The sequence below is a fragment of the Cervus canadensis genome, chromosome 6 (assembly GCF_019320065.1).
Source record: "Cervus canadensis isolate Bull #8, Minnesota chromosome 6, ASM1932006v1, whole genome shotgun sequence".
In the NCBI taxonomy this organism is placed as follows: Eukaryota; Metazoa; Chordata; class Mammalia; order Artiodactyla; family Cervidae; genus Cervus; species Cervus canadensis.
Genome location: NC_057391.1, coordinates 76,997,779 through 77,069,489, shown reverse-complemented (window position 1 = coordinate 77,069,489; position 71,711 = coordinate 76,997,779). Strand labels below are relative to the sequence as shown.

At 45.9% G+C, this 71,711-nt stretch overlaps 1 protein-coding gene across 1 annotated transcript; it reads right to left on the bottom strand.

The window, feature by feature from the left end:
• Positions 1 to 36,165: 36,165 nt before the first annotated feature.
• TTC9 (tetratricopeptide repeat domain 9) lies at positions 36,166 to 68,202 on the bottom strand. Its single transcript, XM_043472425.1, has 3 exons — positions 67,553 to 68,202; positions 39,748 to 39,930; positions 36,166 to 37,781 (listed from the first exon to the last, which is right to left on the bottom strand). Exons 1-3 carry the CDS (start codon positions 67,965 to 67,967, stop codon positions 37,702 to 37,704), a joined length of 678 nt encoding a protein of 225 aa, XP_043328360.1. The 5' UTR covers positions 67,968 to 68,202; the 3' UTR covers positions 36,166 to 37,701.
• Between the last annotated feature and the right edge of the window lie 3,509 nt (positions 68,203 to 71,711).

Genomic DNA, 71,711 nt, shown 5'->3' with positions numbered 1-71,711 from the left:
AATAATATATTGGATTTTTTTTTTAAACTTCTTCTAACAAAAGCCAAGCACATTCCTTGGAGAAGCTCCCTGAAGTCTTGGAAACTAAGCAGATTAAACCAAAAGAGCTCAGTCTTTTTCCATTTTGTGTTGTTAATAAGATAACATTAATCTCTGGGGTTTAGGAGTGAAATGTAGGCAGATTCATTCCAGTAAGGAGTGCATTGTAGTAACCTCACAGCCAGCAGCTCCTTCCCACAGGTCCTGGCAGCCCCCGGTCGGTCGGGGAGGAGGTGACTGAGTTGGAGTTGTTGGGGTGGGGGTGGAGAGAAGGTCACCCTTGAGAGAGTTAGCAGGCTTCTGGATGACAAAACAGTATAAATGTCTGGGTATTGTGTGATGGATTACAAATAGGCGTTGGGAAAACTTCAAGCCAAATTTATTTTTCCTTTAAGAGCAGCCTGAAATAGCTGACGAAGGACAGGATTCTCTTCCAGAGGTGGAGTGCTTATTGGCAATGCTCTTTTAAAGGTCACCAAGAAAAGGAACTAGAGTCTAAACTGGGAGCTGGCTCTCTGAATGGGCCTACGGGCTGCTAGAGAAATGGATGCAGAGTGGTATCAGCTCTCCCCACCCTCTAGGTTGGGAGTTTATGTGTCTCCGCCTCTAGTATGTATTCATTCATTCACTTATTCATAAACATCATTTGGAAGCTACCGTCCATGTGCCGGGCCTTATGCAACATGCTATGTCTACAGTGGAGCCTGAAATAGATGTGGTTCCTACCGTTAGGTGGGCTTGTTTGAAAAAAACCAACTCAATACTGCAGAAATCTACATATCTTCACGCCACCACCCAGCACAGACTTTTTAAAATGTTTCAAAATCCACCAAGCTTATTCTCTAGTAAACCATCAGTGCAACTGGTCAAGTTGACTGGAAGATTTTCTACATAAAGATGAAGGTGGGCATGACAATACAAGAGGCTCAGAAACAGTAGGAAGGGCTGCTATTTAATCTTGGTTGCCCTTTCTTCTTTCCTTCTTCCTTCCTGTCCTTCTTTTTCCAGGAATATTTATTGAGCATCGACTAAGTGAGGTGTCTTGTCCAGCAACAAAGCTGGACAAGACATACGTGGTCTCTAACCTGGTGGAGCATCCAAGTATGTAAACGACAAAAACGTATCGACAGATTGTGGTTAGGGATGTGAAGGACAATGGGGTTGGAACCAGCTTGAGATAAAGATGGTCAGGGCAGGCCTCTCTGGGGAAAGGAATTTAAGCCGAGATTTCTCAGCCTCAGCACCACTGACATTTTAGGCCAGACATTTCTTTGTTTTGGTGACTATCTTGCATGTTGTAGAATGTTTGGCAGCATCCCTGGCCTCTGCCCACTAGATGCCAATAAGCTGCACCTTCCACCCCCATTTGTAAGAACAAAAAAACCAAATGACTCCAGACATTATTAAATGTCCCTCGGGACCAAAATTGTTCCTGATTGAGAACCGCTGATTGAAGCCAAGATTTGAAATATGAGGAACTCACCAAAAGAGGACTGCACTGGGGGTCTTTGAGGCCATAGTGAAGCGTTTGTATTTCATTCTAAGTAGAAAGAAATCATTGTTTTCAATCATGGGTGACATCATCTACTCTGAATTTTGAAAAGCTTCTTTAGGCTGTGGAGTGAAGGGTGGATTAACTAGGGCAGCAGAGAAAGTCATGGCTGTCAACAGAGGCTGCTGTAGAAGTTGTCTGCCCAACACCCAGGAAAGGATGGCAGCCTAGACTAGGACGTGGCACCTTAGGTGCCTCTTGATGAACATGAAATAAGAGAGTGAAAAAGTTGGTTTAAAACTCAACATTCAGAAAACTAAGATCATGGCATCCAGTCCCATCACTTCATGGCAAGTAGATGGGGAAACAATGGAAACAGTGAGAGACTTTATTTTGGGGGGCTCCCAAATCACTGCAGATGGTGACTGCAGCCATGAAATTAAAAGATGCTTGCTCCTTGGGAGAAAAGCTATGACCAACCTAGACAGCATATTAGAAAGCAGAGACGTTATTGGCCCACAAATGTCTGTCTAGTCAAAACTGTGGTTTTTCCAGAGGTCATGTATGGATGTGAGAGCTGGACTATAAAGAAAGCTTAGTGCCTAAGAACTAATGCTTTTGAACTGTGGTGTTGGAGAAGACTCTCGAGAGTCCCTTGGACTGCAAGGAGATCTAACCAGTCCATCCTAAAGGAAATCAGTCCTGAATATTCATTGAAAGGACTGATGCTGAAGCTGAAACTCCAATACTTTGGCCGCCTGATGTGAAGAACTGAGTCATTGGAAAAGACCCTGATGCTGGGAAAGATTGAGAGCAGGAGGAGAAGGAGACGACGGAGGATGAGATGGTTGGATGGCATCACTGACTCGATGGACATGAGTTTGAGTAAGCTCCGGGAGTTGGTGATGGACAGGGAAGATTGGCATGCTGCAGTCCATGGGGTCTCAAAGAGTCGGACATGACGGAGCAACTGAACTACCTAACTAACTAACCTTAGGTGAAGAAAAGGAGAACACCCAGGCTTACTGATGGACTTGATGTGGAGATTCCATCACTAAGGGTAGCCCCATGGGGCTTCCTTTGCTCCCTGGTGAAGCGGAAGCATTTGCTGGGATGGGAGGGGGTAGGGAGGTTGGGGAAATGTTAAGCTTCAAGCCCAACCCAATAGTTGCTGGTTCATAGCTCTCACGAGAATATGTAGCTGGGGTTAACATTTGGTTGGGATGATGTCTGGAACTGTGTGTTCTGGGTTCAGAGTTCTCTGTCCCCTGTGATTCTGGCTGATGGACAGCATCTCTTTGGCACTCAAGATTTCTGCTCAAAAACCTGGAAAGGCAGAAAAAACAGAGCTGCTTAATGAATGGAGGCTAATCAAAGCTGGATGCTCAAGCCTCACTTTAAAAGCCAGTGATAATGCAAAATCCACTCAGCATCCTCAACTCAGTCCAAAGATCTTGTTCCTTAATGAGGAAAAAATGGAAACAGTGACCTGGCAGCTGGGGCTGGGAGTGAACAAAACTATTGTTTATGGCAGTAAACCATAGCTGAGCATGGGTCTCTTGTCTGAAGTCAGAGAGTGATGGGTGGGCTTTGGAGGAACGGGGAAGGGAGGCTGTTTGGTGAAAAGCATTATGTGTTATGGGGGGAGGTGGGAGAACAGCAGGAACAAACTAACAAAATACTAGGGCGCAAGGAAGGACTGTTTGTTAGTTTGTTTTTAATTGCATAGAACACCGTTGCCAGGATTTTAAATTGTAGTGCTCTAGGCATGTAATTAAGCGAGAGGGTTTTGTGGGCACCAACTGGGATACCAGGTTGTTGTTGTGACTTACGATCTTCTGATATTAAAATTTCAGGGACTAACTGTGTGTGAGTCCCTCTCCTCTTTGTACCTTTTTCCTCTGGGCCTCCAAGCTCCATGTAAAAATGACTAGCCCGCTTCATTTGTTTCATTTTTGCTGCCTGGATGAAAACCTCATCTAGGTCTTGGTCTGTCCTGCAGCGATAATGTCAGCTGAGGGGGCTTCCAGATTGGAAACAAAGATGGATCATCTCAGCCCAGCCGTGAGCTATCCCAGCCATTACAAAAGCCCTCACGCAGTTTCTTCTTCTGATTATCATCATGGCATTTTAGAGCTGACTATGAACTTGGCAATTACCTTCTCACTTTGTATATGAGAAATCCAAGGGCTAGAATTGTGAGCTGTCTTCCTGTAGGTGGTTCAGTGGATGGCTGGAATCAAGAAATGCCCAGACTGGAACCAGGGCCCAGGGTTCTCTCTGTCTTAACACTGAGGCCCCTCCTGTAGCTCCAGGCTCTCTCTCTCCACCCTCCCATTGCCCCAACCTCCTTTGGCATGAACTCCCACCCTCCTGAAATACTGCTCTTCTCCCAGTCTTTTGGCCCAAAGTATGGCAGCCCTGCTGCAGATGTTTCATGGAGAGGGAAGAGGAAGGTCATGGCCCAGGGAACTGAAATGCTTCGTGAAACGGTAGATGATAGCTCAGTTTTCAAGTCACGAGGGAACCATTTCACCTTGGCAAAGGCAACTTACTTAGTGGACCGTAATGGCCTGGAAGAGTTCCTGCCCCTCCCCAAAGTGAGCAATTTCAGCTCTGCCGGCACAGGCCCATTACATCATAAAGAAACTGCGTGTTTACCTGGCAATTATCTGGAATGGGAACCAGCCCTTTCAAGAGGTTCTCTTTGATCCTTCCCAGCAATACCCTCAGAGGTGTGGAGGCTAGGGGCCAATGGAAGGCTTCTTCCTAGAGAATGAAAAGGGAGGCAATGCAGAAGGTCTTGAGAGGGATCAGAAGTCAGGCCTGGGTCTCTGGGGCTCCTGGCCACCCTTCCTATGTGCTATCTACTTGGACCTTGCTGCTACCACAACAGATAGAGGATTGGGAAGTTTCCCCTTTCCACAGTTTCTCCTTCCTCGGGCCAAGTAAAGAAGTTTCTCAGGTGCTCCTTATTAGGGGTGGATAAAGGAGACTTCCCACCAGGACTTCCCTAGTGGCTCAGATGGTAAAGTGTCTGCCTACAATGTGGGAGACCTGGGTTCGATCCCTGAGTTGGGAAGATTCCCTGGAGAGGGAAATGGCAACCCACTCCAGTACTCTTGTCTAGGAGAATCCCATGGATGGAGGAGCCTGGTGGGCTACAGTCCACGGGGTCGCAAAGAGTCGGACATGACTGAGTGACTTCACTTTACTTAAAGGAGAAATAGCTGAGGATCTTCGGCACTGAAAAGCATTTTTGCTTGTTTATGGTGATCATGTCCCAGATGTCCTGATTTCAAATATTCTGTATTTATACTTACTGGAATTTATATTCTGGTTTGGGGTTCTGAAGATAGAGATATTACATGTATTTGCAAGTGAAATTCTTCACCCCCTTCCTGGTATCTGACTTTGAACCACAGGAAGAACAGAATCAACTCTCCCCCAACCCCACAATCACAGCAGCTGATAATCTAGGGAGCCGGTGCTGCAGCCGAGCAAGGCGGAGTGTGTCTGTGAGCCTGGGTTTGGCAATTAGTTCTGGGTTCAAACCCAAGCTTCCAGAATCATAGTTGACAATATTTTTCTAAGGCTGTTTCAGAGCATTAGCCTCCGGGTTATCCTCCTAATCATTGCTGCCTGCCTCAGGGCCTTTGCCTGTATGTTTTCCTTTTTCTGGAATGCTTTTCCCCCAGAGACCCACATGACTACACCCCTGCCTCCTTCAAGCCTGTGATCAGTGTGGTCAGGTGGAGGCCTTTCATGATCACTTTAAAACTGCAGTCCTCGTGTAGCACAGGAAACTCTACACAATGCCCTATGCTGACCTAAAGGGCAAGGAACTCCAAGGAAGAGGGGATATATGAATACATGTGGCTGATTCACTTTGCAGTATAGCAGAAACTAACACAACATTGTAAAGCAACTATATTCCAATTAAAAAATAATCAAATTAAAATAAAATTGCAGTCTTCCATGCCCTCACTCCATCCCCTTCTTTGCTGTGCTTTCCCACAGCATTTATCACCAACCTCTGGCATATTATACAATTCAACTATATTTCTTATTTATTGTCTGTCTTCCCCAACTATAACGGAAGCTGCATGAGGGCAGGGATTTTCATCAGCTTTGTTCATTGCTTCACCCCGAGTATTTGGAACAGTGTCTGGCTCTTGGTAGGAACTTAACAGATATAAATGGATACATAAATTTGAGCAAGTCACATCTTTTCTGATCCTATGTCTTCCCTCCCTTAAAGAATGGAGTGAGAATGAAGACAACTGTTGTAGATGAAAATAATAGCCAACAGATATTGCATGCTGGCTTAATCGGTGTCAGTTTTCAGATGTGCTAAGTGCTTAACGGGGATTATTTTGTTTCATCCTCCCCCAAATCCTATGAGATATTCTTTTCATCTTCATTTTACAGAAGAGGAACTTGAAGCTTAGAGAAGTTGACTCATCTATCCAGGGTCACACATAATCTGGATCCAAATTTGTTTGAGCCCAGAACCAGTGCTCTTAACCCTGACAGCCCTGTGCACAGGGCGTGGGGTGTAGCCAGGGCTCGGCCAGTGCTAATTCCCTTTCCCAAGTCACACAACATAAGACCCTTGGTGGTCCCTCTGCCCCCCCTTCTATTGTGAACCTGTCCCTCCCACTGAGAACTGACACCTTGGGGGCATCCCCTGATCTCAGGAGTCGGCGTGGTGTATTTAGCAGGGAGATGGTAGATCTGTTGGTTGGGAGACCTAGGTTCTGGCCCCTCCTTTGCCACTAACCCACTGTGTGATCTTGGGCAATTGATTCCCCTTCCTGGGCCCCAGGTTCCACTGGTCTGATGAGCACTGAGGTCTCTCCCAGCCACAGCCCTCAGGACAGTGGGAGGACACCTCTGGGTTGTGTGGTGCATGAATCACGTCAGAAGATCCTGCCCTCAGGCTGTGGCCTTAACCCCACTCTCCCCAGTAGTACAGTCTATCCTGTTTTGACAATGGCTGATCTTTCCCCTCCCACACCTCTAGAGTTTGAATTTCTGGCTGCTGGATTTGAGTGGGAGGATGGAGGAAGTGAAGCATCTAGTGATTTTCTAAGCACTTCTCTAGGGGTGAGACCTAGAGGAAGAAAAGAAGGCTTGAGAGCCCTTCCCACCAATAGGCACTGCCTGGAACAAAGTCATTGCAGGACATGGACTTCCCTTGGGGGCTCACAGCGGGGATGTACCCAACCCTCTGAAAACACTGCAAAAGAACTTGGGGGCTGCTTGTAAAAGCCCATCTACCTGCCCAACAGCCCCTTACCAATTACCCACCACACCTCCTGCCAAAAGGCCCCCATATCTCCTTATTTGCCAACCCTAAAACTTTCTCACTTTAGTTCCAAATTCTAAACTGGGATTTCCACCCCGTTCTCCTTATGAGATAGAGGTGAGTTGGAGGTTGATTAAGCCGAGCTAGTCAATGTTTTGGGTTGTTTTCCTCACTGAATCATTCACTTATTCATTCATTTGACATTTACGTCCTAGATTCTTTGCAAGGGATTCAAAGAGGAAACTAGTCAAGTCCTGGCAAACTTAAATTGGGTAATTGGTCATGTCATTTGAGGAGAGTTAATAGAGAGATGGGGAAACAACGGAAATAGTGAGAGACTTTGTTTTTTTTGGCTCCAATATCACTGCAGATGGTGACTGCAACCATGAAATTAAAAGATGCTCGCTCCTTGGAAGAAAAGCTATGACCAACCTAGACAGCATATAAAAAAGCAGAGACATTACTTGACTCACAAAGGTCTGTCTAGTCAAAGCTATGGTTTTTCCAGTGGTCATGTATGGATGTGAGAGTTGGACTATAAAGAAAGAATTTATGCTTTTGAAATGTGGTATTGGAGAAGACTCTTGAGAGTGCCTTGGACTGCAAGGAGATCCAACCAGTCCATCCTAAAGGAAATCAGTCCTGAATATTCATTGGAAGGACTGATGCTGAAGCTAAAGTTCCAATCCTTTGGCCACCTGATGCGAAGAACTGAGTCATTGGAAAAGACCCTGATGCTGGAAAAGATTGAAGGCAGGAGGAGAAGGGGATGACAGAGGATGAGATGGTTGGATGGCATCCCCGACTTGATGGACATGAGTTTGCGTAAGCTCCGGGAGTTGGTGATGGACAGGGAAGCCTGGAGTGCTGCAGTCCACGGGGTTGCAAACAGTCAGACGTGACTGAGTGACTGAACTGAAATGAATAGAGAGATATTTTCAAAGATGGATAGAGGATAGGAAAACAGGATACTGTAGTTCCCTGGAACTAGAAACATCAGGATGGTATTATCAACCCTGGGCTGAAGGGATAAAAGGAGAGAACGTTTCCAGAACCCAGCAGGAGAGACCCCCGTGGAGAGGAGCACCTGGCAGGAGCTGCGTGTGACCTTCGGTTGAAGGACTCATCTTTCTGGTGAAATTAAAACCTTGATCTCCCTCACTCCCCTCTGTTAGGGAAACCACTGACCCAAACCCCCTGCCCTGGTCAGGCAAGTTAGTAACTGCTTGCATGAGTTATAACAGGAGGTCCTAGTAAGGAATGTGGAACTAAGAAGCTACCACCAACCGGAAGAATTTGGGGAAGAGCAAAAGAAGAAAGGAGACACCAATCCATATGTCCTGCCAACCTCCCAGAATCCTTCTCTATAAAATTCATCTTGATTGAGCAATGTGTGCGCCACCAGCAAGGTCCCGAGTCAGAGTGATTGGCCAGAGACAACCTGGAAACTAACCGCATCACCACAAAAGCCGAGACTGCAAGCCATGTGGCACAGCAAGCCTCCTGGGTGCCCTTGGCCTTGCTGATCCCTGCCCAGGTGCCCCTTCCCAGCAAAGTCCTGCTTAGTCAGCACGTGTGTCTCCTTGGACACTTGATTGATGTTGTCGGTATGAATCAGCTTCTTGGGGTTCACAGCAGGGCAGAGAAGAGCAGAGTGGGGATCTGGAAGGACAAGCAGATTTCTAGCATAGAAATCAGATCCAGCCTCTGTCCTCAAGGAGCTTGCCTGTGAGAAGGGGAGACAGGAGTGCAAGAATCAATTACAGTGTGATAAATGCTTTAACAAAAACATAAACAAAGGACCAGAGGATCTCAGGGGTTAGGAATTCGCCAGGGAGGGTGTTCTTGGGTGTGAAGGGTGAGAGAGGAGGCCGGTTCCTGGAAAATGGTTTGCAGACAGAGATGTTTCTCAAATGATGATCAGGCTTCTTGGAGGAAGAAATATCTGAACTGAGACCTAAAGTACAAATAAGAATTGGCCAGGAGAAGAAAAGAAAGAAAAGGAGTCCAGGCAGAGTGAAAAATGTGTTTAAAAGCTGGAGGCTGAAGCAGAGTATAGAACTCTTTGGGAAACTGTAAGTAATGTAATAGGATAATGTAATGTAATAAAGTAATGTAATGTAATCGTTTTGAGGGGGTTGGGTGAGAGATGAAGCTGAAAATAGAAGGGCCCAGAGCATGAAGAAATTCTTCTGCCAGACTAAGGAATTTGCAATTTTTTCTAAAACTTCTTTTGCCAGATTAAGGAATAATTTGCAGTTTTTAGGTAAATCCCTAAAAGGTCTTAATCAGGGGAGTGGTATCATTGTACTTATGTTTTAGAAAATCGCTTTAGTTGAAGAGGAGAGAGTAGATTAAAGATAATGTAGGGAGACTGGAAAGAAGGTTGTTTTCGGTAATCTAAGTGAGAGCTGACAGTGGACTAAAGTCAATTGGTAGAAAAGGTGATGAAAAGAAGTATGAAGAAGGTGAAGCTTGGTGGGATTTGGGAATTGGATGTAGGAGTAGAGGGAGTTTAGTTTTGGGGAGATGGTGATAAAGTTTACTGAGGTGAGAATCTTTAGAGAAGAAGGAATGTGTGTGTGTGTGTGTGTGTGTGTGTGTGTGTTGGGAAGATAGTGTGTCGTGGTGGAGAAGATGGAGGGAATTGATAGATAATGCAGTTTGGGCATATTGAGGTGATGGCACCAGTAGGAAGACCAAATGTAACTTGGTGCTGAGACTAGAAGAAAGGGGGCAGGGCACAACCATGGAAGAATGACACAACCATTAAGAAGAACAGAATATGATAAAAACTGGTTAGAACCTACTAGACCCAAGATGGCAGAAGACTCAACTTCCAGTACCCCTGGAGCCTCGTTATAAGTGCAATGTAATACGTTAGCATACTAAGTGACACTCCCACAACTGTCATGACAGTTCTGAATAAATGAAAGTCGCTCAGTTGTGTCCAACTCTTTGCAACCCCATAGAGTGTGGCCTGCCAGGCTCCTCTGTCCATGGAATTCTCCAGGCCAGAATACTGGAGTGGGTAGCTATTCCCTTCTCCAGGAGATCTTCCCAACCCAGGTCTCTCACATTACAGGTGGATTCTTTACCATCTGAGCCACCAGGGAAGCCCCAACAGTTCTGAGGCCAATCATAAAGGGCCAAAAAGTGGTGCCCCAATTCCAGAAATTCCCACCCCTTCTCCAAGATAGAACATTCCTCCCACTCACTAGCCTATGAAATTTCTAAAACCATAAAAACTAACCACTCCCACACCTCGGTTGCTCTTACATTTTTAGACAATCCCATGCCCTGAGCCCAATGCTCTTGCCTTCTGCTACTGCCCACACCCGGTATATGGAGTGTTGTTTAGTTGCTGAGAGTCATGTCCGACTCTTTGCCATCCCATGGACTGCTGCACTCCAGGGTCCCCTCTCCTTCACTGCCTCCCACAGTTTGCTCAAATTCATGTCCTCTGAGTCAGTGATGCTATCTAATTTCTCACCCTCTTCTCCTTTTGCCTTCAATCTTTCCCAACATCGGGGTCTTCCCAATGAGTCAGCTCTTTGCATCAGGTGGCCCAAGTTTTGGAGCTTCAGCTTCAGTGCGTATCTCACCAAATAAACCTACTTTCACTTTACTATGGCTCACTCTTGAGTTCTTTCCTGCTCAAAGCCAAGGACCCTCACATAGTGGCCCATCCCAGGAACTCACTCGAGACCTGGGACATGACCATCCTCTTGTTCAGAAGAGGTCTTCTGAGGTGGAAGCTATGGATGTGAGAACCATCAGAATGCAAGAGATGATTATGGCAATAGAGTTTCTGAGATCACCACAGAGAGAGCTTAGAGTTAGGAGAAAAGAGCACCAACAAACACCGGCTAGAGGATGACAGAAGTAGAGGAGCTGGCCAGAGAGATGCAGAAGGAGCGGCCTGAGAAGGAGACCCAGGAGAGAGTGCAGCCACGGAGCCAAAGAGAATACTGAGTTCTAAGAGGAGGCAAGGGAAGTAAACATGCTGGACATTACTGAGAGATCCTGGGCACAGGAGTTGGTTAACAGCATAATTGTCCTTTCTCCTTTGGTGCCTTTTAATCAGTTAGATAAGAAATCCTTCCTGAGCATCCACAGTGTGGCTGTTGTAGGCTGAATTGAGTCCCTCCCCAAAAGACATGTTAGAACCCTCACCGCTAAGTACCAGAATGTGACTGTATTTGGAGATAGGGCCTTTATGGAGGAGAACAGTCAGTCCTAAAGGAAATCAACCCTGAATACTCATTGGAAGGACTGATGCTGAAGCTGAAGCTCTAATACTTTGGCTACCTAATGTGAACAGCCAACTGATTGGAAAAGACTGTGATGCTGGGAAAGACTGAAGGCAAAAGGAGAAGAGGGCAGCAGAGGATGAGATGGTTGGATGGCATCACCGACTCAATGGACATGAACATGGGCAAACTCGGGAAATAGTGAAGGATAGGGAGACTTGGTGAGCTGCAGTTCAGGGGTTGCAGAGTCAGACACAACTTAGTGACTGAACAACAACAATCAGTTCAGTTCAGTCACTCAGTTGTATCCAACTCTTTGTAACCCTATGAACCACAGCATGCCAGGCCTCCCTGTCCATCACCAACTCCCAGAGTTTATCCAAACTCATGTCCATTGAGTTGGTGATGCCATCCAACCATCTCATCCTCTGTCATTCCCTTCTCCTCCTGCCCTCAATCTTTCCCAGCATCAGGGTCTTTTCAAAGGAGTCAGCTCTTCACACCAGGTGGCCAAAGTATTGGAGTTTCAGCCTCAACATCAGTCCTTCCAATGAACACCCAGGACTGATCTCCTTTAGGATGGATTGGCTGGATCTCCTTGCTGTCCAAGGGACTCTCAAGAGTCTTCTCCAACACCACAGTTCAAAAGCATCAATTCTTCGGTGCTCAGTTTTCTTTAGAGTCCAACTCTCACATCCATACATGACCACTGGAAAAACCATAGCCTTGACTAGATGGACCTTTGTTGGCAAACAACAACACTAAGTGGGTTCTAATCCAATAGGAGTGATGTCCTTATGCTGCTGCTGCTGCTAAGTCGTTTCAGTCGTGTCCGACTCTGTGCGACCCCAATAGATAGCAGGCTCCACCGTCCCTGTGATTCTCCAGGCAAGAACACTGGAGTGGGTTGCCATTGCCTTCTTCGGATGTCCTTATAAGAAGACAATATTAAGATACAGACAGGTGCAGAGAGAAGATCATGAGAAGATGGCAATCTGTAAGCCAAAGAGAGAGGCCTCTGGAAGAAACCAATGCTGCCTATGCCTTCACCTCCATGTCCTCCAACATCTAACCTCCAGAACTATAAGAAAATAGATTTCGGTTTTTTAAACCACCCAGTCTGTGGCAGCCCTAGCAAATTAATACTGTGTTTTACACAGAGATTTGAAAAAGCAAACAGCATCAGCTAAGGCTCTCAAAGAACTTAGAACTCTTTCAGGACGAGAAGCAGCACATAGACTAGCAACTGGCCCTTCTAGCCAGGGTAAATCAGGTGTTTGTAATTAGGTTGGTGATAAACCCTGCTGGAGGTTAGAGAAGCAAGCACTTGATCTGTTGCTGGGGTGGGGGCGGGGGCGGGGTGGGTCATCTGGGGAGATTTCAAGGAGGCAGTGGGATTGAGCTCAGTCTCAAAGCATATGGGGACTTCCCAGGTGCGCTAGTGGTAAAGAATCCGCCTGTCAATGTGGGAGACGCGAGAGAGGAAGGTTTGATCCCTGGGTCAGGAAGATCCCCTTGAGTAGGAAGTGGCAACCCACTCCAGTATTCTTGCCTGGAAAATCCCATGGACAGAGGAGGTTGGCAGGCCACAGTCCATGGGGTCGAAAAAAGTCACACATGGAAGCACATGCACATGGAGCACAGCACGTTGAAGCATGTGTAGGGTTGAGACTGGCAGGGAGAAGGGAAGAGGAACCCCTGTGGGTGGACAACGACGGCAAAGGGGGGGAGGGGAGAAAGTGGGGGCTGCTGAGGGAGACAGCCAATGTTCAGGCTGGCTGAAGGGGCAGCTCCTTCAGTAGAACGGTGGGATATGGGGTGTATGCAGAGACTGACAGCTACAGGTCCTCTCAAGTTCTGTTCTCTCATCCACGCTAATAGAAGGTTTAGCCAAGCCCTTGGCTGCCCAGCCAGACGTGTCCTTTGCTGCTAGGTGTGGTCATGTGACTGGGTTCTGGCCAATAGAATGTGAGCGGAAGAAGTGGAGCAAGGCGGGCTACAGTCCGGGGGGTCGCAAAGAGTCTGACGTAGCAACTGAACAACAACAAAAGCAGTGGTTCTTAACCAGGGGCGGTTTTCTGCCCCAGGAGATCCTTGACAATGCCTGGAGAAATTTTTGGTTGTAGCAAGTTGAGGCTGGGGAGATAGGGTCGTGCTACTGGGTGACAGGAATGCACTAAACATTCACCAAGGCACCAGACAGCCCCACACCCCCACCCCAGTAAAGGAGGCTTGGCCCCAAACATCAGTAGTGCTGAGACCGACAGCCACTAAGGTTGGTTCTACAAAAAGCCCATGTTCTTTCTATTACACCAAATTGGGTGGTGGGAGTGAAGAGGGGGCTATGAAAAAAATGATAACTGTAGGATAAGGAAGTCATGAAAAAATTAGTTTAGGAAGGGTTAGCCTAGAGGGGTGCAAGATGAGCTGGAGGAGATGGGACAAAAACTAAGAGACTAATGGAAACCACTGACAAGGTCCAGGTGAGAGGCAGGAAGGACCTGGGGGGTGGATAGTGGGGCCAACAAAGGGAAGAGAATTTAAGTGTCAGTGGCAAGAGCTTGCTGGTGGAGAGTATATAGGGGATGGGAGAGGCAGGGAAAAGTGAGACAGACTAGTCCTTGAGGATTCCATCTCACTCCCCCCCTCCCCCTTCCTACCCTTTTTTCTCTTACTCCCCCTCCCCTCCCCTTCGTCCCCTCCTCCCATCTTTCCTTTCCCATCCTTCCTTTCCCCCTGCAGCCCCTCCCCTTTCTGCTTTTTTTTCCTACTAAGCCCTTTCCACAAAGGTCTGCTCTCTTTCCCCGCCCCGACCCTCAGTTCTAGGCAGTGGGTCTCAGTTTCCATCTGCATCAAGTGCAACTTGGAAAAATCTGTATTTCCTCAGCTTTATCCTGGTGACAAGAACCGGCAACAGCGACGGACTCTGAGGCTTTTCCATCTTGCTTCCTTCTCCATTTCCTGTTCACAGGGTGGATTAAAAACTTGGTTACAGAACACAGGCTGGTGGCTCCCGGGAGAGCCCTGAGGGAATTTCTGACAGGCTGGAGGAAGGAAATCCTCTGTCTCACTTTTGCTGTTTTTTTCCTGGAGTGTTTTCCAGAGGACGCCAGCCTGTGGACAGGGCCCCCTGAGGGCTTTGGTGGGGGTGGCCTTCCTCCCTTTCCTCGCCCCTGGCCTGGCCTGGGCTGACAGCCTGCTTCAGGGCCAAGGAGCAGGCAATGCCAGGCAGTCCCTGAGCCCTGCTGGCTGAAAGGTTAGTGTTTGTTTTCCATCTCTGCATCCCTGGCTCTCTCTTCTCCCAAGAGCTGGGAGCCCTGTTGGGGGTCACTGGTGTCTCCTGTTTTTGGAAGAATTTGGTCAATAAGAGGGCTGCAGTGATGAACTGATTGCTTTCATTGTTGTTTCATCGCTCAGTTGTGTCTGACTTTTTACAACCCAATGGACTACAGCACGCCAGGCTGCCTCGTCCTTCACTATCTCCTGGAGTTTGCTCAAGCTCATGTCCATTGAGTGGATGATACCATCCAGTTATCTCATACTCTGTCACCCTCTTCTGCCTTCAATCTTTCCCAGCATCAGGATCTTTTCTAATGAGTCCGCTCTTTGCCTCAGGTGGCCAAAGGATTGGAGCTTCAGCTTCAGCATCAGTCCTTCCAATGAATGTTCAAGGTTGATTTCCTTTAAGATTGACTGGGTTGATCTCCTTACACTCCAAGAGACTCTCAAGAGTCTTCTCCAACACCACAGTTTGAAAGCATCAGTTTTTGCCGCTCAGCCTCCTGTATGGTTCAACACTCACGTCCATACATGATTATTGGAAAAACCATAGCTTTGACTATATGGACCTTTGTCGGCAAAGTTATATCTCTGCTTTTTAATACAATGTCTAGGTTTGTCATAGTTTTTCTTCCAAGGAGCAAGTGTCCTTTAATTTCATGGCTGGAATCACCGTCTGCAGTGATTTTGGAGGCCAAGAAAATAAAATCTGTCACTGCTTCCATTTCTTTGGATTGCTTTCATGGCTTACAGTTAAATCCAGGGACTGCCTGATTCTGCCCTGGATCCAGACTGAGGGGTCAGTACTGGTTCCCCAGCTCCTCCCCTCATGCGTTTCTGACGTGCTGTCCATCTCACCGCTTCCCTTGGGTCAGCCTGCCTGCATTCCTTGCCTCTAGGCCTCCTCTGCTTGCTTACCCTCTTTCTAGGTCCTTAATTTTCTCCTCACTCCCACCCCACAGCCTACCATCTGCCATGGGAGCCAGGTCTCGGGAAACGGAGGAACAAATCTCAGCTCCTCTTTGGTCTTTGACTCCAGTCTCTTTTCCGAGTTCTTTTCCCTCTACCTTTCGGGTATCTGCCTCCTCTTATACTTCTCCATCCACCACATCACCACCTGTTTTGAGGAAAGAATTGGGTACCTGTGTAGTTTTGGTGGCTTCATGGCATGATGTTTTGGAAAATGCTTGCACTCTGGAGTTTAATAACTTGGACTGGAATCCAGGCTCTGTTTCTTACATGTAGCTTTGAGTATATTAGCTAACTTCTATGCACTAGTTTCCTTAGCCCATAAATTGGGACCAACTATAGTATAGAACTTGTGGAGTTGTAAGGATTAAATGAACAATACATATAAACATTTCGATAGTGCCTGGTGCTTGAGAAGTTCTATTTAAAAATTAGGTGTTGTTATCTATTTAAATATGAATTGTTATACTATAGCTCAACTAGAGTCCTTCTACATGTGGAAGAGGCTGCCTTCTTGCCATGTCAAGCTGAATCATAGGCCATGATGGGGTGACCAGGCTACGGGGTGGCCAGATCAGTGTCTGCTGCCATTGGGGTGGCCAATGCCCAGGAAAGGCTGAGCCAAATCCCCAAATCAGCACCTTTGGCTTGAGATGCAGGGGCGGCGGTAGGGAAGAGGAGTTGAAGTCAGGAACTGAAAGTGGGCTCTGCAGGAGCAGAGATGGTGTCATTCCAGCTCAGTGGCACATCAGGCCAGAGGTGGGCAGGGAACAGAGAGCATATGCCACTGCAGGGGGAAGGATGGCAGAAATGGAAAACACGGATGCTTCCCTAGGAACCTGCTGCAGGCAGACAGGTGGGAGGCACTGCATAATGAAGGCCGATGTGCCAATAAAGACCTTCCCTCCACCCTGTTATTTCTTTTTAAAAGCATCTTTAAATTTTTATACAATTTTTAAACTTTTATTTATTATTAGTTATTTATTTCTGACTGCTCTGGGTCTTCATTGCTGTGAGGGCTCTCTCTAGTTGCAGTAAACAGAGGCTGCTCCTCATTGTGGTGTGCGGGCTTGTCTTGTTGAGGAGAACAGGCTCTAGGGTATGCAGGCTTTAGTAGTTGCAGTGAACAGGCTTAGCAGCTCCTCTCGGTGTGTGGAATCCTCCCAACCAGGGATAGAACCCATGTCCCCTGCATTGGCAGGCGGATTCTCATGCATTGTACCCCCAAGGAAGTCCTATACAATTTTTAAAGGGCCCTTTCCACTTATGGTTATTACAAACTATGGCTATATTCCCTGTGTTGTACAATACATCCCTGAGCCTATCCTACACCTAATGGTTTGTACTTCCTCTCCCCTCCCCCTATGTTGCAGCTCCCACAACTGGTAACCACTAGTTTGTTCTCTATTTGTGGGTCTGCTTTGTTGTTGTATTCACTAGTTTGTTGTGTCTTTTTTAGATTCCACATATAAGTGATATTATACAGTATTTATTTTTCTCTGTTGAAATTATTTTACCTAGCATTATGTTCTCCAAGTCCATCCATGTTGCTGCAAATGGCAAAATTTAATTCTTTTTTACGACTGAGTAGTATTCCAATATAAACCATCTTCTTTATTCATTCATCTGTTGATGAACACTTAGGTTGCTTTCATATATTGGTAATTGTAGATAATGCTGCTATGGGGTGCATGTATCTTTCCAAATCAGCATTTTTCTTTTTTAAAAAATATATACCCAGGAAAGGAATTGCCAGGACACATGGAAGCTCCATTTTTAGGTTTTGAGAAACCTTCATACTGTAATAAAGACCATTTTCACTGTCACAGCCCCCAAACCCTCCACTTCCTGGGCCTCTTTCTCTCTTGTTCAGGTCTCAGCACCATTCATGGGCTCTCCTTTCCCCTCCCAGGGCAGGCCCCTTGGAAAAGCCCTGAAAGCCACCATGGCTTAGGGTAAATTGTAAGATCTTCTATCTTATCCTCTAAGTTTTCTCTATGGGAAGGATGGGAGCACCTGACCTTTATTAAAGAAATAATATCTTCACCCAGCCAAAGTGCAGATATCAGATATCTAGGCTCCTGAGTCAGGAAGATCCGTTGGAGAAGGGAATGGCAACCCACTCCAGTATTCTTGCCTGAAGAATTCCATGGACAGAGGAGCCTGGTGAGCTACAGTCCATGCTGTTGCAAGGAGTCAGACATGATTGAACAAGTAACACATACAGGCTCCTTCCTACTGCTCCCTGGCTCAAGGATGGAGCCTCTTCCCAAGTGAGGAGCAGTATGCAGCATGCAGGGCCCCCGAAAGTCAGGGATTTGGGGGCCCCATCCCTCCTGGAGCACCACTCACATCTGACCTCTGGCATCATCCCTTGCACCCTGGCTGACCAGAAGTTCTGTCTCAGAATCCCTTCCTCCTTGTTCTTGGTTCTCTTTTGTGAAGTTCTGGGAGTTGATTGGAGGTGACTGTGGGAGGAAGGAGGAATCAGATTGAAATGCAGGACTGAGAGAGGCCATTGCTTGGGGCAGGAGGAGGAAGTTACAGCAGAGGTGAGAGCAGCCCTCAAGCTTCCACCTCCCCTTCTCTCCCTTCCTGTCCTGCCTGGCAGATGATGAACTGGACACTGGGCAGGGAGCTGGGATGGGCCGACAGATCCATCTCTCCACTGGTTCATTAGGAAGAGAAATGACTAAGCCAGAGCTGCCAAGAACCAACTCTTTGGGACTGTTTTTTTTTTTTTTTCTGGCACCTTCCACAGCATTACCAAGCTAATGGAGGCGTTGGGGTATCTGCTGGGAGCAACAGGAAAACCAGGTGCCTGCAAGGCGAACAGTCGGGTGTGTGCCCAGTGGGGTGGGCATGCCCGATGTACTGAGATGGTCCTTGGGATCCTTCTGGACCCAGGAAGATGTTGTCTCGGGGTCTGTACCTCCAGGCTCCAAAGAACACAGTGGCATGGCTGGGTGGGGCCACCGCCCTGGTGACTCAGCAGAAAGAGAGTTCCAGGCAAGGCTAACTCTCTCCTGCAGGGATCCCTCCTGAGGAATGTCCGAGGCCAGAGTGTAGCAGTTGGGCCTGTTTGCTCTTTCCACACTCTTCAGCAGTTGCCCTGCCCGCCTCCCCCATTCATCGATATAATGGTTGTGTTTTTCTATCCTAAGAAAAATGCAGTACAAAAGCATCTTTCAGCCAAGTCCACTAGCCCCAGGGGTGATTTTCAAAATAGTGCCAGACATGAGTCCTTTCATAGCAGGATGTCAGGGAGGTCCAGGGGTTCCCGGGGAAGGGGCAGAGTCATTCACCATCTGAAAGGAGAGTATTTTGGGGGAATATTCACATTTTTTCCCTTTTTTGTCAGAAATACATAATATTAAATTTACTATCTTAGCCATTTTTAAAGTTCTGTTCAGTTGTGTTAAGTATATTTACATTGTTGTGCAACAGACCTCTGGAACGTTCTCTCGTCTTGCGAAACTGAAACTCTATACTCACTAAACATGAATTCCCCCTCCTCCCTCCCCCCAGCCCCTGGCAACCACCTTTCTACTTTCTACATCTATGATCTGGACGACTTCAGATACTTTTCAGGAATGGAACCATGTAGTATTTGTCCTTTTGTGACGGGCTGATTTCACTTAGCATGATGTCCTCGAGGTTCGAAGCATATTAATGTTTTATCAGCCTGTGTTTACAGTCATGGGTTGGCTGAATGTCAGCTCTGCCCAGCCCCCACCTCAAGCTTAAGCCCTGTTGTGCATGAGTTCTGGAAATTACTCTTGTGTGTGTGCACATGCGCGTGCGCTTAATCGTGTCTGATACTTTAGAAGTCCCATTCTTCATCCCCAAGTCCTTATTATCGTTCCTTCCCCAGTGAGTTCTGGGAGACTCTTGGAGTGTCAGAATCTCTCTGCATTGGCCAGGTTTTTGGTTCAAGGCTTTATTTATTTAACACCAGTGTGTTTTTTCTTCCCCCTTTCTAGCTCATTCCCAACTATTTCCTTGCATATACCACTTACTATCTAAATGGAACTTCTTGCTATTTTTTTAAAACACACCCTAAATGGTCCCCATCTTCTTGCCATTGCTTATGCCCCCCTCCTCTACATGGGGGGCTGTTCTCTCTTTTCTCATTCTGTACAACTCCTATCCATCTGCTAAGTTCTATTCAAATGGTACCTCCTCCCTGAAAGTCCCCAAATATTGCCCTGTTCAGAAATGATCTATCCTTCCTCTGACACCCTAAAACACTGTCTTTTAAAACTTTGTATGGCACTTATATTAATAATTGTATATTATCATCATCATTTGGTAGTATTCACTGAGTATTTATTTGTATCATGAATATATTCTGTTCCTTACAGTCTCATTTGCTTTGCTGTCTTGTTGAATAGTTATTTAGGCCATATTATCTTCCTTTTCAGGTTGTAATAATTAAGCAAACGGGATTTGGCCTCAAACAGACAGGCCTGGATCCTAGTTCTGTTATTGGCCATAGGACTTTGGGCAAATTAGCCTTGCTAACCTTTACTTTTCTTGTTAGTAAAACCCAGATAATGGTACTTTGTATCAGGTAGTTGTAATGAGTGAAATAATAATAATAGTAAACACTTGCAGAATGTTTGTTATATGCATGGCTGTGCTCCAAGCACCTTTTCTGTATTATCTTATGTAATTTAAGTGTTTTATAATAATCCTATTTAGTAAGTTTATGGGAAGAGAATATAAGATAAAGAAGGCTTGAGCCAGTAAGTAGAAAAACCAAAATAAAAATCCTTACTATTTTCTTTATCATTTTTTAATTGAAGTATAATTGATTTACTGTATTATGTTAGTTTCAAGTGTAGAGCAAAGTATATATTCATTATTTTTCAGTTTCTTTTCCATTATAGGCTATTGCAAGATTAGAATCCTTACTCTTTTTTCTTTTAAAGAATCCTTACTCTTAATCCTTACCAACACTTGACCCTCCTAGGGTGGATAATGTCCAGCACAGACTCAATAATATCTGTGTGATACTTAGCCCATCACTGGTAGGTGGCAACTGTTATTCTTATTACTGAGGGCTGGGATTTTCCCAGCACATCTTTGTATCCCCAGAGTACTTCATGGTAGTAATAATTAATATTTCCATGAATTTACATTTGCCAGAAATTGTGGGAAGTCTCTAGCCCTAGCACAATTAGCAAGTGAGTGATTAAATAAATGGATGAATGAAAAGAGAGGACAAAAACTCATGAACAATAGGCAAAGCCCGTCTGAAAAGAGGGGTCATCCCTGCCGGGTTGGTAGCCAGCTGAGGAGAGGCCTCCCAGAGATGTGACTTATGCCCAATATTCATCAGTGTTTTCATTAATGACTCAAAAGATGGAGTGCAGAGTACACTAATCAAATTGGAGAAGCCTGGGAGGCAGGATAGAAGCTGAGCACTTAGGAGGCAAGCTCAAGCTCGCAGACAGTACTTGACAAATTAGAGAAATAACAGAGTCAATAAACGGAGCTCCAGGAGCTGCAGACTTCAAGTGGCTCCAGGGGAGCAGCTACCTCTAATGGATCTGCCCAGAGAAGCCTTTGGCCCACTTTACTGTGGGCTTTGCCTGGCTTGATTGCATATTTGGGGGCAAGTCTGAAAGCAGTTCTGTTCATGGGGGAGTTGGGCCTGAAGGCCTCATGAACAAAGTCACCACTCCAAAGACTGCCCCCAGGACTCCTTACTGGGCTCCCCCCCTCCCCTCACATTAGCCATCTGCTTAGCCAGGTCTAATGGAGGGAAGGAAATAGTTCTACCTGTTCCCCCAAAGACCCAAGACTTGGTAAAAACAACAACCCCAGGATGTCTCTTCCCGACCCACAATATGGTGCTGCTCTTTTCTACTTGCTATGCATTCTCAACATTTATTTTTTTGTTGTTATTGTTGTTCAGGGGCTAAGTCGTATCTGACTCTTTGCGACCCCATGGACTGCAGCACTCCGGGTTTCCCTGTCCTTCACCATCTCCCGGAGGTTATTCAAACTCATGTCCATTGAGTCAGTGATGCCACCCAACCATCTCGTCCTGTCACCCCCTTCACTTGCTTATTTTGGCTATGTGGGGGTCTTCATTGAGCTGCCCGGGCTCTGTGCTTGCTGCATGTGGCCTTTCTCTAGTGCGTGGCGTCTACTCTCTAGTTGCAGTGTTCAGGCTTCTAATTGCAGTGGCTTCCCTTGTTGCGAAGCACAGGCTCTAAAACATGTGGGCTCTAGAGCACACAGAATCAGCAGTTGCGGTGCACAGGCTTAGTTGCCCTGAGATCTAGTGGGATCTTAGTTCCCAGACCAAACCCGTGTCCCCTGTATTGCTAGGCAGATTCTTAACCACTGGACTACCTCGGAAGTCCACATTCTCATCATTAGCTAACTTCTTTCTCCATTTGAGTCTGCCCTGGAGTGATCTCAGTTTTCCTTGGGAAAATAGGTTGGGTATGAAAGGAGGGACAAGGAGACAGTGTGACCTGGTAGGGACTGCCCTATAGCTGCCCTGCCAGCCTCTGCGAGGAGACAAAATCCGAGTGGTTTGGCAGAAATGCATGAGCTTTGGAGGTTCAGCTTCATCCTTCTGGGGCCACGTGCCATTAGGTAAGTTACTTAACTTCTCTGAGTCAAGCCCCTTTGGTTACAAATAATTGAAAACCATTCAGTTTATCTTAATCAGAATAGAGCCCTTAGTTGGAAGAGTAAGAGAGAGTCTCAGAAAACCTGGGAACCTGGGAAAAGCCACTGTGGACCATGGTGTGACCTCTTTCTTCCTCCTCTTTCTTCCCCACAGTTGTGCTCTGCCATCTGATTTTCAGCACATCTGATTCTTACTTCTTTCTTGCTTGGACTTCATGGTACCCATGACCACACCTGACGTTCCAGTCCTCCCTTTAGGAAGGACCTTATAGTAATGCCACTATATCCACATCTATATTTCTGGGAAAAAGAAACTGACCCTGCCGCAATGGGGTCAAGTTTCTACCCCGGCCTGGGGAGTGTGTGCAAGCTTGGTATCAGCATGTCAGCAAGGACCCACCTCTGTGGGTAGATGGCAGGATCTCAGAGATGAGAAAGAGGTGAGAAATCACTCAGTTGGGTGTTCAGGGCAGTCTCTAAGCTTTGGTTTTCCCATATGAAAATGGGAATGGTATTACCTGCCTTGTGAGGATGAAATGAAATACTGTTTGTAAAGTGCTTATCATCGTGGCTGACATAGTAAAGGCTGCCCTTTGAACAACTGCTCTTGACCAAGTTGAAATTCACTGAACTTGGCAGGAAGATCTCTGAGTTGGATGGGCCTGAGTAGGAAAGGAGGATAGGCTGAAGGACGGAGTATGGGGATATGAGGAATGTGTCTTTATTCACCACGTATTGAGAGAGACAGAGTTGTAAACAGTCAGAGATGGGGATGCTCAAATATTGTTATTTCAAGAGGCCTGACTCCTCATTCCCAGCTGGAAGGCAGGTCAGAGATGCCATGTCATGGGCACCCAAACTACCCTTTGCTTCATTCATCCACAGAAACTTTGGTCAGAGACCTGGGAAAGAACTAGTCTATTCCTGAAGAGCCAGGTTCAATTTTTTTTAATTAATTTATTTTAATTGGAGGCTAATTACTTTACAATACTGTAGTGGTTTTTGCCATACATTGACATGAATCAGCCATGGGTATACATGTGTTCCCCATCCTGAACCCCCCTCCCACTTCCCTCCCCATCCCATCCCCTCAGGGTGCCCTGAGAACCCTGTCTCATGCATCAAACCTGGACTGGTGATCTATTTCACATAAGGTAATATGCATGTTTCAGTGCTATTCTCTCCATTTTTTAAAAGTCACCTCTGGCTATTCAGAGAAGCTGATCATCTAGTTATCAGTCTTCATGTTTGTCCCTCATTAGACACAAGGTTTTCAAGAGCAGAGACCATGCATCTTGCTCACTTCACATCCTTGATGATAAGTATACAATAGTGTGGGTGATCCACTAGCCTTTCGGAAATTAACTGATGTTAACTGAATGCCAACTGTGTGCTAAATACCATTCTGGTTGCTGGAGAAGCAACAGTGAACCCTCATGGTATTTGTATTCTAGTGGGAGAGGAAGACCACAAATAAGATAAATTAACCCTGACGGTGCAGTGGTTGGGACTCCATGCTTTCACTGCAGGGGGCACAAGTTCAGTCTGTGGCGAGGGAACTAAGATCCTGCATGCCATAAGCAAAAAAAAATTTTAATAAAAACTGATCAAAGAAAGATAAGTAAAATATGTAATATGTCACTGGCAGGTGCAAAAGAGAAGAAGTAAAATGGGGGAAGACATGTAGGAAATATCACCTTCTGGGACGAGTGTTAAGATTTTAGAAGCAGATAGTCAGGAAGGGCCTTATTAAGAAGGTGTCTTTTGAGTAAAGACCTTGAAAGAAGTAATAGAGCTAGTCATGTTACTGGAGTGAGGGCAGGGAAGCGGGGTGCAGAGAGAATTCTGGATAGAGGAAGCAGTCCATGCAAAAGCCCTGAGGTGGGAACCAGGGATGAGTCATAGGGAGACCAGTGTCGCTGGAGATGCAGACAGGTGATGAAGTCAGAGGCTATACATCCAGATCCTGTCAGATCCTGTTGTTCATAGTAAGTGGTTCATAGTTCAGCTTTTACTCTGAGTGAGTGGGAAGCCATGGAAGGTTTTGAGCAGAGGAGTTACATGATTGGAATCAAGTTTTAACAGAATCACTTTGGAACACACTGAGGAAGTCAAGCACAGAGGTAATGGATCTAGTTAGTGTTGCTAAGAGGGTAGAGATCATGTCTCAGACCAGAGTGTTACTAGTAGGAGTGGAAAGAGGCAGTCAGATTCTAGATATACTTTGAAAATAGAAATGATGGGATTTGTTCAGCTGAAGTACTACTGTGCTCTGTTAGCAGTGACATAAATTCTAATTCCAAGCCAACTGTAACTTGGTGCATGGTCTTTCCTGCCATTCAATCCTTCCCATGCCTGTCTCCATCAAATGCTCAGGGGTCACCCCATTTCCATGGCGACCTAAGACATAGAGAACTGCTAAGACCTCTAAGGTCACAGCCATGGCTCCTGGGGTTGGGAAGCTCTGAAGCTGAGCCCCCTGACGAGGAGGCTTGAGGGATTTTTATTATAGTGGCAGCTCTCTTTCAACTCAGTGGCCTACAGTGAATCCCCAAAGTCACTTCTTCCCTCTTTTCTTAGGTTTGAGGTACAAATTGAGGGGTTCCAGGATGGAATTCCTACCCTAGGAAACAAGTTGCCAACCTAGAAGTGCATGGAAGGCCCAGGGTCACTAAGAAGTATGGAGCTTGGATTCTGAAAGAAATGAATTTGAGTCCCAGCCCTGTCACCATGAGCCTCCCTCTCTTTATAAAGGGTTCAATTAGATGAGCTCCTTTTAAGCTCTAGAGGCCTGTGAAGTTTATGCAATAAAAGCATTTTCTTATCTGAGATAGTTACTTCTCTGCCTATGGCTTCTTCAGAGTCCTCCTTCTTTTAAGATTTAGCCTCCTACAAATCAGAACTCAGTGAATTACATTTTTCCAAAACGGCCTGATGACAGAGAGGATGCCCTCAAGCTAGATTGCCAGGCTAAGGCTTGGAAAGCTCATTGTCTTGTCAGCGGACCTCCCTCGGCATCCTGAGTGGAAGATGCTCATCTTTCAGACAAGAAAGAGTAAGTCAGCAGAAAGGAGGGATGAGAGAAGGTGATGCTTTCAGAGTTTTGATATCTTGTTGCCAGTTGTCTTTATCCTCATGTTTCATATGAGTTGTCTTTCCGAAAGCAAATGAAATTCCTCTGTCAGCTCCAGGGCTACAGCAATGACTGGTTTGCTGGTGACTCTGTATGGAGTTATCGGAGGAGGAGTCACAGACCATAGAGTTGGTTTTTCCCAAATGAGATTAAGTGACTCAACTGGTTAATCAAGGCCTTTTGCTTTGGGGGGCAAAGGCTGTAAGACTAGGCAACAATGACACGGGTGAAATGTAACATGAGAGCAGGAAAGGCTGAGGGAAGACCACCTTTCCATTAGAGCAACTTTAGGGCCTAGGTTTTCCTTTGTCTTTTTTTTTTTTAAAGTTATGTACTATCTCATATTTTAATTAATTAATTAGGCTGCGTAGGGTCTTAGTTGTGGTAGGCAAGATCTTTGTTCGGTCATGTGGAATCTTTCATTGAGGGGCATGGACTCTCTAGTTATAGTTTCCGGGCTCAGTAGTTGTAGCACCTGGGGTTAGTTGCTCCAAGGCATGTGGGATCTTATTTCCCTGACCAGGGATCAAACCTACGTCTCCTGCATTGCAAGGCAGATTCTTAACCACTGAATCACCAGGGAAGTCCTTTCCCTTGCCTTAAGTTTTGTGCAGGAGTAGGTGGTGCAGAAGTATTTCTAGCTATTCAACTTTTTTGTTGCCCTTGATCTTTATTATGAACCCTTTCCCCTGACTATTAATTTCTGAAAGGCCAGTGGATCACCCACACTATTATATGCCTATCATCAAGGATGCAAAAGCGAGCAAGACGCGTGGTCTCCTCCCTTGATGACCTTGTGTCTAATGGGGACAGAAACCTGGAGACTGACAACTAGATGATCAGCTTCACTGAATAACCAGAAATGACTTAAAAAATTCAACCTGGCTGTTTATGGAATAAACTAGTTCTTTTCCAGGATGTGCCCAAGCATTCTGTGGATGAGAGTCTTTCTTGGTTTTACTAGTAAGATGTTCTACTGGTTAACATCTCTTATCCCACACTTCACAATATAAAAGCTCAGAATTTTTCTTCTAAATGTCTGTGCCATTCAGCTTGCTCTGTGTTCTTATACATAGGCCCTTATCAGCCAAGTGTCCCTGGCTCTCAACCCAAGAGACAATCCCCATTGTTTCAGCAGGTGAGAAGAAACGGACAGTTTGGATCCTTGTTCCCTGACTCATATATATGATCCCTTTTTATCCCCAGGTGCCCATTCCTCACACTTCTATCTTCCATTCTGCTGCTGCTAAGTCACATCAGTCATGTCCGACTCTGTTTGACCCCATAGATGGCAGCCCACCAGGCTCCTCTGTCCCTGGGATTCTCCAGGCAAGAATACTGGAGTGGGTTGCCATTTCCTTCTCTAATGCATGAAAGTGAAAAGTAAAAGTGAAGTTGCTCAGTTGTGTCCAACTCTTTGTGACCCCATGGACTGTAGCCTACCAGGCTCCTCTGTCCATGGGATTTTCCAGGCAAGAGTACTGGAGTGGGTTGCCATTGCCTTCTCCAATCTTCCATTCTAGTCTGGTCTAATACACTTCCATTCACTGGTGTACCAGCATCAACCAATTGCAGAACCCCTCAGCTGCTTGAAATTTACCCCAAAGCTGCTTCCACTGCTGTCTTCTCGCTTGCTTCTCTCTTAGAAGAGCAGTCACAGGTCCCCGTAACTCAGGCAAGCCAAGGGGTTGGAGAGGGAGGGTCAGAGAAATGAACCACATGCAGAAAATGGGCAGAGCTGCCCAATCATGCCCTGGGTTGAACTGTGGTCCTCCCAGCAAGGATCTAGGTTCTGGTTCTTCACCCTGACAAGACTCCAAAGGTCAGAAGCCAGATTCCAAAGGATTTTACCATGCTTCTAGAAGGAGAAATTATGGAGAGGCCTGAATAACTAAGGGAGCTAGTGAGAGGGAAAAAAGCAGGCAACTCCAACCTGTTCCATTATAACAAATACCTTTGGTTGAAAGGAAGAGATTCCCTCTTGTTTAAGTGGTACCTGATGGAATGGTTATTTTTAGTTTAAAAATACTAAATTAAAGGAAAAATCAACCTACATGGCCAATAGAGAGGGGAAAACAATATGTATGAAGGATATTTTGTCCAACTCTCTTCTCTTAGAGTTGGATAAAGGTTCAGGAAAGGAGGCTAGATTTTTTTCGGAGAGGTCCCTCTCTGGTCCCAGTGGACTAAACACACCCTTTTCTTCTTTAGCACTTTGTGAACAAACATTTATTGAGTGACTAGGATATGCAAGCATAGGTCCTCCTGCCTAGAATGCCCTTTCTTCCCCCACTTTCCTCTCCAGCTTGAGCCTAATCAACTACCATTTATCCTTGAGACCTAAACTCTCCTAAACTTTTCCCTCTTGATTAAGTGGTAAGGCTTAAAATGCAAACTTCCTCAAAAAACTCATACAGGTGGAGACATTGAGAAATATTTTCAGATCTTCCTCTAAAAGCCACCTTTGATGTGGAGAGAGCAGAGAACAAAGGAATACAGAGGCTCTTGAAGTGAGAGGGAGGAGGGGGCTGTAAGACGGTCCTGTGGCGGCCAGCAGAGAGGGTCAGGAAGAAGAGGCTAGGGATCTCAGACATCAATCTGGCCAACTTCTCTAGTGTTGAAGATGCTCAAAGGTTAAGCCAGACTTTTAACCATCATTGTGATTTTGATTTGCATTTTTCTGATGATTAGCGATGCTGAGCGTCTTTTCACATGCATGTTGGCCATCTGTATGTCTTCAGTGAAAAAAAAAATCTATCCAAGTCTTCTGCCCATTGAAAAAATTGTGTTCTTTGTTTTCTTTCTGATATTGAGTTGTATAAGCTACTTATAAATTTTAGATATTACCCCCTTGTCAGTCATACCATTTGCAGCTACTTTCTCCCATTCAGTAGTTTGTCTGTATTTTAACAATATCTCCAGGTGATTCTTGAACACAGAAAAGCTTGAGAAGCACTGCTGTTCACCTATCTAGGTCCCCGACTCTCCATGGGGGATGTGTGAAAACTGCTGGGATTTTTAAACTCTATGCCAGGATACAATGCCATCAGCTGATGCTAAGAACTAGATTACATTCTACATTAAAATTAACTTTATACTTTAGTGGACTCATCTTCGAATAAAGTTCTTGTATAGAGAGATGAGCAGCGAAAGGGAACCACATCACTAATATGCCTTTGCCATATCAAACATTCCTGGCTTTGGCATATAGGCACAGTTTAACACCAGCGATATTTAGTATGAGGTTGTTTTTTTTTTTAAAAAAAACACCAGACATAATTCTCCTATCAGTGGATTCACTAGACATTTCTTAAAGCATACCTTCTAATCATAGTCTTATTCAAAACTTTCTTATTGGTACCTGCCAACAGATGCAGGAAACCAATTGAAACAACTTCCAGCAGTCCTAAAGAGAGATTCTGAGGTCTCTGTGCAGTGAATCCCAGAAAGACTGAAGACCAGGCCAGCAATGTTCTTGCTTTCATCGGAGCTCTGTGCCTCAGTCTCTCAACTGCAAAGCGAGCAACCTGATTGACAAAAAGAGTTTTAGTTTCTCTCAGCTCCCTTTCCTCTTCTGTTTTACCGTTCGTTTTTCTGGATCTTAGAACACACTTCAATTAAGACCTTGGTTTCTTTTAAATAGAAGCTGGTGCAAACCTGGGCAGGTCTAACATTAGACCTGGACTAGGAAAAGTAGGGCTTAGTGGCTTAAAGGTAGCTGTGGCTGCAAGTATAAGGAGAATGGAAGAAGTAAAAGAATTCAGCTCTTCTACAAGTTCAGTGATGGCTCTGATGGTACCTAAGAGGCCTAAGTAACCTCATGCATGCTCAAAGGTTTCAGTTGGATCCACTGGGGATGAAATGTCAGTACCTTGCTTATACTAAATTGTGTTTCCCCGACCAGAGATTGAACCTGGGCCATAGCAATGAAACCCAGAATTCTAACCACTGGGCCACTAGGGAACTCCCCTGGCATACCTTTTTAATCTCTTCATTTCCTTATCATAGAAGTTTCCATCAATTATCAGTCTACCATGAACTTGTAACCATGCCTGATGGTCAGACACTCCATCCCCACTGTCTTTATGTCTATCCCTCCATCTTCTCTAGAGCTCTGAAAAAAAGAAAGTTTTCTCACCTTTGACCAATATGCATATTTATTTATTTATGGCTGTGCTGGGTCTTCATTGCTCCGCGGGTTTTTTCCTAGTTGTGGCAAGCAGGAGCTACTCTCTCGTTGTGGTGTGATGGCTTCTCATTGGGGTAGCTGCTCTTGTTGCAGAGCATGAACCCTAGAGTGCGTGGGCTTCAGTAGTTGCAGCACGCAGGCTCAGTAGAGGTGGCGCACAGGCTTAGCTGCCCTGTGGCATGAGGGATCTTCCCAGACCAGGGATCAAACCGGTGTCTCCTGCATTGGCAGACGAATTCTTTACCACTGAGCTACCAAAGAAGTCCCCAATATGTATCCTGATTCATGCAAATAAATGAAACAAATGCATGGACCAGAAAGGATTGATTCTGTTCATGTTAGCTGGCTTTCCTACTACATATTTATAGACTATTAGAACTGTCAGAAACCTTTCAGGGAAGCCCTTTCAATAGGTCAGCAATTCCCAAATATAACTCTATGAACCACTACCAGAATTTTCTTGTTTTTGCTCACTCAGACGTGTCTGACTCTTTGTGACCCCATAGACTGCAGCAAGCCAGGCTCCCCTGTCCTTCACCATCTCCTGGAGTTTGCTCAAACTCATGTCCATTGAGTCAGTGATGCCATCAACCATCTTGTCCTCTGTCATCCAGTTCTCTTGCCAGAATTTCAGCTTCTTAAAAATGCTGTTTCCAGGACCCCACCATCTGTATTTTCTAAATGCTAACTGGGTGATTACAATATCCAGACAGGATTCTGACTTACCTTTATTAACCCATTTGTAAATGAAGATAAAGTCATTTTCTCTGTTTATTTTTACTTTTTTTAAGGCTATTAGAAAATTTAAAATTATGCAGGTGGCCCACATTCTATTTCTTATGGACAATGCTGTTTTAGAATAAAGAGGCTGAGATCAGAGGGAAAAAAAAACTATGGAATATATCAAAGGTCTGCGTGACATGATGCCTCTGGGACTACATTCATGAAACCTAGTGTAGAATTTTCACCTACTGTGGAAATCACAAGTCTTGAAGAGCTTCTGATTGTGTTCAGAGATAACAGGTGTACCTGTCCCTACTCTGCACAGAGGGGGTTTAATCAGATAGAGTCTGCAGAGTTTTCTGTGGCTTCTTGGCCTCTGAGCCTATACGGGCAGTAAAGTAACATTACCTGAACCGAGGCATGAAACCCAGAGAAAAGGTAAGGAAAGACAGCTCATAATGACAGCCCCAAATCTTTTCATATTGTATCCAGGAAAAGGAGTAACAGAGCTTTGCCATTAACCCTGGTCTGAAGTTGACTCCTCTCTCACCACTTCTGCCCCTCCAAGTGGCACTCCCTCGGGAAAATATTCCTTGATCCTCCAGGATTGCTATAAGATGCTTCTTCTCCATGTGCCCTTGGTGTTTCTATAACATTTATTACATCGTTTTGAAGTTGCCTTTTTACTTTTCCTTCTTCCCTATAGACTGTGAGTTTCACGAGTGGAGACAATACTGTGTTATCCACCTATACTAGAGTGATGGCATGATAAGTACTGAGTGAGGAGATGAATGCATGAGTATTATTTTCCTTCTTTCTTTAGAAGAGAGTAACATCACAGCATTACATTCAAAGAAGAAAGATGCTTTGTAAGTGTATGTTGGTTCAGTGGACAGAATATAAAATTTGTTGTTAGAAAACTGATGTGAGTTCTAGTTCTGGCTTTGTTACTAGCTATGTGACCGTGATGAAGTCACTTATCATCTCTGGACTTGATCCCTCATCTATAAGATGAGAGGTTGAATTATCGAGCTTTAACATTCTTTCCAGCCCCAAGATTCTGTGAGATGTTGAAGACAGGGCAAATCTGGCTTTCAATTGTTGGCTTTTTTCCAGACAAGCAATTCAACAGAACAGCTGAGATTCCCAACCTTTTGCAGGGGCCTCTACCTTCTCCCCCTCCTCTGTGTCTTAGCAAATATTAATAGCCAAGGGCCTCACTGAATGTGGTTTTTAATAGAATCCAATTTCAGTCCATTTAGAGGGAGACTTTTCATGCTGACTTGGTAATTTGAACTCTGTCATGCCTGATGGACTGAATGCATTTTCCCGATCTGTGCTGCCTGCCCTGGGCTGGTGGGGAGAGAAAGTGTAGGCAGTGGGAGTGGGCAGCAGGGGCATCTTAATCTAAGCAGCTGCAGATCAGCTATTTTGGCCTCGCGGCCAGCTTTGTCTTTCCTGTTCTGAGGCATGTGATGTAGATACCAGGGCACTGGAAGGAGAATGGGCAGCGGTTATCCTCCTTCCTGACACTAGCCTTCTCCTTGCAGCCTAGAAGCTGCCAGCCTCTGGGAGCAACTGCAGCAAGAAAACTATGTTGATCTTTGGATGTGACTAGGAAACACTGGATTCTGAAAGCCATCAGAATTACTCCAGCCGATTGCTGTGGAGTCTGATCTGCTTGGAGAAGGTGTGCAATGGAGGATAGGCTTCCTCTGCTCCCCTAACCCCCAAGTAGCTGTTCTATTTGATCAGAGAGTAACCCAGGGGACTGTTGAAAGTCTCCTTTCTTCTAGAGTGCAGTCTGGGAAAATACCCAAGCTTAACATACAGGTATTAGTAGTCACACTGTAAATGAGGAGGACTTCCCTGGTGGCTCAGACGTTGAAGAATCTGCCTACAATGCAGGAGACTTGGGTTTGATCCCTGGGTGGCAAAGACGCCCTGGAGAAGAGTGGCATCCCACTCCAGTATTCCTGCCTGGAGAATTTCATGGACAGAAGAGCCTGGCAGGCTACTGTCTATGGGATTGCAAAGAGTCAGACAGGGCTGGGCATAAAGCTAGGAAGAAAATATAAATGAGGAAGCTGAGGCTGGGGGAGGGGAGGAAATTACTGTTTATATCATGTTTACTCTCTGCCAAGTACTGACCTAGAAGACAGGTATTTCTTAATCCTCCCAACAGCCTTTCAAAGGATATGACACAAAAAAAAACAAACAAAGGATATGACAGTATCCCATGTATAGGTCAGGAAAATGAGGATCAGAAAAGTCAAGCAACAGCCTCAAAGTCACACAGCTAGTAGACACCAAACTGGTACTGAAGCAAAGCTCCATATATCCCTGCCAAAAGACATCCATGCTGAAAGATCACAGGATTTGAAATAGCGGAGCTGGGTGTTCTGATTTTCTGCTGGTCTACTTTGGTCTTGGCTCCTTTACCTGGCTGGTCAGCAGAAACTCTTTAGGATGTTAAAAAAACTTTTGTATCTTGAGCCATCATCTCCATGATTCAATGGATCTAAGGCTGAGACTGAGATGATGTATTTTTAAAAAAGCTGCTTCAAGTGATTCTGATGTTTTGGAACGCATAGCACTGGAACATGTAGTTTCTCTTTTGAACCAAGTCTCTTAAGATTTCTTCAGTTCTCAGAAAGACAGATCCAGTCCAACTCTACACTTACTTCAAGTGATATTTGCCACTGAATCCATCATTCATTCCAAGGTCAATGCCCATTTGTTTACTGAGCATTTACTATGTTCCAGGCATTGTACCAGGCATTCTAGCTGTGAAGATGAATAAACCACAGTACCTGCCTTGAGGAACATCCAGGTAGTGGACCAGAGAAACAGAAATAGGAAGTTCTAATTCCTATTTGTAGAAAATGCTGGGCAGAGGTAGGCTCATGTTGTTTTATGAATGCAGACTAAGCAGTCATGGAAGACTTTCAAGCTGTGAGCCCTGACAAGTCTTATAGGAGGTAATGAGGCAAAGAGTGGGTTGGAGGGGCGAGTCACAGCCAGCCAGGTGGGGGGAAGAGCATGGGAAGACCAAGAGACCCTAGAACACGGGCTCAGAGAATCACAAGAAGCTATGTAGCTATGTAGGAATACAGGGGATTTGGGGAAGAGGACCAGGAGGTGAGTCTGTGTGAGAAATCATTTGAAAGACCGTGTGTTTTATGCTGAGTCTGGCCTTTGTCCTAAAAGTGATGAGGAGTCAATAAAGATTTTTAAGCTGAAGTGACACAATTGGATTGTGTCTTGGAAGGACCATTCTGATAGAAATGAGAGAGTGAGGAGTAGGCAGAATAAGCTGGCAACAGAGGAACAAATTAATTGTAGAATTAAGAATTTATGTATGTCAAAAAGCACCATAAACAAAACTTGAAAGCAAAGCACTTGGAAAGCATATTGGCAATGTTTCTTGCCAAAAACAATAGTCTTAATAAAAGTACATATTGATAATAAAGATAAACATACCAATATCAAGTAAATAGAAAAATCACAAATAAAGAAGTACAAATGGCCAATAAGCATGTGAAGATGCTATTCACTAATAAAGGAGTGTGAATTAATGTAACATTGATACACTATTATTTTCCTATCAAATTGGTAAAGATTTGATAAGTGATAATACCCACTAGCAGTGAGGGTGCAGGGAGCAGTGCACTCTCAAGCCTGCAAAAGAAGAGTGCTTTGGTACAAACTCTCTGAAGGGCAGTTGGTAACATGTATCAAATTTCTTAAAGATAGCCAAATAATTTCCTTCTTGGATTTTACCCTAAGGAAATAGTTCTAGATATGTGCAAAATTTAGCTATGAGAATGTCTGTTGCAACATTATTTACAGTAAAGGTTGGGAACAGATGAAATAATCACTATCACAAGATTGGTTACCAAATGAAGGTCCACTCACCCAATGAGGATGCTGTTGAAAACACTTGGGAGATGCACAAAACATGTTATGTTCATGATATTGTGAATGAAGTACCACAAGGTGCAGAAAGTGTCCAATATGCTAGCAATTGTGACAAAATAGATACAGAACTTTGAAAATGTGTAACTGTCTCTGCAAGGAGATAGAAGTAGTTGAAGAACTAGAGGCTGGCAGACAGGGTGGGAAGATTTACTTCTGATGAGAGAGCTTTTCGTACTTCTTGAACTTTGTACCTGTGTATGTATTACATATTCTTAAAATATAAATACACATTTTGAAAAGTAAGTTATTAAGGAGTATGTACAGTATGATCCAGTTTCTGTTTAAAAAGGATGTGCATGTGTACATTTATACCAAAAAGAAACATTCAAAAGGATAACAATATCTGTCTCCAGTAGTAGGATTATGGGGCAGAATTTGTCTTTTTTTCCCCCTAATATTTCTACCATACACTTCTGAGGCTCTCATAATAATTACAACAAAAGTGTAATTTTTTTCTCCCAAGTCTCTATCACCAAAGTCCCAGCAGGAGATGACAAAGCAGGTCAAATCCAGAGTGAGCACTCCAAGTTCAGCTCAGTAGTGACATTTGCAAACAAAACATGTATTAAATGATAGTCCCTGTTTGGGGGCGGGATGAGGAGAAGGAAGCTGAAGGTTTGGTAAGGTGAACAAACCTCATGTTGCTTACCAGCTGTCTGAAGTCTCTGGACAAATGCACAGAAAATTCAGTCCCACTACCTCAAACATGTCCCCAGGCAGCTTCTTCCTTTGGGATCAGTGAACTTGGGTCACAGTGAATGGAGTGCCTAGCATGCGTATCTACATCACTAGACAAGCAGATGGCCTGGTTACTTGCTCTATGAGGTCCCACAAGGTTGTCCTCACCTAGTTCTGGGAAGGATGGCAACAATCTTAACATCACCTGTCCAGTCCTGCCCCAACTCTCGGTGAGGCAAGACCCTCTCTTGCTCCACATTGAGAATAGCTCCTCTGAGTCCTTCCTCACTGCGTGAAGACCAAAGAGAGACCCTGTCAATTTGAACTGGTTCTGCAGGCCACCTCTGACCTCATCTTCATTCTTCAGATCCTAATGAGCAGCCTGCCAACTCACAAACTTTCTGGGATGGAGGCTTGGGAAGGGGAGAGGTTTGCGCGTTTGCCTGTACTGTGTGTACATGGTTTTGAGTTGGGGTCATGTGAAACCATTTTCACATGGAAGAAAGGAAGAGAACAGACAGAAGGATATGGTTGAGGTTGGGGAGAATGTGGCAGCAATAACAGTTTTTTCCCGTTTCCCTTCTCCAGAGGGTGAGCTACAGGCAAGCAGCTGCTAGCCCCTGGATATTTCTAGCACCTTCTTGCAGACCCCATTGGAAGTCTTTGAGGAACTGTGTGAATATAACCTGTGCTGCTGGCTTCTGGACCCTGAGCAGTGATTGGATCCTGCAGTGCTGAAGCCTCTGATTAAATAAATAACCCATAATTAACGTTGTGTTTCCTTTCATTCTCTACCTATAATTGTGACTCTTTCCCAAAGCTGGGGATGCAGTGAGGAATGCTTGGTGGATTGTTGGGATACACACTGGCCCATCAGCAAGTAGAGTGAACAACACACAGAAATAACTGCTAGGTCTCAGTTGCCTTTTCTACCACTAGAGAGTCAAGTGCTAGGGACCATTTTTCAACTAGGGCTAAATAACAAAAGGTGGCCCATGTACCATCATTGGCATCACCAGGGCTTGTCACACACACACTGTCCTGCTAAGATCCCCTGGAGAAGGAAATGACAACTCCCTCCAGTATTCTTGCCTGGGAAATGCCATGGACAGGGGAGCCTGGCAGGCTACAATCCACAGGGTCACAAAAGAATCGAACATGACTTAGTGACTAAACAACAACAACTATCCAATATAATATTGAATTGGTCAAAAATTTCATTCCATAACATCTTATGGAAAATCCCGAATGAAACCTTTGGCCAATCCAGTACTTTTTAGGGCAGCAACTAACTGCAGAGAAGTTAACAGCTGAAACTCTAGAGTCAGACAGACTCAGTTCAAATCCTAGCTATGCCACTTAAGACCATGCAACCTTGGACAAGTTTTCTGTTTCTCAGGTTCCTTATCCATCAAATGGGAATAGCAGGGTAATTACATGAAAGAAATGAGATTATACATGTAAAGATCTGAGGAGAATGCATTTAATAAATGCTCACTATTAACATTATTGCATCTGTATATATTTTAATTTGTACAGTATTGTCTCACTGATCACACAAAAAATACATGAAAGTGCTTTGAAAATCTTAAAGCATCATATAAATTAAAGGTGTCATTGGTAATAATCTCCTATGACTATTTCTCAACTCTTCCATCTCCTTGAAGACCGGGACTACATCCTTCGTCCCAGGGCATATTGCACAATGACAGGCAAACAAGAAGCCCTCAGTAAATGTTTCTTATTTGACTGAAGCTACATGGCATCGCAAAAAGAGCATAAGTATCTGGAGCCTAGGCTGGGATAAAATGAGTTTAAGGCAGGAGAACCAGTCTGCAGTCATCATTCACTCAGTCAACAAATATTTGTTGAACGCATTCTACGTGCTAGATACTGAGTCCAGATAATTTCATCAAAAAGGGGCTTACAGGTTCCCACCCAGCCAAGTCCCTGGGCAGTCTCCACAATCCCAGCCTACTCTAAAAGCACAAAGGCGCAACCAGCATTGTACATCACTGGACAAGTGGCCCATTGCTCTGGGGGAAGCCCCATCCTGCCTGGCTGTAAGCAACTCTGACTGAGGGTTGGGGGAGGGAGTAAAAGTGAGGCAGTGGGCTGCTTCCAACAGAAGTGACAGGGACTGCTGCCTGTTCATTTATTTTTATTCACACTTAACTTCATCCACAGTTCAGTCTCCCAGTCTACACAATGCTCTGTCCCCTAGACGTCATCTCTCCCTCCCCCCAGTCCTATGTGGTCAGTCCTTGGCCCACTCTACCCTGACTTCTGCAGTCACAGCTGCCTGCTGGGCGGGAGTCTGGGGGAATGGTATGTGTGGTCACCAGCGGGCACTGAGAGTGGGTTTCAATGGCATGTGAATCCTGGCAGAGTCTCAGATCCCCAAGGGGGAGAGGAGAAAGCACAGAACGAGACAACGAGGGAGGGAGGGAGGCAGGGGCTGAGGGTTCTTGGGGGTGGGGAGCGGGCATTGTGTGTGTGTGTGCAGAAATCCAGTGTACAAATTCTCGGACTCTGTGGGCTTAGCCGATGCTTCTGGTGTCTGTCTGGCTCCTGGATTCATCACAGTTGCTGTGAGATGCTCCAGTCTGTGAAGAAGCTGTGGAGGGGTCCAGCCCATGGGCTCCATGCCTGACGCCTCGGGGAGGGTCCACCTGCCGGCTCTGCCTCTTGTCAGGAGCGCTGGCCCAAGTCGAAGCTGTAATGGCACTCCCAACCTGTGACAGTCCTCTCCGGCTGTTCCCGCCAAAGCCGGGTCTCTTTCAGCAGCTGCCCCTCCTGAAAGGAGGCTGTCTTCCACTGTCGGGGCAGCCCACCAGATTCCAAACCCGCAGGTCTCCTTCCATGCGCAAAGAGAGTAGATAAGGAGATGAGGGGTAATAGGAGGAGGAAGTGAGGAGAAAGGAACAGAACCCAGGGAGGGTCTCTCCACCACGCGGTGCTTGGATGTCCCGGGCCAGGCGCGGCTCTAGAAAGGTGTTCTGGTTACATGGCTTCCTTCTCTCTCTGGGAGCATCTGCTGAGCTTCATCTCCGTCAGCTGGATATATCGAATCACATTGGTGTCTGTGAGGAGAGAAATACACCTTAGGGAGCAGCTGGTGAAGGGACTGGTGGGTCTACAGGGGATCAGACCAAAGCTGCATCTGCAGATCACGGACAGGCCAGGCTCTCTCAGCCAAGGTCCAGGGTGACCGAGAAGGCACCCGGAGTGCAGTTCCTCTCCTTCTCTGCCTCCATGGGGACAGGTCCCCGTGCCCCAGAGGACAGATGGGAAGGAGAGGACAGGAGCGAGAATTTCTTCCCTTATTTCTGTGCAGCAGCAATCCCGGTGGTCCTCAGTCAGCTCAGTGAGTTGAGACTTTTAGTTCAGAGTTAGCTACTGTTTAACCTCAGGCAACCTACCAGTTTCTTTGCGTCTCCTGTCTTGTCTTGCAAGAAACAACCTCCATTTTTGAGTGTCTACTTTGGGTCATGTTTTTAACTTTCATTGTCTCAATGAGCCCTCATTCGAATCCTGTAAGGTATGTCTCATCATCCTGACTGTGATGAAAATTAAAACCGAAGAGATCAAGTCAGATGCCCAAGGAGATAACACATAGTCACTGCACCTGACTCCAAAGGCTGCCTCTCCCAGGGACTGTAAAACCTTCCTCATAAAACTGCTGAGAGGATCAAAATAGATGTCTAAAAGCACTCAATCGAAATGATCAGTAAATATTGACTGATTGTAATTTTTTTTTAATTGGAGAGTTTAAAAGGACTTGTGCTTCATTGTCCAATTTTGCTCTTCTAGGCAACTACCTGACCACAAATAGAAGAATTTCCAATTCCAATCCTTAAGTTAGTGAGTGGGAAAGGACACACCAGAATATAAGAGTTTCAGGGCTGCCTGAGATGTCTACTTCCAGGAGTAGAAAGGAATGCTGTCTAATATTCCAAAATGCCAGGCAGGGCATTCAGAACAGTATTGACATATAGCATGTACTCAAGAAAATTCTGTTGAATGAGTCTCATTCTTGGTCCTCAAGTTGCTTATAGTGTAGTGGGAGGAACACAAATTATATACAGAAAACAAATCAACAACGTATAAAGATATTAGTGTTCTTAAAAAAAAAGAAAAAAGTATATTGGGTATTTGTAAATTCATTCTAGCAAGATTCCTTGGAAGGAGAATTGCATTTTTAAAAAATCAGCCATGTGAACAACCATGGCAACAGCAAGTCAAAGTCAAGGTTTAAAACATGCCTCCTCAGAGAGGGTGTTCCTGACCACCCGGTCTGCAATAGCACCCACTTTAGTCTTTATCCTTTGACTCTGCTTTATTTTCTTTATAGCACTCACTACGATTAAACATTACATTACCAATCTGTCTGTTTACTGTCCGTCTTCTTCCATTATAACACAGACTCCTTGAAGGCATCATCTTTGAGCATCATTCCCTGCTATTTGCCCAGCACTTGGAAGAGTTCTTGGCCCTGCTTCAGTATATATCTGTGGCATGAATGAATGGTGGGGCTGGTGGCCATGACTTAAGTGAATGGTACAGATAATGCATACTCTGTTATCTGGGATCTGCCTGGAGGAGCATTCTTCCTGGAAGAATGTTGGGCTTACCCTCCAAATTATCCATTTGTATTCTGTCTCATCAACCAGAATGTGAACTCCTCACGTATAGGGACTGCATCTTCTTATCAACATCCCTGGCAGCCAGCACAAATCTTGGCACATAGTAAGAATGCAATATGGATTCAATGAATAAGTAAAGAGGGCTGGATTCTGGGCTGGAAAAATGAAGAAATCCATATCCTATCTAAACAGAAGAGGTGCCCAAACTCCTTGGAACTCAGATCTCAAAGGCACAGACTCTATGTGCTCTGCTTCTTCCAAGACCTAGCACTCACCTGGCCCCTCACTTGCCATTTCTACCCCTGCCTGGCCCTGCCAGCCAGAAAAAGCTGACCTTCGAGGTGAGATGGTCTGGGAGCTGACCCTGGGGGGTTGTAGGTGAAAACAGCAATTGCCGCCTTACCTGTTGGCTGTCGGGTTCTTGCCTCTTTCAGGTAGTAGAGTGCTTTGTCGTAGTCTCCAAGGTGGTAGAAGGCCACACCGGACCGGTAAAGGGCCTTGAAATTCTCCCCTTCTTTCTTCAGGACTTTGAGGCAGTACTCCTTGACTCGCTCATAGTTCACCAGCTCAGCCTGGAGCAGGCAGGCTGCAGAGGAAGGGAGCAAAAAGGGAAGGTGCCATCAACACAACAGCGGCAGCCTCTGAATGTCTCTCTTTGGTTCTTCCTCTCGGAGCAGTAAAGGTATATATACTACAGGTGCCCGGGCTTTACAGTGGGCTCTATGCCATGGAATTTGTCATCAAATGATCCTGGGTTCTAGGATGTAGTTTCACCATCAACAAGTGGTGTATCCTTCAATGAGCAAGTTACCTGGCCTTATATTATGGGTTGAGTTGTGCTCCCCGCTGAGGCTGGCCAGTGCCTACGTGGGGCCCCTTCTGTCATCTCTGAGTAAACCGTCTCCCCTGGAAGCTTTCTCTCACCAGCCATCAGTCACAGGGCCAGGGTCAGGGTGAGGAAGCCTGCACCTGGAGACTGAGCGCCTCCTTATATATTGTGCCCCGGGTGCGGGGGTGCTCATTTGCCTCACCCTAATCCCAGCCCTTCTGAGCTTCCTTGGCCTCCATTCTACCACTCAAGCATTTAGCAAGCATTGACAGAAGACAAAAAGATGTGTTATACATACTGCAGGAATGTTTCAAAAGGGTGGTGTGGGGAGTAGGGCACCTTCTTCAAAGCAAATAAAAGCAGAGACTTGGGAGGTCAAACTGCTGCTTCCTGCCAAGATCTGACTGGTGGGATGGGGGAGGCTGCTGATGCCCTGGTCCTTTGCACTAAGGTTTCTCCCACAGTGGAAGAACCATCCTCTGGATAGAGGCAAGTCACAGATTTTGATCTTTAGGGGGTCTAACTAGAGCTGTTTTGATTCCCTAAATAACTTCCCAGGGATCTGAACTGCTGATTAAGAGGCCAGATCTTTCGTCAAGCAGTTTGGACCAAAAAAAAACCCCAAAAAACCCCAAACGAGAAACATCCTCCTTTGCAGACTGAGTGGAAGGTGTGAGAACCAGGAAATGTAAGAGAAGCAATCCAGATCTGGAAGCTGCCCCGCCAGGTCCCACCAGCCCCAAGGCAGAAAGTCAGACTTGTTGACGGAAGCAGCAGGCTGCTCATCCCGTGGGCGTGGGTGGGTCCATCGTGCCAAGCTGATGCCACCGGCACACTCCCCTCTCCTCCCTCAGCCGTGGAGTCAAGGCCCCTCTGCCCCCTGCCTGCCCCCTGCCCTGCCCCCATGCTGCTGGAGTCTGTCTTGGCGCTCACACAGCTCTGCGGATGGAGTTCTGTCAAAAGCCTTGAACCTCACTGGCTGCTTGCTCCCTGCGTGGGACTTGGCTCCAAGCGCTGCCCCCAGGGCTACAGGGGTGCCTATCCGAAACGTCTCTGTGTCCCAACTTATGTCCTCTGTTCTCTGCTGAGAGTCTTCTTCCTGTCCAACCCTCCATTCTCAAACAGACACTTCTGTCTGCTGACCCGAGCAGTCAAGGCAGAGGACCTTTGTTTCTTTCAAAAACAGGTTTTGAATGTCTAAAGCTGGGGGGGAAGCAAAAAGGCCTGAAAACGGGAAGTCCTTCCCCTCCCCCACCTTGAGCAAAAGAATGATAGCAATCAATTTCCAGGTCTCATTCGGTGAAAATGTCTGGAATTCCCCTGCTGATCGGGTGTGGGCTGTGAGACCTGGCTGTGGACCAGGGTCCAGGCCGTGTGGGAGGTGGGGCCAGGCAGGTTACAGCGGGCGGAGGCCCTACCAGCACTAGAGGCAGAGCCCAGGAAGACGGAGGAATCTGGGGTGAGCTCTAATTCAAACGGGCTGCTTTTCCAAACGCCTGGATGGAGATGGGGAATCCAGGTAAGAAAGGGTGGCAGGCCAGAGCTCTTAAGAAGACCGAGGGTGGAGGAGGTAAGACAGTCTGGACTGTACTCAGCCCTTCCTACAGGTAATTTTTAGGCACCCCTCTTGTTTGGGTGGGGAGTTATCTGGGGTGCATATAACAAGCCCATGGGGTAAGTAAGATGAGATGTTGGTAGGCACATCTTAGAGTTGAAGAAGTTAAGAAAGACAGGTTGACTAGCAGTCTCTTGAAGTCCCATCCACATTCCTCTGCCCACTACCCAGGGCCTAGGGGCTACAGGAGACCCTCAGAATAGGTCTAAGGGTCTACTGTCCCACTGCTTTTACTTCCTCTCAATTATTAATCCCTTACCCTATGTCAGAAGTGGTACTCATCTTTTCATCTTCACATCAACTCTAGGAGACAGGTTCTATGTTATGCTTCTTTTACTGATGATGAAATCCAGTTCCAGAGAAATTAAGTAACCTGCTGGAGGTGGCAGAATTGTGATATCCTCCCACTTCCACCTGGCTCCCAAGACCATGCTCTTGTCTCAGGTATCTGTGGGTCTGCGTGCGAAGCCCTTAGAAACCACATCACTTGGTAAAAGACAGGGCACCTGTGTAAACTGGCCTCCTCTGTGTCCTAGGGTCAACAAAACAAAAAATGATGCCTAACTTCACAGAGTACTGTATAGGGCGCTGGGATGAGGTGATGAACCTAACACTCCACTCCATCCTTGAGCTGATACACTGCAGTGGAAAGCAGATGGTACATTATCTCAAATACTCCCATGTGCCAAGGGCTATGAAAGAGAAGTGATGAGTAGGAGCCTACTGAGGGGGGAGGGGCCCTAAACCAATATCAAGTGTCATGGAAGGGCTTCTTGGAAGAAGTGGTGTTTAAGCTGGGTTCCAAAGGTTGAGTGTTTCTCAACTTCAGCACTATCAATATTTTATTTTTTGTTAGTGGGGTGGGGGTGGGGAAATGTCCTGTGCATTGCTGGATGTTTAGCTACATCCTTGTGTTCTACCAACTAGATGCCAGTTGAAACAAGCAAAAAAATAAATATCTCCAGATATCACCAAATGTCCCCTGGGAGGGGCAGGACCACCCTTGTGTGAGAACCACTGATCTAGGTGGAAAGAAGAAGCTTTCTATAGGGAACAGAGCTTCCCTGGTTACTCAGATGGCAAAGAATCTGCCTGTAATACAGGAGACCCAGGTTTGGTTCCTGGGTTGGGAAGATCCCCTGGAGAAGGGAATGGCAACCCACTCCAGCATTACTGCCTGGAAAATTTCATGGATTTTTCATGGAAAAATTCCATATAGCCTGGCAAGCTACAGTCCATGGGTTTGCAAAGAGTTGGACACTACTGAGCGATTAACACACACATATGGAAGAGAGAGACAAAGAGAGGGGAAAGTAAAGGAAAGATAGGAAGGGAAGCAGGGAGAGAGGGAGGGAGGGAGGCAGGAAGAAAGAAAGACTGATTACACCTATTTGAGGAGCTTTGAGAAGCCATGCCCAGCTGGAGCAGAAAGACTGAAGGGAAGGGTAAAAGGGAATAAAGCTAGAAAAGCAAGATGATACCAGGACACATGGAACCTTCTGGTTCATGTTGAGGATCTGGGACTTTATTCTTAAGGCAAGAGTGTATTTGAATGATGAAATGATGGTGACTAGGTTGACCCAAATGGAGGCAGAAAGGCAGGAGAAAAGGATTAATGTAAGTGGCATCCAGGAGTTAGAAATGACTAGCATTAGGAACACCCTGAAATATATTTCCTCTGCTGTTACACTCATGTGCTTAGAGCCCTTTATCCCAGGAGATTTTAGACTGCCATTTTGGATTCACTGATGATCCATGAAAAGTTTTCTTCCACATTGTAGCAACTTGATCTCTGTTTGAATTAAGGTTTAAGATAACAAGTCTCTGTGCTCCACTATACAGCAGGGATCAATATGCTAAAGAGTGCTGGGCTGAGAATCATAAGAGTTGGATTCTAGAGTCACTTTTACCACTAGCCAACATTACGCAGATCACTTTCCCTTTCTGGGCCTCAGTTTCCTACCTGTAAAACAAAGACTCCACTTCATTGAGTAATCTCTGCCATGCATTTCCATCTAACAGCTTATGAATATAAACACTCGCCACCTAACAGAAGGATGAAATTGTCTCATTGGTTCCTCTTCCAAAGGAATTCTGTTCTGTTACTTTGGGTAGGCATATTCTGTTGGCAATGACCATCAGAACTGGTGGGAAGTGAAAGAAAGGGCTTGTCTAACACAATTCCGCCACTTCCCTGTGGAGGTTTGTTTGGGCACAGAGATTGGATGATGTTCGGATGTGGTCTTCCCAAGCCAAAATTCTGAATTTTTTTCCTGCAGGATTTTTCCCTGCAGGGAGTGAGTGCTGCCCCTGCTGGCCAGTCTCTGCAGAGGAGAGGGTGGACCTGGGAAGGCAGGTCTCAGGCTGGATGGAAAGGGGGCTTGTCCTTGCCTGTGGCCTCGGTGTATATTTGGATCTGAAGATGCAGTTATTAGGCGGGTAGGGAGGCAGGTGGAGATGGGCCTGGGCTCCCAGACCACCTTATCTATTGATAGAAGCCCTTTTGAAAGAAGTATTTTGAACTTTCTGGTTTGGGGTCTTCTGACAAGTTTGAATAAATGCAGCATCCTGGAATTAGCCAAGCAGGGAAGAATTAAGACAAGCTTCCCTTCATACTTGGAAAGGAGTGCCTTCCCTGAGCCTAAGCTGGTGCCAGCAGAGGTGGCTGGTGCAACTTACAAGAGAGAGGTAAAACTGGAGGACAAGAACTGGGGCTGTGAATCCTGTTACGCCCCCCATGTGGAGATGCCTCTTCCACTGCCAACCTTGGGGAGTTAGGGTATGGTTTTATGGAAAGAGCTTGGCAGGCTTTCTTAGCTCCATAGAGGAATCTGCAGTAGGAGCATGTTAGAGAATCAGGAACTTGAAGAACCCTTTTGTACAAGCGCTCACACACTCAGACAGAGGAAATCATAAGTTAGATGTTGCCCAAGGTAACCACACCAAGACCTCTGGCTAAAACATGTCAGGCTCTCTTGGCTCCGACACTTGTTTTGCTTCTGTTTTTCCTGGTGCATGCAGGGCATGGTGACAGCCTGGGCAAAATGCCACTTGTTGGCATGACATGAAGGGAAACTAGATGGGAGGCGGAAGACCAAGTTCATGGAGCCATTGGTTTTCTTCTGACAGTTGATTCACTGCTGTTTGCCCTTACCTGCTGGACAAGAGGGGAGCATGGGCTGGATGGGAGGAAAGAAAAGACCTACCAAGGTCCGGGAGTGAGGAGGAGGAGCCCACTCCCCAAGGCTGCTTTGCCATTAGGAGTTGAATTGTGTCCTCCCTACAAGGTATGTTGGGAGTCCTAATCCTCAACACCCCAGAATGTGATCCCACATGGAGAGAGGGTCTTTACAGAAGTGCTCAGTCACTTCAGTCATGTCCGACTCTTTGCAACCCCATGGAATGCAGTCCACCAGGCTCCTCTGTCCTTGGGATTCTCCAGGCAAGCACACTGGAGTGGGTTGCCATTTCCTTTGGCAACCTTCTTACAGAGATAGTCAAGTCAAAATGAGGTCAGCGGGATGGACCCTAATTCAATATGATTTATAAAAAGGAGAAATCTGGACACAGAGACAGACCCACACAGGAGAGATGATGTGAAGAGATATGGGGAGAAAATGGTCACCTACAAGCCAAGGAATGCTGGAGGCCACCAGAACCTGAAAGAGAGGCCTCGAACAGATTCTCCCTCGCAGCTCTTGGAAGGAACCAACCCTACCAACACCTTAGTCTTGGACAACTAGCCTCCGGAACCGTGAGACAACACATCTCTGTTATTTTAAGCCACACAGTTTGTGGCCTTTTACGATGGCGGCCTTAGGAGACTAATACACCTTGCTGGTCTCTTCTTTTGGAAGGGGGCCTGAAAAGTGGCTATTACATTCCTCAGGGAAATTTTCCCAAACCAAACGATCTGACCTATTTTCAAATTGATTTCAAGGGGCGTTGGCATAGCAGTCAAGTGGAAAGAGCTTGGATCTGGGGAGAGGTGACACTCAGGACATTTCACAGCTGGTCTAGGTCACGACCACTCTGAACAGGCTCAGGGGACTGTGCCAGTCCTGGCTGCAGATTAGGGTGGCATCTGGAGACAGAGTTCCAGGCTGGAGTCCAAGCTCCAACACGGGCTAGCCCAGGCCCTCGGGCAGGTTACTTCATCTCCCTCGGCCTCCTTCTCATGCGTTAAATGCAGATAATAATACCTATTTTGCAGGAACTCCTGTGATGATAAAATGAGGTAATTAATGTATGTTATATGCCTCACACAGCGCCCGGCACAAAAACCGATTGTCATAAACGTTCGTTCTTTAGGAAATCACTGGTCAAATGTGGTTTCCCCAGCAACATGTATGTTAATCAGAGAAAATTTCCATTCCAAATCCTGCACAGAGAGTGCAGGAAACTACAGCTTAATTTAAAGCAGATTTTCAAGAATAGGTCAGACACATTTTGGAAAGTAATTTAGAGGGTCTTCCTTAGCATCTTGATTCCTTTTTCAAAAAGAAATTGAGGTGAAGCTGACAAAATATTTTGTTGGTTTCGGGTGTATAACCTGGTGATTTGATACTTATATACACTGCAAAGTGACAGAGGGTCTTTCTATGGCATAGCAATGGAAATTTAGTGTGTGCAGTGAAATGATGGATATTTTTACTTATTAGACTTCATACCCAGGACTGCTACAACCCACCCAACTTCACCTTTCCATAAAAGTGCTGATTTTCCTCTCAGTGTACATGAATACTTGAACTCAAGAGTTCTGGAAACAACGCTCTTCCCTTGATTCTTTTTTTCCTTTTTGGACATTTATGTTGCCTCTACATTTTAGATACTGAAGTAGCTTTATGACAAATATACTCATGGAGGTTTTGTTTATGGTAAATATAACCTATAATCCCAGGGTTATAATTACTAGGTCAGGGTGTGTGACTGTGTGGCCTTTGCCACGTAACACACAGATCTTTCCCCTCGACAGTGGCTGTTGAGTTAAAGCTTTGGGCCCTCCCAAACGCCTAGGAATCTTCATTTCAGAAATCATCTGTTTGGCTTGCTTTTAAGTCACTGGATTGTGAGGAGGGCAAAGAAGACAGCTGGGAGGAGATGGGCCATCTCCAGTTTGCACAAAGAGATGTCTACTTTCTAAGGGGTACAAAGAATTTAAGAGCAGACCTGAGTTACTAGGGTGGAATCCTGTAATGCACATTTTTTTTTTCTTTTTTTTATGCTGACTACTCCTGGCCAGTTGTGTGGCCTTAGAAAGTGACTGGCCCTCTCTGAGACTCAGTTTCCTTGTCTCTGAAATAAAGATGGTGACTCTGTCAACCTCACCGGTCTGTTCTGAGGATGAAGTGAGAAAGTGCACCACACAGCTGGGTGCAATGTTGTGCGTGCTCAGTCGTGTCCGACTCTTTGCAACCCTGTGGACTGCGGCCCGCCAGGCTCCGCTGTCCATGAGATTTTCTAGGCAAAAATACCTGAGCGGGTTGCCATTTCCTACTCCAGGGGATCTTCCCGACCCAGGGGCCGAAGCCCTCCCCTCCTGCGTCTCCTGCACTGCAGGCGGATTCTTTACCCACTGAGCCATGAAGGAAGCCTGGGCACAGGGCCAGACCCATGGCACATGCTCGTGGACATGAGCTGATTCAAAGATCAGCCAAAAATGCTCCACCCACAAACCTGTGCAGCAAAGGCAGAGCCCAACCCCGATTTCTCATTTTTTGTTTCCTGGTCTCGGATGTATATAAAGTCACACTTGACTCAAACATTTCCCATATCTAAGTTTGATGCTTAGTTTTACTTACCGGTTTCCTTTTTGAAAGTGTGTTTGGGGGGGAGGTGGGTGGGTATACGCAGAAAGCATAATAAAGGCAGCTTTGTAGCCAGAAAAGGAGGCTTAGCGAAAGAATGGGAAAGGGTTCTGGGACTATTTTCTTTTCACTTATAGATTAGATAGCCTCTGAATCCACAGTTGGTTGTACGCCCCCACCTCCACCCATCTACCCCCTTAAACTGCAGACAGGAATCCTGCCTCCTGCTTGCTCTCAGCCCTTCTCTCATCACAAGGGGATGATTGGAAACCACCATCTGTATTTCACTGATAGCTTTACGGATGGCGTAGCAGACAGACCCAAAGATGCTGGGCTCCTCTGGAGTCCTGACAATTCGGGAAAGCTAGGAGCTCTGAAAGCCAGATGTGGCAGAAAAATGAACAGGTCTGGTTCCTGACTCTATAGAGCATGAGACGGCCTTTGAGGGAGGAGGGAAATATTTTTAGTAGAGAAGTGGCTGGCCAATTTCAGTGCCTCTGAGTTAGCTGATTCAAGACAATGTCCCCAGCACTGGCACTCACCTGGTGTCCTTGGGTTAAAACAGCTCGCCTCTCAGAGACTCGGTTTTGAATTGGGTAAAAATAAAGATCCCACCTTTTAATGTGGGAGACCTAGTTTCGATCCCTGGGTTGGGAAGATCCCCTGGAGGAGGGCATGGCAACCCACTCCAGTATTCTTGCCTGGAGAATCCCCACGGGCAGAGGAGCCTGGTGGGCTACAGTCCATAGGGTCACAAAGAGTTGAACTGAAGTGACTGAGCATGCAAGCATATAGGCACACACACACACACACACACTACCTTGAAGGCTTTTGTGCAGGATGAGAAAAGTCAGGGCTTCTCAAGTGCCAGACCCTGACATCTGATGAGTGTTTCTCATTAAATCATCCATGCTAACTAATCATCATTAGTTAACATGGCGATTCTCAGGCCCCATGTCCAGCAATGTAGCTTCTAAAGGTCTAGGGAAGAACCCTGTAATCCAGTTTTTTGCTTTGTTGTTTTTTTTTTTTTTGCCACGTTGCACTGATGTGCATCTTAGTTCCCCATGGAGGGATTGAACCTGTGCCCCCTGTATTGAAAGTGCAGCATCTCAACCACTGGACCACCAGGGAAGTCCTTGTAACCCACACGTTTAATAAGTCCCCAGTGGGCTCCTGCAGGTGGGCCACCTCACCTGAGCTAGTGCTTTACATTCTAGCATTTTCAATGTACGTTTCCTAAGGAACATCCACCGTTAAACCATGAAAGTCCAGAAGAGCTACTGGGAACCCCAGGATTACCCCAAGGGCAAACAGGTCCCAGAAGACCTTCAGTTCAGTTCAGTGCACACATAAGCAAACAATTGTTCTTAGTCAACATGTGACATTTAGGGGTTACTTTCTTCTTGGTGATTACAGACTTCTGACTGGTGAACAGAAGCCCAGGTCAAGGAAATGAAGAAACAGGGAGAAGGCTGACATGTTTCATGATGAGCTCGGGAGAATCCAGCCCTGCACCAGGAGGTGGTACTCATCTATCCTCCTAGAAAGGGTAATAAGAGTAAGAGCAGGTAACCTTGATCAAGCATGAATGGGCCAGGCAGTATTCTGAGCATTAACTCGTTTAATCTTGACATACCCTGTGAGGTAGGTTCTAGTATTTTGTCCATTTTCCAAATGGGGAAACCAAGGCCCAAGGACATTCAGTCACTTGCCAAAGGTCACAAAGCTAAACAAGTGTCAGGGCTGGGATTGATTCTAAGCCATCCGTCACCTGAGACTGTGCTCTTAAGCATTACCCACAGTGCTCTCCTAGAATGTTCAACTGCCTATAAGGAATTTTAATTCAGTTTCTTCATTAGGCAGCTTTGAGGCTTGAGTTCTGCTTCTTGTCAGGTGTAACTGTGGAACCCTGATGGAGACTGTGTTCATTTTATTATGTATCTCATTTGGATGCTTCCTATGTAACTCTCCAGGACCCTCTCGTCCTCTTGTTTCTCTGCATTCAAAGACAAAAACAAACAAACAAAACCAAGTGTGGAGTTTCCACCAAGGCTTCTCTCTTTTATGTCCTAAAACCACCTGCATCTCCAATTCCATTGAGAGTCGACTGTGATACTAATAGGGTCGATGTGACACTTCTCTGGTTTCTTCCTGAAACAACATCTATCTTAGCTGCCGCTGGCAAGACTAACCCCAATGATCCTATTTTTTAATTCAAATTTTTACTGAGATAGTTTTAGATTCACACACAGTTTGTAAGAAATAATACAGAGATCCCTTGTACCGCTTACCCAGTTTCCCCAATGACAATATCTTAATAAAACCACAGTATAATATATTGACTATCATGTTGACACTGATACAATCCACAGATCTTATTTAGATATTCCAACCTTGTTGTTTCTCAGTCACTAAGTCAGGTCTGACTCTTTGCAACCCCATGGACTGTAGCATACCAGGCTCCTCTGTCCACTATCTCCTGGAATTTACTCCAACTCATGTCCATTGATTCAGTGATGCTATCTAACCATCTCATCCTCTGTCCCCCCCCTTCTCTTTTTGCCATCATGCTTTCCTAGCCATCAGGGTATTCTCCAATAAGTCAGCTCTTTGCATCAGGTGGCCAAAGTCCTTCAGCTTCAGCTTCAGCAACAGTTCTTCCAATGAATATGCAGGGTTGATTTCCTTTAGGGCTGACTGGCACACACTATTGTGTGTATATGTTAGTTCTATACCATTTATCACAAACATAGTTTCCTCTGTCTATCCCCAAAAGTTGTTACAGAACAGTTTCATCAAGCATCCCTCCTGTATGCCCACCTCCTTTTTCACCCCTGACAAGCAGTAATCTGTTCTCTGTTTCTAAATTTTGTCATTTCAAGGTATTATATAAACGGAATCATATAGTATGAAGTTGTTGGAAATTAGCTTTTATTCACTCAGCATAACCCCCCTTGAGATGCATCCAAGCTGTTACAAACATTGATAGTTCACTCCTTTTCATTGCTGAGTAGTATTCACTGGTATGAGTGTACCAGACTTTGTTTTTTTTTTTTTTTTTGGTGCCAATTTTAAATACAGTTTTATTTAAGACATTGCATTTTTCCACTTACAATACAGTGCTTGTAAAGTGCAATGTTTTTCCATGTGCACACAAGACTTTGTAAACTATTAATTTGTTGAAGGACAGCTGGGTCATTTCCAGTATTGGGTTATTATGAGTGATGCTGCTACGAAGAGTCATGGACAGCACTAAGTCTCTTACCATTTAGTATGATGTTAACTTTAGTTTCTTAGGTAGATGCTTTTTATCAAGATCAGGTAATTTCCCTCTTTTCAAACTTGCTAAGAAAGAACTATTTTTCTAAAACCTGTAAATTATAAATTACAGTCACCCCTGCCTAAGGGTAACAATTTCACAGAACATGTGTGTGTCTGCTTAGTCGCTCAGTCATGTCCGACTCTTTGCGACCCCATGGACTGTAGCCTACCAGGCTCCTCTGTCCATGAGGATTCTCCAGGCAAGAACACTGGAGTGGGTTGCCATGCCCTCCTCCAGGGGATCTTGCCAACCCAGGGACTGAACCCAGGTCTCCCGCATTGCAGGAGGATTCTTGACCGTCTGAGCCACCTGGGAGGCCCATGAATACTGGAGTGGGTAGCCTATCCCTTCTCCAGGGGATTTTCCTGGCCCAGGGATTGAAATGGCGTCTCCTGCATTGCAGGTGGATTCTTTACCAACTGATCTACCAGGGAAGCCCAAAAGTGCAAGTCGACAGAACATGTAGGGAGGTCTTTTTCTAATGAAGCCAGATCTACAGGTATGATCATCAAGTGGACCCTTTCATTTTCCAAAGAATGAAATCATTTTTCACAGCCAGAGACTCAGCTCATGCCCATCACTGTAGCTATTTTGACACCCTTCTTCTTTGCCTTCCAGACAAGCATGTGTGGGGCATCTTTAAAACCCCACACAGAAAAACTATATCATACTGGTTTACATACATTGTATTCTCAGTAAGTAGCAATACCAAACATTTGTATAGTGTTTCACGACTCATTTGGCCTTGACAGTGACTCTGGGAAAACAGGTCTTATGAGTCTTCCATCTAAGAGCTGAGGCTGAAAGAAGCAAGTGATTTACTAGGGCCATTTGATTTTTAGAAAAAGAGCCAGGATTGTCTAAGCCCAAGTCCACATTGGCTCTGGTGGGTAAAGAGACCTAGACCCACAGATCCCCAAAGGTCTTTTCCAAGTCTAAGGCACTGAGAACCTATGACAATGGGAAGCTGGCTGACTCAGGGGGCCAGTACCCTTCAAGTGGCCGTATCTTCATTCACACCATAATTGCCCTCCCTGGCACCTAGGTAGAGTTCCCCCACTACTGCTGATGCTGCTCTCACGACCACGAGTCATTTGGCTTTATCTCATGGGATAAATCTCCTAGGATTCCATTCATATTAATTTCTGACCTTGTATTTTTCCAGTTCTAGCACATGCTTGCCCTGGATTCAAATAAACAATGCCAAGTAAGTGTTTCTTTCATTTTGTTTTAGCAACATTATTTTTGGAGGTCTCTTCTTTTCACCATTCCCAAGTTGCCCTTTCCCCCTGCCCTTTGTATTCTTCAGATGGATACCCCCAGTGTTCAAGGGCTGCTGCACGCCTCTCATGATCACTGTACAATCCTAGGTACAGACTCTTCATAAACTTATTTGATGAGAACTCATTCACCACAGGCTGTGCCAGGGCTTCATAAAGAAATGGAGATATTCAAAAGATATTGGTATCTTCAGGAAGTTTATATTCTTATTCACCCTTGTTGACCAGTACCTGGCTTACAAAGTGGCAAGCAGAAGAGCCACTCTAAAATCTTATAAGCTAAAGGCTATGTTGACAGTCTTGTGTTGACAGTCCATTAAGGTCCCCAAACTCTTTGGCAGCAGGGACCAGATTCACGGAAGACAATTTTTCCTTGGACTTCGCTGGGTGGGGGTTGGGGGTGGGGGAGTGGTTTCGGGATGTTTCAAACGCATTACATTTATTGTGCACTTTATTTCTATTATGATTACATCAGCTCCACCTCAGGTCATCAGGCATTCAGAGGAGGTTGGGAAACCCTGTGATGGATATTGGAATCTGCTCAAGAGTTGTCATGTCAAAGTCTGAGGTCAGGTCAGCCTTCTGTTGCCTGTCATGTGCTCCTGTTCATGAAGGAAGAAGTAGACTTGGGTGCTACGGCACCTTACTTACGAGTTATCCTATTCCCAGCCCCCACCTCTTACATGACTTCATTGTGGTATATACACAGAGAGGAGTGAGCAGGAGGAAGAAGGTAGGACAGGATTGTTGTTTGTCTTCATTCACACCCTGTCTTGGGTTAGAAGTGGACTCTGAAAGAACCAGTTGGGCCATTTGGAATGTGATGATGGGTATATACCCAGATATATTCAGAAGAAACCCACTGCCTCAGGTTATCTTTATCTTGTCAGCTCTGGCCAAGTACCCATGTCATGTCCATCAGCAGGAATTCTGAATCAGGATGGGGGAAAAGAATCTCAGAAGCCAAAATGCCATCCTGTACTCGTTCTAGACTTTAAAAAACACCTCTCCTCTTCTGATCATCTCTCCCGCCATTCTTCCATGACACCAGGTATATTTGGGGATGTTAGTTAACAGGCACACATGTAGCAGAAAGAACACTTCTGTGGCTTCGCTGTGGCAGCACTGTGCATGTTAGTGAAGTGTTGGAAATAACTTATAGATCCACCCGTAGGAGACTGGTTAAATAAATAACGGGGGCGTTGGTATAAGAACATGACATGGACATTAAAATCATGCTGTAGAAAAACAGATAATGACATTGAAAAATGTTTTTAGTGGAAAACATTGGTGGAAAAACTTGTTAACATTTGTGCAACCCAAACATTGCACAACCAAGTACAACCCAAATCTTGTGGGAAAAAATAAATAAATAAATGTGTGCGTGTGTGTATCAGGGGGAAGAATTTGTACTAACAGGCATCAGAGTTCCTCTTAGGGGAGAAATGATCTTTTTTTAGAATACCCTCATCAACTGTGATTTTATTTTTTTTAAGAAATCACTTCTGCCCATTATGTCCTCAAAGAGAGCAGGGGGAGACCCTGGGAGGAGAGGTGCAGTGAAGGCTGCTGAAGGGTTTCCTGAGCAGAAAGCACTGCCTGTTCGAGAAGTGCCCATCTGGAGAGATCCAGGATCATAAGAGGACCCAAGGCATCATGGCAGAGGAGTGCCTGTAAGCTGGGATTAAAGGGAGGCTCCAAGAAACAGGGCCTCCCAGGTGGCACTAGTGGTAAAGAACCCACCTGCAGTGCAGGAGACTTAAGAGACGTGGGTTTGAGCCCTGGGTCAGGAAGGTCCCCTGGAGGAGGGCATGGCAACCTACTCCAGTATTCTTGCCTGGAGAATCCCATGGACAGAGGAGCCTGGTGGGTACAGTCCATGGGGTTGCAAAGAGTCAGACGCGGCTGAAGTGACTTAGCACGCATGCCAAGAAACACGCCTGCAAGGGCTTTTATTCCCAGGACCCCTGATCAAGCCCAGGGGCTTTCCTCCTCTGACAGAGGAAGGCAGCTCAGTAAGCTGGCTCCAACTCAGGGCACCAGAGAACAGGCAGAGCGGGCACAGGCTGCTGGCTTAGCACCCTCTCCCTCTCCCAGGGGCCTCGACTTCCTCCACAGCCTCCTCTCCCCGGCCCATCAGTCCCGCTTTCTTGCTTGCGAAGCTCCCCAGGGAACCCAGCAGATCACAGCACGAATCTTCTCTTCTCTGAACTGGTCTGACTTGTGAGAGAGTCCGAAGTTCTTTCCCTGCTAGTTCAGTTCAAAGAACGGGTCAGGGAATCCTGGGGCGGAGGATGGACAGGGCGGAGAACAGACATCGTCTATCTGAAGCTTATTTGCCCACACAATCTCAGGCCAGAGACAGGTCTGCCTAGAACCCAGCAGTCTGTAAATGTTACAAGTCAATGGCTTGACTTAAACCCTGAGAAAATGGAAGCAGGCACAAACCTTAGGGGCCCCATGGCCCTTGGGCCTGCAGGAGATCAGCTGCCTTTCAGAGGAAGCCTGGTGGATTATCGTTCACCCAGCCTCGCGGGCCCAGATAGGAAACACCCACACCAAAGCCTGCCGGTTCACATCTTACTCACCTCCTCAGCCCTGCAGACACTTAAGAGCTGAAACTTGCCCTGACCCCTCTTTTGCTCACTTGCTTCCCATATTCCCCCAGTCTCCTTTGCTGAGTCCTTTGTCCTCCCCTCTTGCACACTTTCCTGCCATAGTACTTACTGGAGTAAGAGTTAGATTTACACATGAAAGTGAAAGTGAAGTCACTCAGTCGAGTCAGACTCTTTGTGACCCTATAGACTGTAGCCTACCAGTCTCCTCCCTCCATGGGATTTTCCAGGCAAGAATACTGGAGTGAGTTGCCATTTCCTTCTTCAGGAGATCTTCCTGACCCAGGCATTGAACCCAGGTTTCCCGCATTGTTGGCGGACGCTTTACCTCCTGAGCCACCAGAGAAACTAGATTTACACATAGCCACCATCTATTAAGCATCAATTACGTGCCAGGCACTGTAGTGGACATGCATGCATGTATCCTTTAATTTCAATCATCACAGTCCGATCTGGTGCATATTATTGCTTGCATGCTATAATGGAAACAGAAGCTTGTCAAGATGGGGACTGTACCAAGGTTAATGGAGGAGTAGATGGGAAGTCAGGGGTCAAAGCCAGACCCTCTTTTGCTAAGTAAAGTTCCTCTCCATTAGGCCTCCTTGCTCTTAGGTTTTCTGGGGTCTAAGTCTGCTGCCTGCCTGTTCCTCTGTGCTCCTTTCTTCCTCTCTCCCCCCCCTCCCCCATTTTCACTGGCACACACAGGGACACAGCCTTTCTCTCCCTCGAGGTGTCAGAGACACAAGTTCCGATGACCAAGTGGCATCTGCAACCTGAGGTTCAGGTCCATTTGAGAAAGGAGCTAAGTTCTGACTCCGCACAAGCAATATGCCCAGAAGCACATCCTGGTCCAGATGTGCTCAGGACCTGGCCGAGACTCCTCAGAGCTCTCCAGTCTTAAGCCAAGGGTAGCAACTCTCTGAGAAGCTACAGCTTAGCTAGCAACTGTTCCCTGAAATGCTTGGCCCTGCCACTGCCAGCTCATTTCTTAAAAGCCTTTTACCTGCTCCATCAGAACTTCCAGGTCTAATGTAGCTAGTTTTGCCAGATTTCATAGGGTGAATGATGGCCTGCTAAGAATCAAAGTCTGAATTTTTGAATAGTCTGAGAGGATCTAGCAGCAATAGGTAATATCTGATGCCATCACTTTAGATTCCAGGGCCCAGGTAATTAATATTTTACAGAGGCTTCAAACCCCACTCTGGTTTCTCTCGGAGACCCTCTGTCTGATTCTATCACTCTGCGAGACTGTGGGTTCCTTTATTTTGGTTTACCTTCACATGTGCAAGGCTACCTTGGAAATCTTGGTTGAGATCTTTCATGCCTATTTGTCAGCACGTATCAGTAAACTAGAACAAAAGACAGCTTGTTTCCTGTTTCCTTTCTAAATCTGCTTGCTTCCAGAAGAGAGAGAGGCTAGAAGGGGGTGGGGTGGGGGGTACTAGACAGTTTTCAAAATCCTAGACGGCTCAACATTTCTGAAAGGGGACTTGGAGGGCATCTGACCCAACACCCTGCTGTTTACATATGAGGAAACTGAGGCTTGGAGTGATGTGACCTTTCCCAAGTTACAGTGCAAGTGAGCAGCAGAGTCTAAATGAGAACCCTGCTCCCACAACCCCGTGCCATGTTTTGAGGAGAACACGGTGGATTTGAGATTTGGGCTATGAACAGCCATGGCAAGCATCCAATAAGGATCTGATGAGTGAGTGAGCTTCCTTCCGGGTGCTGTGTCTGAGCTACTGACGGGGCAGGATTTCCTAGACTCAGGGGCTGAAAAGAATCTTGGTCATAGACCACCCATACGGTCCCTTCCTCCACACCAGAGGTACATCATGAATGCTCAGGACCAGTCTGTATCACAAGCTCTGACTCAACTTTCTTCCCTTTCTCACCAGCAGATTCACACCATCACTCATGCGTTACTGAGTGCAGAAGGGCATCCATCCCCCTGCTGTGAGGGTACCATGCTGCCAGGACCTAGCCCTGTGTGTGCTCTGGGGTGGTGGGCACTGCAGAAAGGATAAGTCATAAGATGGGATAATAAGAGAAAGTTTGGGGCTTGGGATAATTTTGCTTGACATCTTATGTGTCACATTCTGACATGATTAGACAAGACTGGTAATATCCAGAACAGCATTAAAAATCGCGTGTATAAGGTGGGCTTTTTTTAGGGGGAAAATAAAAGAAGCAAAACTATGCATAATCTTTCCACACAGATAATCCCGTCATCGTTTTTCGTTAAAAATAAATATAATAATGCATATACTTAGAAAAGTCATACACTATAGAAAGATTTAGAAGAAAAAGTTAAAAAAGGAACACAGAGGAACCTTAAATGCATATGACTAAGTGAAAGAAATTAGACTGAAAAGGCTACACACTGTATGATTCCAACTATAGGACATTCTGGAAAAAGCAAACGATGGAGACAGTAAAAAGGTCAGTGGATGCCAGGAGTTGGGGTGGTTAAGAGATGAAGAGGAAGCACACAGAGGATGTTAAGGGCAGGGAAGGCACTCTGTATGGTACCACAGTGACAGGGACATGTCATCATACATTTGTCTAAATCCACAGAATGTACAACAGGAGAGAGAACCTCGAAGAAAACCATGGACTTTTGGTGATCGTGCTGGGTCAACACAGATTCTGTAACAAACGTACCACTCCAGGGCAGGCTAGGCATGTATGGGAGCAGGCAGTATATGAGAAATCTCTGCTCCTTACCTTCAGTTTTGCTATAAATCTTTAGGGTTAGTCGCTCAGTCAGGTCCGACTCTTTGCGACCCCATGGGCTCCTCTGTCCATGGGATTCTCCAGGCAAAAATACTGGAGTGGGTTGCCATTCCCTTCTCCAGGTCTATAAACCTTTAATTGCTCTAAAAACAATGAAATCATAATCATCAAAAAGAAAAGTAAAAATGTCCAGTTCTGTATTCAAATGAACAGCTTCACTTGCATAATTTCAGATAATCTTCTTGAAAGCAAATACTGTACTAGCGTATATGCTGATGCTAATTTATACTTTTTAAACACTGATCTGCATTCTGCCTTTTTTAAAAAAAGATTTTTATTTATTATTTATTTTTGGCTGAGCTCAGTCTTCGTTGCTGCATGCAGGCTTTCGCTAGTTGTGGTGAGCGGGGGCTACTCTCTGATTGCACCACGGTGGCTTCTCTGGTGACAGAGCACAGGCTCTAGGCGTGGAGGCTTCAATAGTTGCAGCAGGTGGGCTCACTAGTTCTGCGTATGGGCTCAGTAGTTGCAGCTTGTGGGCTCTAGAGCACTGGCTCCGTAGTTGTGGTCCATGGGCTTAGTTGCTCCGTGGGATGTGGAATCATCTCGGGCCATCTCGACCCGTGTCCCTTGCATTGGATATGGATTCTTAACCACTAGACCACCAGGGAAACCCCTGCCTTTTCACATAATGATAGATTTTGGGGACTGGTTCCTATCCATCCACACAGAACTCTCCCATTCTCGGTAACGGCCACCCAGTTCAGAAAGAATGGAGAATTATTCTTGTCAGAGCTGGAAAGGACCTCCAAGATTCTGGACTCCAACCCTCGGACGTCAGAAAACTTGAGGCAAGATCCTTTGATTCCAGGCAGCTGACCAGTAAGAGACAGAACTTGCTGTCCGTATCACTCCATCAAGTCACACTTCTGCTGTGTTCTCGATGGGGATGTCTGAAGACAAGGGGGGGAACTTGGCCTGCAAAGAACGGCGGTCACATTCTTCTCATCAGAAACACTTTTGTTTTATTAGCAAGTGCTTTTCTTTTTGTGGTTGACCTGCATTCGGGGAATCGTTTGAGTGTGTGTGTGTTTGAAACAAAATGGGATAGATACTGAATGTAGAAACCATGCATCAAGAGAGTTTTCCTATTATCTACTAGGGATACTATTCAAGGATCCCTTTTAAAATTGTAAGAATTAGTGGGAATTTCCTTCACTGGGCAGTTCCCACTTCTTATTTCTTTCTATTTTATTTCTATATATTATTTACTTGGCTGCACCAGGTCTTCACTGTGGCCTGTGGGATCCGGTTCCCTGACCAGGGATCAAACCTGGGTCCCCTGGCATTGGGAACATAGAGTCTTAGACACTGGGCCACCATGGTATTGCCCTCACTTCTTTTTTTAAAAAATAATTTTATTTATTTTTGACTGTATGGGGTCTTCATTCCTGCATGGCTTTTCTCTAGTTGCAGAGAGCAGGGGATACTCTCCATTTGTGGTGCACAGGTTTCTCACTGTGGTGGAGGCCTCTCTTGGTGCAGAGCATGGGTTCTAGGGCACTTGAGCTTCAGTAGTTGTGGCACATGGGCTCATTAATTGCAGCTCCCAGGCTCTCGAACACAGGCTCAAGAGTTGTGGTGCATGGGCCCAGTTACTCCGTGGTGCGTGGGATCATCCCGGACCAGGGATCGAACCCGTGTCTCCCGTATTAGCAGGCAGACTCTCCACCACTGAGCCACCAGGGAAGCCCCCCAGTTCTTTTTCCTATTCTTTTGTCTTTCTTCTAAACACCCCCATTCACTTCAAAGGATAACTTATACTTCAATACTTTATAGTTTATAAAGTACATTCATACATTATCTTCTTGCTTCTCACCCTTACCCTGTGAGTTAAGCTGGCATGATTATACCCATTTAGCAAGTGAGGAAACTCAAGACTAGAGGTCTTGTGACCAGATTAAGTTCACGTACGTAGTGAATGTGCCACCAGCTGTCACATGAGTCTCCTTCAGTTCCCGCCCCACTAGACACAGGGCCAACTGGATTGCTTACTGCTGGGTTTGGGGGAGGGGTTGTTTTTGTTTCCTGGGACAGGAGGTTTTGGCTCCCAAAGTTAGAACTTATCAGTCAGTCACAAAAACACAAACTTAAAAATAAATACTACTTTAGAGGATGTTAGGAGAGCAAATGTTGCATGCCACACAGAATAATATTGTGTCCAATCTCATTTAGCACTTAAACCAGAACATATTTTTAAATGATGCGATCATTACTCTCATGACATTAAAACTGACCAGGTCTGCAGTAATGCATTTGGACAAGTCCAGATGTTCCTCTTCTAGTGGGTCACAAAACTGATCACTGAAGAAGTAATGGCTGAAATTAATTCCTACTCTTAACAGATCCACTTGAATTTCTCAAGACCTCTTAACTAGAATTTACACACTCTGGAGAGAGGGGCATAACAGGGTTCATTAGAAATTGTGACTCATCAAATTCTCATTCCTCTCTGTCCACATAAATTCAAGTCTCCTTCCTAGTGACACAAAACCTGGTACAGAGTATATATAGGACACTTTCCCCTTAACCACCCAGGATGGTCATGAAATGGGACTCTTAAACATACAAGGCACATCACGGTAATAAAAAAAAAGTAGTGACTTTTTTTCCATTAAAATAAAAAAAGGAATAGCTTAACAGAAGACAAGACTGGAGGATGGGCAAGCGAGTTGCCCTAAAAATGTCAAGGCTTTTCCTTGGTACACTGATGAGATGTATTCTGTGTTGCTTCAAAAGGTATATAGAATACGAATGGATTGATAGAAATTTCAAGGAGGCAAATTTTTGTACCTAAGAAAGAAACTTCTAAAGATGGAGGCTGTGGGGTGAGTGTTTAGAATTATAGGCTTTCAAATTAGAGACCTGGCAGATGAGAAATTCCAGTTTGCCATATACTACTATGTGACCATGGGCAAGGGACTTAACTGTTCTAAGCTTGGATTTTCTGTCTCAGAGTTAGATAGGCATATACGTAAGTTCATGAAAGGCAGTGACCTTGTCTGTGTACCCAGCTCTCAACCCCAGTGTCTAGCGCCTATTAGTTGCTCAATTAATATTAATGAAATGTTTGAATTTCTTGGATCCTTAATATGAGACAAATGCTAGGATAAGCATTTTCATTCCTTTCAAATACATTCATGGAAAATCTACTGGATGCCAGAAACTGGGCCCATCACGGTAGTCTTTACTGCCGTTGTTGTGACCGTTATCATCATTGTAGCTGTTGTTTTGTGGTGGTGGTTGCTAAATAAGTCACTTTAGGTAGTGGTAAGTATCCCTATTTTTGGAAGTGTCTAAGCTCATGTTGATGACAAGGTGGTGATGTTGACAAGGAAATTCACACACCACTGTAAGGGCCATATCCAAATCCAAAATCATAATTCTGATTTTACATAACTCTCAAGCTAGCTAGTTAGCACTTCCTTAGCACTTTCATTTTTTACACACAGACACACGGTGAAAGGGAAACCTTTGCTCCACAGTCTTCCTCTGTGTAATGTTGTCTGTAATTTGAGTGCTGTTTTAAACTCCTTTTGGCTGAACAAGAATAGAAGGTCCACTTGGATACAGTTCAACCCAGGACTCTTCAGGTTCAAGTCAACTCTCCTTGGCACCACACATCACATTCTGCTTCCTTTTTTTTCTTTAATTGAAGTATAGTTGATTTACAAATGTGTTAGTTTCAGGTGTATGACAAAGTGATTCAGATATATATATATTATAATTTTTCAGTATAGTTTATTATAAAATTTGGGAACTGTTGGTTTTGAGTCCTATCAGACATGGTATCATTTCATTGCTGATATGAAAATGTGTATGTATGCATAAAAGGAAGATAATGAGTTTTACCCTGCTAATAATAATTTCAAGGCCATATGAAATCCATGAGGAAGACCATATGTGCCTGCTAAGTGGCATCAGTCATGTCCTACTCTTTGCGACCGTATGGACTGTAGTCTGCCAGAGCTCCTCTGTCCATGGGATTCTCCAGGCAAGAAAACTGGAGTGAGTTGCCATGCCCTCCTCCAGGGGATCCTCCTGACACAGGGGTCAAACCAGGTCTCTTTCGTCTCCTGCACTGGCAGGCATATTTTTTGCCACTAGCACCACATGGGAAGCCCATAAACTCTTTTAATCTTATGTAGTATTATCTTTGGCCTTTTTTTTTTTTTAAGTACCTTCCCCGCTAACACACACATCTCATACAGCATGGCTCGCAGAATCTCTTTCCCAGCCCGGGATGGAACGTTGGTCCCTGGCAGTGAAAGCACCACATACTAACCACTGGACAACCAGCAAATTCCCTTATCTTTGGCTTTTTTAATGTCTGGTACATTGTCCATGCTAGAGCTGTGGCTGCTGCTCTGTGATTGGGAATGGACCACAGTATTGTCTTAGTGACAATCTGGTCCCAGCAGGGACATCTGATTTTCCAAAGCCAAATATCTGGAAATTAGGAAATTGCTGGTTGGTTGGTTGAAACACTGGGTTTTCATCCTAGTTGTATGAAGGAGGCACAACCTGGTGATGAAAGAAAACAGCTGGCAGGAGAGAATGTTCCATCTCACAGGTCACTCCCAACCTGTGAAGCTCTGGGGACAGTTTCTGGTTGCTCCACATCTTGGCCTTCCTGTCCACCCTGCAGTGAGTCCCCATGCCTTGGATGGGGCACTCCCTTGCATTTTGGCTGTACGGACTCTTATTTCAAGATGTCCTAGACAGTTGCTGGCTACGAGCCATCCAACTCATTACTTTTGTAGGTAAACTAAGGAACTTCAGAATCCACTTTAGAAATCAGCCTGAAGTCTACATTTGGCATATTCTTTTCTTGAAAGCATTCTACAAGTTTAAATTCTCATATTCTTTCTTGGAAGATGAACTTTGAAGCCATGTTTACAGGCTTAAGATTTATTGGTCAAGGGGCTGCCTGAGGACCAGCCTTGGGTCAACAATGGCTTGGTGGGTCAAGCTCTCCCATCCATATGGCAAGATCTTGGTTGAGCATCTTACCATGAAACCCGTCTCCTTCTTTCCCCTTCCTTTGCCAGTTCTTATCCCAACAACTCATCTTCTGGTTACCAGGTTAACTGCTTGTCTCTAGCTCTTGACCTCTTCTTTTAACAACTGAGTTCTTGCATTCGTAATTTATCCATCTTCATGCTCAGTCCTTTGGTTCCCACACCGATTTCTGTCAGGTACCTTTTGTCTTAGAATCTGCCTCAGAGTCTGTATCTAATTTTGTCCACCTTAGATGCATGCACTCAATCATCTACTGGTGTCCCATTGTGGGGTGGCTTCAAGGGTACAGTCACATAGGACCCATGTTCAGAAGGTCCTTGTATTTGATTTAATGCTCTGCTGTTGACTTCTTGAAATTCTTATTTTATCTTTGAAACTATGTCTTGGAAGCCTTCCCTGGTGGCTCAGAGAGTAAAGTGTCTGCCTGCAATGCCAGAGACCTGGGTTCGATCCCTGGGGGTCGGGAAGATCCCCGGAGAAGGAAATAGCAATCCACTCCGGTACTCTTGCCTGGAAAATCCCAGGGACGGAGAAGCCTGGTGGGCTACAGTCCATGGGGTCACAAAGAGTCGGACACAACTGAGCAACTTCACTTTCTTTCTTTTGTAAGTGAAGCCCCATGGGATAACGGAGCATGAACATGATCAGAAGAGAGGCACACACACTCTTTGAAGCCCCACGTAGTACCCAGCATTCACAATGCCCCATAAGCATACAGCGGTTCCACAATGAAGGGGAGTTCAACAAGCATAAGGTAAGGGTGCTTGGTCTATAACTAAGTAAGCATATACACTGACAGCCCAAAGAGGCCAGGCTTTCCATTCAACCCAGAAATTGCTTCAAATGCAGAAAGGAAGCAACAGTGCTCTAAGAAACACAAATAACCTAAAACCCCAGCTTATCCTTTCTTGCTTAAGTTACTTCCCTGTGCTAGCCAACCACTTAGGCTGAAAATGATGACAGAGAAGGAAAGATTTGGGTGGGAGTAAGGAATAGCTCCCTTTCCTTTCCTTACTCATCAGAAAGGCAAGATTGGTAAAGAGTGCACACAAAAAAGTATGCATATAAAAAGTGAAATAAAAGCAGTTGAGTTCATTTTGTCAGCATTTCCACAGTTCCAGTAGGAATAAACTACATATGCATGTACAAACTGCAAAACGTGAATTGTGGAACTTACGTGATTTCACATACCAGTTAAGTGCTCTTGTATTTCCACTTAAAACTGGCACTGCACACTATAAAGATGAATGGTAAATTCATGCCAATCCTTTAAATCTATAACTTTCTCATAATGACATTAAATAGCAGATAAAAACACCATGTTGAGAGAGACCATGAAAGAAAGGGGAAAAGCTTTATCTTTTAAGACCTTTAAGGACAATTTTCTCCTGCTTTTTTGAAGAAGGAGCCCCACATTTTCATTTTCCATTGGGCCCCACAAATTATGTAGCTGGCTCCAGTTCTATGGCTTGAAGATGAAAAAGTACTGATAAAACTGACTGACTCTCATCCAGGCCTTTTTCAGGTGTGACTTATTTAGGCCGTGTCATTCCCCTGTCCTGGGACTTTTAATTCAATAGAAATTACCTGCCCCTTCGGTAAAACAAATACTTGCCCCCCAAAACATAGCTCTAAATAGATAGGAAGATGGACATAAAATGATGTGGAAGGAACTTATACAAAGTCACAGGGTGTGCCAGGAATAGGGGCCTAAGCTGACTCTCCTCTAGCCTTCAGATTCAATGCCATGGCCTGTCAGCACTCATCTCCACTGTGGGCATCTGAGTCTTGAACATCATTTGAAAATACCCACAAAGTCATGCATTACAACCTTTTGATCACATCCCAGCTGGGGCCCTCACAATCCCACAGGAACAGATGTAAAGCAAAAGGCTCTGTCTTTCAAGAGGTTTTGCACAGAACATTCCAAGGCCTCAGGGGAGTCCTGTGTCTTGTTCGAGGTCAATGGGAGTCCATCAGTTGGCCAGTATATGCCTCTTTTGTAGCCTTGGTAAGAATTACATGTCTACACCTCCCCTGGCAGGTCAGAATATCTTTTCTAATCATTGTATCAAAATCATTAGAAATTCTGAAGTAAGAAGATGCTGCCCATCTTTTCCCTTGAATTTCTTAGAGAATAAGACACGCACAATCAAATCGAGAAGCCTTCCACCATTGGCCAGTTCCCTACTAATCAGAAGGAAACTCTAAGCCAAAACAGACCACAAGCACCTTGAAAATTGCCTGCATACCCTTCAAATGGTCACCTCAAGTCATCCAAATGGATTTTTAGGCAAATATCTCCTAGCAGATTCTAACTGCCCACTTGCTGTTCTCTTGGGGCCTTCAATGCAGAGTGCAAGGACCCCCTGAACCTAGATTTCCTCCAGAAGCCTCACAACAGTTTTTGTTTGGTGCTGAAATGCCCTTAGCAACATGGCCTAATCCTCCAGGTATTTCTGAGCTAGTCCATGTTGCTTCTAAACCCCAAAGCTCTTCCTCTATGCACAGCTGTGTAGAAGGACAGATCCTTGAGAGGACCAACATCTTCAGACTGTTCCTACCTGGAGCCCACTGGGTTGCTCAGCCAGCACTGCAGCCCGGATGGAAGGGCCAGTTGCCTTTTTGCCAGAACAAACTTGCAGTTGCTATCTCTTCCCTTCAATCAGGCACAGGGGGAAAGATTATCTTACAGGCCACACTGCATTGCTCTGGTCCTAACAACAATAATAGGGACCATACTTCTTCCTCTTTCCATCCAATGATCATTGTAAACACGTATTTAAAAATTTTAGGTTGCCCTTGAAAATAATCTTCACAAAGAGATTTTAGTGAAATGTAAAAAATGCTCTGATACAATGGCGACTGGGCATAAAAACAGGATGCAGGAGGTCCTTCACTTTGTAAACAGTTTACATTTAAGTAAAGAAAAAGATACAGGAAGGAAATATATCACAATGGATTTCTTTAGGTTGCTGTGACCATAGGTAATTTTGCATTTTCTAAAAGAAAATACAGTTGATAGGCATGCATTACTTTTGCAATCCATAAATTATGAATATTAATAAGTGGCGAGCACTGGAACAAGCAGCAGAGGGGGAAATCTGCCCTTGCTACTTTCCATTCTCTCACCACTAAAGTTTTCCAGAGTGTGTGTGGGGGGGTGGGCGTGGAGGTGGAGGAACTGTTCAGATCTTAGCCCCGCCCACTGGGCCGGCCTGACCAAAGGAAGACACAGCTTTAGTTTCACCATGGAAATATAACCCCTTCTGGGGAGACGGTAGGCTGTGCTAGCCATAGGCTGGCAGCCAAAAGCATGGGGTGAGGGGCAACCCTAGAATGCCCATGGAAAATACTAAATAGAAGACTCTACTGCCACTCTGAAATCACTGCATTAGTGATTTCTCCACCCATGGCCACTCTGCCCTTTACATTCATCAGGCAGTAGTGAATATGCCAGAGACTTGCGGGAAAGGAAGGGAATCACTACGTGCCTTGTGATTGACTGAAATACATCTATGCCATATTACTACTACTTTACCTGCTGCACTTACCAGTAGGACTGCTATCACAGCACCATCCCCACCGTTGCTACTACAACTATTATTATTAATCCTTCATGTTTGTAAACTACTTAACAAATTTCAAAGTGCCTGGCTCTGCCTGATTAAAGATGACACTGGATATGGCCTTATGGAAGCAGAGGTAGGCTGGCACTAGAGGCATTCAAGGGAACAGAGCTGACTGGCACTCCGAAATAGAGCACAATTATCCACATATATTTTTCATCCCTCAACTGTCTGGGCTCCAGACAAATCCACCATCCCCAGCCACACCCATTCTCCTCACCTAACTCTGCTCCAACTGTCCAGAGCTAAAGAGTTTGGGCAACTTCAAGGGTTAGGGACCAGGAGTGATGGCCTTTAATTTGATCAGAGGAGGTGGATCATTCCCAAATCCCACCAGATGGGGTGGGAGAAGACCAAAGAGTGCTTTTCGAATATAAGGCCTCTGGCAACCTCTTCCACCTTCTCTTAGGAAGGCCCTGGAATGACCCAGACTCCTCCGTTTTTAGAGACTTTAAAATTTCCGGTGCCGAAGTTAATTTTTAAAAATGCCCGACTTTGACCTTAATCTCCAAAGTGTACTCGGGAATTTCTTTTCCCAATAAAAGGACTCCCTTTTCCTCAAAGCCTAGCAGTCAGCTGGTGTGAGAATCAGTGCTACACGGAGTGGGAGGCGGGGGGCGAGAATGTAGCACAGCTCAAGCCCAACCTTGAACTAGTTTCCCTTTGAGATTGCTCTCTTCACCTGGCAACCAAGGCCCCAGCAGAGCTCGGAGAGAAGAAAGTGCATTTTGGAATCCATTTTGCTTGAGATGCTGAAAGCATCGTAGCAAACTGCCCTTTGCCATTGGGGCCAAAGGGACTCGGGCAAGGACTTGACTCAGAGATGCGGTCAGCTGGGGGGAAGCTGAGGGCCAGCTCTGGTGCCAACGATCCCCGGGGCCAGCAGCCACTGGGCATGCGGTGGGTGCGGGTGGCCCACCCCGGGTGCTGCTTCCCGCATTTGGACCCGGGTCCACTGGTGAGCAGTGGCAGCAGCACTCGCCGCCAGGCCGGCTGGGTCCCCCATCTGTCTGTCCAGCTATTTATAGGCGAGATTTACGAGGATGCGGGGGAGGAATGCGGGATGACCACGAGTTTCAGAAGGTTTAATCCTAAAAGTCACACTTTTCCCAAAGCGCCCCCCCTCCCGGGTTCTCCTTCCCGGAGCGGCACGGTCCCCGCGAGGGAGTGCGGGGCGCGGCGCGGTGACCGGAGGACCGGGGCCGGAGCATAGGAACCAGCTCCGGGCTGGAGACGGGGAGGGCAGAGGAAGGAGGGGCCGGGAGCGCGGCGCGGCGCGGTGCAGCTCACCTGCCAGGCTGTTGTAGCAGTCGATCTCGATGGCTTCCACCGTCTTGCTCTGCTCCTCCGAGAGGCGGCAGGGGTTGGGGGCCCCGGCCGGGGAGGCCCCGCGCGAGTCCCGTTCCCGTTCCCCGGCGGCCGGCAGCAGCCCCTTCAGCTCCAGCAACGCCCGGTGGTATTTGCCGATGGCTTCGCGGAATTTCTTATCCTTGTAGCACTGCGCCCCTTGGCTCTTGAACTCGTGCGCGCGCCGGATGAACTCGGCGGGCTCGGCCGCCGCCCCAGCCTGGCCCCGCGCCGGGGTCCCTCCGCCGCCGCCGCCGCCGCCCGGGACGCACAGCGGCGGCTGGGGCCGCTGCGCCTCGCCGGCCGCGGGCGGACTCGGGTTCCCCTTGGCTCCGGCCGCCGAGCCCTTCCTCTCCATTCGGCCGCCGCCCGGCGCCGCCGCGCCCTCCCGGGTTTAAACGCGGCGGGCGCCGGCCCCGCGCCTGGAGAGCTCGGCCGCGGCCGTGACACCCCGCGGCGGTCTGTCGTCCCGCACTCCCATTCTTCTCGCCAGCTGCGGGAGGCTGCGCTCTCCTCCTCCTCCTCCTCGGATTGCCTTCCCCTCCTTCCCTCCGCCCTCCCTCCCCCACTCCCGCGCCGCCCGCCCTCCGCCTCGCCCTCCTCCCCTCCCGCAACCTGCGGGCGGCGGCGACCTGGCCCCGGCGCGCTCCGGGGCTAGCGGGGCCGGGGGCCGGGGGCCCGAGGGGCTTGGCGGGGATTGTCGCTGACCCGGAAGAAGCTTGGCTCGCCTGAAGGAGGGGAGGATTAGTGACAAAGACGAGCCCTTTTTTTCCCATTCAATCCAGCCCTCGGAGGCGCGCCTAGTCTGAAAGAGACGCATGGGGGAGGGGGTGTGTGTGTGTCTGTGTGTGTGTGTAGGGATGTATTGTGAGTGTATGTGTGTGTGTAGGGATGTATTTGTGAGTGAATGTGTGTGTGTAGGGATGTATTGTGAGTGAGTGTGTGTAGGGATGTATTGTGAGTGAATGTGAGTGTGTGTGTAGGGATGTATTGTGAGTGAATGTGAGTGTGTGTGTAGGGATGTATTGTGAGTGAATATGTGTGTGTGTGAGGGATGTATTGTGAGTGAATGTGTGTGTGTGTTGTAAGGGAATGTATTGTGTGAATGTGAGTGTGTTGTAGGGATGTATTGTGAGTGAATTGAGTGTTGTGTGTGTAGGAGTGATTGGAGTGAATTATGTGTGTGGTGTAGGGATGTTTGTGAGTGAATGTGAGTTTGGAGGATGTATTGTGATGAATGTGAGGGATGAGTGATATGTGTGTGTGTAGGGAGTGTTGTGTGAGTGTAATTGTGTGTGTGGTAGGGATGTGTTGTGAGTGAATGTGAGTGTGTGTGTAGGGATGTATTGTGAGTGATATGTGTGTGTAGGATATTGTGAGTGAATGAGGTGTGTGTAGGGATGTATTGTGAGTGAATGTGAGTGTGTGTGTAGGGATGTATTGTGAGTGAATGTGAGTGTGTGTAGGGATGTATTGTGAGTGAATGTGAGTGTGTGTGTAGGGATGTATTGTGAGTGAATATGTGTGTGTGTGTAGGGATGTATTGTGAGTGAATGTGAGTGTGTGTGTAGGGATGTATTGTGAGTGAATGTGAGTGTGTGTGTAGGGATGTATTGTGAGTGATATGTGTGTGTGTAGGGATGTATTGTGAATGTGAGTGTATGTGTGAGTGTGTGTGAGTAGGGATGTATTGTGAGTGAATATGTGTGTGTGTAGGGATGTATTGTGAGTGAATATGTGTGTGTGTAGGGATGTATTGTGAGTGAATGTGAGTGTGTGTGTAGGGATGTATTGTGAGTGAATGTGTGTGTGTAGGGATGTATTGTGAGTGAATGTGAGTGTGTGTGTAGGGATGTATTGTGAGTGTGTGTGTGGGGGGATGTATTGTGAGTGAATATGTGTGTGTGTAGGGATGTATTGTGAGTGTGTGTGTGTAGGGATGTACTGTGAGTGTGTGGGGGGTATATTGTGAGTGTGTGTGTGTAGGGATGTATTGTGAGTGTGTGTGTGTGTGTGTGTGTGTAGGGATGTATTGTCAGTGTGTGTGTGTGTAGGGATGTATTGTGAGTGTGTGTGTGTGTGTGTAGGGATTTATTGTCAGTGTGTGTGTGTGTTTGTAGGGATGGGGGACCCCAGGCTGTGAAGCACATGCAGACCCACCCTCAATAGATTTCTTAAAAACTAAAAGGACAGGTGCGGCGGGAAGCAAGGGACATAGGCACAAGCTGCAGCTCCTGTTTCTTTGCAGTAAGAACCAGGAGCTGTGTTAATATTTTTGCGTTAATAATTTTAAGGTGGCAAGGCCTCTTTTTGTGTGGGTACAGGTTGTCACTGAGACATGCCCCTGTATGTGGCCACCCAGGTGCCCAGAGCACAGTGGGCACTTCACCCTGTCGGGCGTTGTGTATTCTGAGAGCCGTGGTGTGCTGACGCCTGGGTGTGCAGGCAGTTGTGCAGAATGAATCACAGACATCAGAGATGGAAAACACCTGTTACTGTTGGTCATCAAGGCTGGGCATGTGTCCTAGTTTCCATTTACAGAACAGTTCTGCCCTGTCTCAGAAGGTTCCATCCCTTACTTCATTCATTCTTTCAGACTGCCCTGGCTGTCTGCTGGGGATTTGCTGAGGTCAAGGGGCAAAGATAATCCAGGAAGGGACTGTCCTGCTCTCTCACTAACTCCCAGTCTACTGGAGGACATAAACCACCCACCCGTATACTCACTCTGTCAGGTAGAAATTGGTAAATGTCGCCAGAAGGAAAAGAAAATCCTGTGGAGCCCCAAGGAAGGGAAACTGTGCAGGAAACGTTTGAGGCCTTGAAGAAGATGGCTAAGATCTGATCCTGAGGAAATACAAGAAAATGACATCTCAACCAGAGTGAGGAAACAGCAGAGGTCCTGATGTTCGGAATCTTAGGGATGTTTACGGCATTAGTGGTTTGAGTTTCATGGTCTAAACAGAAGTAACTGAAAATGATTGGGTTAGATTATGGAAGCATTTGAAAGGGTTGCATCTGATTTTGTAAACAGAGGAGAAGGGTGGCCTGTTTTTTTAGTGCTCCTGCCCCCTTTATGACGCTGAGAAAAAGATGTTTGTATTTTACATCATTGGTTTTGAAGCGCGGTTTCCAGACCTGCAGCATCAGTGTCACCTGGAAAATAGAGATGCTGTTTCTAGGGTCCCACTCCAGACCTACTAAAATCAGAAACTCTAGGCATGGGGATCCGGCAACCTGTATTTTGACCCCGCACTCCCACCTTGATTCAGATGCACAGTCAAGTTTGAAGACTCCGGCTCCAAAACCTGACTACTCAAAGTGGAGGCCTTGGGCCAGTAGCATCCGCATCACTTTGGAGCCTGTTAGAGATGAAGAATCTGCAAAATCCCAGATCTGCTGACCCAGATCTATTCTCAAGATCACCAGGTGATTCATATGCTTATGAAGAGTGTGAAAAGCCCTGCTCTGGAGGATTTGCAAAGTACAGAAACGTACAAAGAACCACCCCCCCCCCCCCCCCCGCGCACACTCTATACTGTCACCAGGTATATTCTTTGTTAATATTTCGATATAATTCCTCTCTGTTTTTTTCTAAGCATCTATATTTGTACAAAGTACTCTTTTAATAAACATGAGTGGTATGAGTTGATATATACAGTTTCCTGCTCTTTTTACTTTATATTATATGTAATTAAATAGCTTCTTAAAGTCTTGTTTTTAATGGTTTCATAATATTCCTTTTGTCTTTGTAGCAAAGTGTATTTAATCATTTTTCTGTGGTCAGATTGATTCCAAGTGTTTGCTATTATAAAGAACACTGAGATAATAAAAATAATGGATACCACTTATAACAATCCAGTGGAATAGGTGTTGTTATTATCCCCATTTTAGACACCAGGTCACAGAGACTTGCCCAAGATCACACTGCTGATAAATAGAACTGGGGGACTTCCCTGGTGGTCCAGTGGCTAAGACTCCTCGCTTCCAAAGTGAGAGGCTGGGGTTGGGTCCCTGGTCAGGGAACTAGATGCCCAACGCTGCAACTAAGACCCAGCACAAATAAATAAATAAAAAGTTTAAAAAAGGAAGTTGAGCTGGCGTT

What these genes read in the sequence shown, in the direction of transcription:
- TTC9 (XM_043472425.1), bottom strand. Translation starts at nt 67,967, where the DNA reads ATGGAGAGGAAGGGCTCGGCGGCCGGAGCCAAGGGGAACCCGAGTCCG. An exon ending in CTGCTACAACAGCCTGGCAG is followed by an intron (nt 39,931 to 67,552) that starts GTGAGCTGCACC and finishes CTTCCTCTGCAG; the next exon opens with CCTGCCTGCTCCAGGCTGAG. An exon ending in AAGAACCCGACAGCCAACAG is followed by an intron (nt 37,782 to 39,747) that starts GTAAGGCGGCAA and finishes CTCTCCTCACAG; the next exon opens with ACACCAATGTGATTCGATAT.